At 39.0% G+C, this 72,089-nt stretch overlaps 2 protein-coding genes across 4 annotated transcripts in view; both read left to right on the forward strand.

Annotated features, from left to right (window-relative positions):
- ptprz1b (protein tyrosine phosphatase receptor type Z1b) overlaps window positions 1-278 on the forward strand; it is a 97,505-nt gene extending 97,227 nt beyond the window's left edge. For both annotated transcript variants that reach the window (XM_051950762.1, XM_051950763.1), the window contains one exon: window positions 1-278. This exon is cut by the window's left edge and continues 3,936 nt beyond it. The gene's annotated coding sequence lies outside the window, so the exon portion shown is untranslated.
- Window positions 279-23,822: 23,544 nt separating this feature from the next.
- Window positions 23,823-59,859, forward strand: pik3cg (phosphatidylinositol-4,5-bisphosphate 3-kinase, catalytic subunit gamma). Of its 2 annotated transcripts, XM_022214157.2 has the most exons (24): window positions 23,823-23,999; window positions 27,539-27,761; window positions 28,577-28,748; window positions 28,831-29,093; window positions 30,380-30,466; window positions 30,544-30,644; window positions 30,777-30,946; window positions 31,050-31,237; window positions 33,748-33,855; window positions 34,047-34,131; window positions 34,216-34,645; window positions 34,739-34,837; window positions 34,929-35,064; window positions 39,911-39,976; window positions 40,218-40,361; window positions 44,299-44,380; window positions 45,416-45,519; window positions 46,091-46,237; window positions 46,315-46,405; window positions 46,640-46,770; window positions 51,310-51,421; window positions 51,610-51,767; window positions 55,316-55,397; window positions 55,875-59,859. In XM_022214157.2, exons 2-24 carry the CDS (start codon window positions 27,546-27,548, stop codon window positions 56,072-56,074), a joined length of 3,372 nt encoding a protein of 1,123 aa, XP_022069849.1. In that variant the 5' UTR covers window positions 23,823-23,999; window positions 27,539-27,545; the 3' UTR covers window positions 56,075-59,859. The 2 variants fall into 2 exon arrangements, with proteins under 2 accessions (XP_022069849.1, XP_051806732.1); XM_051950772.1 differs by lacking the exon at window positions 55,316-55,397 and having other exon boundaries at window positions 55,875-56,017.
- The last annotated feature ends 12,230 nt before the right edge of the window (window positions 59,860-72,089 follow it).

Consider the following 72,089-nt stretch of genomic DNA (forward strand, 5'->3'; position numbering starts at 1 on the left):
TCAAAGGCCAAATTACTGTATGTTTATACTGTATCTCTATATATTTTCTATTTTACTATAAAAGGTGATTTTCTAGTCATTTACACATATATAACTGTGTGGATTCTATTTGATAATTTTAGCCTGCAAATATTGATCATGTTTATAGTTTTAATGGAACGTTATCTCTTTTTATCTCTCTGATTCCAGTAGCAGCTTCATGTCTATACCTTTATCTCCAGCCATAAACTGGTGCAGTATGTATAAAGCAGCAAGATTAAAGATTTCTTTCAAACCTTCGCTTGTCTCTTCTTCATTGTAGGTATCATGTTGTCAGAGACAGCAGAAGACGTGGTCCTGCTCGGACTCAGGCTAGTAGGGAAAGATGTTTTTGCTAAGTTGTGTCGACTCTACCAGTCAAAAGTTTGGACACACCTTCTAATTTAATGGTTTTTCTTATTTTCATGACTATTTATATTGTAGATTTCTCCGCAGAAACCATTTCAGGTGATTACCTCATGAAGCTCGTCCTCAGAGTTTAAAGCAGTAATCAAAGCAAAAGGTGGCAACTTTGAGGAATCTAAAATGTAAAACATGTTTAGACTTATGTCACACTTTTTTGTTTACTACATAATTCCATATGTGTTCATTCATAATTTTGATGCCTTCAGTGAGAATCTACAATGTAAACAGTCATGAAGATAAAGAAAAACCAACAAATGAGAAGGTGTGTCTAAACTTTTGACTGGTAGTGTACGTTAGACCCCAAGTCATTTCTTCTCAAAGAAGGAAAAGCACAGAGCAGATTTATCATGCTTTTATTTTCACTATCATACACCGTATTGCATCGTCTCCTCTGATCGACCTGTACACGACATGATAGCAAAGCATGTTCCCAAAGATTAAGCCAAACCAAAAAATATATATTTCTATATAATCATTTTAATATTTGTCATTACACATTATACTGTAGCAGTCACATAAGATAAAGTGTATATAGTGCATTAAGAATAAACCTCGTTATGCAGTGAGAATATGAGTGCCCACCCTGGGGGTATTTAAAGGCTTTTCCCATCCTGCCTTTGCACTTTGCATGGATGATAAATCTACATACACCTACTCTCATCAAATCAAATGACATATCTAAAGCATCACACAGCTGGGTTCCCATATACCTGCCGAATTCCAGAAGATGTTTGCAGTGGGTGTGTTTACGTCCAAGAGAGGTAATATCACATTACCAAGGCAGATATATTTTTTTATATTAGAGATAATATTTGCACAGCCCTGGGTCTTGTTTTTCATGAAAAATAGTCATGTTACCTCATTCAGTGTTTGACAGGAGTGTTTAACCAATCATCATCTCTGAAAAATAATCCAACACATACACTACTGTTCAGACGTCCATGTTCTCCATGAAAACTCACATTTTCATTCATGTGCTAACATAACTGCACAAGGGTTTTCTGATCATCAATGAGCCTTTCAACACCATTAGCTAACACAATGTAGCATTAGAACACAGGAGTGATGGTTGCTGGAAATGTTCCTCTGTACCCCTATGGAGATATTCCATTAAAAATCAGCCGTTTCCAGCTAGAATAATCATTTACCACATTAACAATGTCTACACTGGGTTTCTGATTCATTTAATTTTATATCTTCATTGAAAAAAAATGCTTTTCTTTCAAAAATACGGACATTTCTAAGTGACCCCAAACTTTTAAACAGTAGGTGTATATCCTAATTTGTCAATCAAGGCTTGTATAATCAATTGAGAATTTAGAGAACTCTTTTTCAGGCAATTTGGGTTCTTTTTGTATAATATTCCTTTTTAATTCAAACTCAAAGCCAACCTAAACCTCTAGAGAACAAGATGCAAACATTTCTTCTGTGTTTGAAGTTTACAAGAGCATGTGATCACATCCAAAGAGATTCGAAGAAAAACTATTTTGCTTATTTTTGACACCAAAAAAATCAAAACAACACAACATAAAACTTTGTATTTTCGTCTGATTCCTGATCATACTGAATGACCACTGAAGTCCACTCTGGCTTAGTTAACTCCACCAAATGTTCACAGTAATTGTTCACCACTGACTGCATCAGTTTGGTTCAATTTCCGTCTCATGTGTCACTAAATGTTTCGATTTTTCTCAGTGTGCACACTACCTGCCTGACAGTGGCTACAGAGTGGGAGCTGCTGCTGTTATCAAAGAACAGGACAAAGAAAACAAAAAAGTCTCATGCCTATGGCAGTTAACTGCTTCAGTAAGAGCATTTGTTTTTCTGGAAATGCTGTAAATAAAGCTTTGAGCAACGAGAACACTCATCAGCCCTCACCTGTCTTTCATTATACTTTGATACAACAAAGCTAAAAATTATTATTATTATTATTATGGCACAGAGAGATGTTAAAATCTAAAAAAGTGAAGGATATGTTCTCTGTCTTCCCCTACAGATGATGTGAGAAAGCATTGTCTGACTCTTTAGCAGTGTAGGTAATTGTAGGTGAAAAATCCAAATCAACGCCCTACGTCATCCTGCTTCCTGAGCTAGAACGACAATTTAACGTACACCCGCCTAATGTACTCCTATTTGAATTTATGGAATTCCTGACAATATTAAGTTACTTCAGATTCCCAAAGATAAATATTGGCAAATTTTTCATAGTCAACATTTCAAAAGTATTCATTCCAAATGCCTCAGACAGAGGAATTCAGCCCTTTTTCATATTTCAAAATAAATAAATAGTGGATTATCCTGCAGGATTCTTGTGGAGTTTTTAACATTTGTAGAGTCTAGTTTTGTTTATCTCACTTGTAACACGATGGCCAGTATTGTCGATGGATGATCAAAAGGTGGCAGTAATGCTCCCAAGTGCTTTAAAAACTAGTTACACAAATTTTTTTGAGGAAGAGTCTGCACCTAATATTTCCTCAAGGACGTACATAATAGGTTTTAGTGAGTAGCACTGAATGGAACTCCACAAGTTGCTTTAAATGGGAAAAACTACTCAAGGAATCTTCTTACTAAAATACAAGAAAAACAAAATAGACATAGTTGTGTCTAATAAAGACCTTATTCTCTGTTAAAGTGAGGCGAATAAAAACCCAGGCCCCTATTTAAGAACTTATGGTGTACAATAGTTTATTAACTAAACACTATATGATAAATTAACTGAAAGCAAAGTTAAAATATTATACGTCTTGTGCAATAACACTGAGTACAAGTACAAGTAATACAGGCAAAAATATAAATTGTATATTTCTTTTTGTATAATATATAACTTTGGGAGAAAAGCTACATTCTCTACTTTGGCTAAAAGGTTACAGCACCACAACTTCCACCTGTTTCAAGCATATAGTGAGAAACTGAAATAAATCAGCCTCTTGTATTTGTTTTGTTTTGTCACATTGCTGTATTTTATGCGTGGAGGTGAACTCCAGTCGTCACTAAAAACCCGCTGATCTGCTTTTTGTAGTTTTATTTGGAAAAAAGTTCTCCAGTAGGAAACACCACGGTGCTCTGCAGCATTAAAAGTCAACATTTAACACCTCGTTAGATTCCAATTAACGAATAATCATTTGTAGCACTTAAAAATGTTACAAGTAGCACCTTTGAAAAGCAAGAAAAAGAGAAGTGACATGTTTTGAGAGCAGCTTTGAGCATTTGCTGAAGCAGAGGCTGTTGCTCATATGCTACTGTGACAAGATTTGTGAGAATCTCACAAATGTGGGAGATTAAAACAACACAAAATCAAATACTGAAGCATCGTAGTGGGTTGTGCATAGCTCTTTTTTCCTTGTCACTTCTGAATATGTGTGAGAGTGTGTGTGTGTTTGTACTCCTAGAGGCTCTGTCAGTTGTCCTCTGTTCTTCTCTGCAGCCTTAATTTCCTTGACAACCCTGTTGGATAAAGAGGCGGAATCAGAGAGAAGTACAAAGCCCTGAGTGAAGCCATGTGTGTGTGTCTGTGTCTGTGTCTGTGTGTGTGTGTCTGTGTGTGTGTGTGTGTGTGTGTGTGTGTGTGTGTGTGTGTGTGTGTGCTTACAGAGTTGTTTCGTTTGCGTTTCCAGCAGTCTGGGTTGAGTCTTTTCTGCTCGTCTGCGAGTGCTTTGGCCTGTATTGTGAACGTGCGACGCTCCTCACTTCGCATTTTCTTCCACCGCTCGCCGAGGAGGACGCTGATCGCTCTACAACACACACACACACACATACACAATGGTTTACCAACACAGATACACAACACCACCTCTCAACACAGGCAAAGAAACACAGAGCACACTGACCTGTTGTCCTTGCCTGGGTACATCTGTGTGTACTCCACTCTGAACTTCTTGGCAAACAGCATGAAGGCGTTCATTGGCCGCTTGCACTTGGTTGGCGTGGCAGCACTGCCTCCTTGTGCGCTGACAGGCCGACTTCTGGCTGCCTTCTGCTGACTGGAGTGGGAATGACTGGGACTGTGCGGGTCTGTGGTTTGCAAACAGTTCAGGTAAAATTGCACATGAGCTGTAAAATACATTCAGTACACTGAGCTGCCTGGTTGTTTTTCTTATATGATTGATGGATTTCTTTATTTTCATGTCATGCACACAAGCATGTCCAACCCTCATGGTTTTACAAGACACCAATATACCAGCATTGCAGCAATACATCCAAACACACATTATTCTGCTGCTCAGTTCTCAAACTAAATATGTTGTCTTCTATTCCATGCCTGGCAAAAAAAAACATCTGCCATGAAAATTTTCCTTTTCTAAAACATAACTCCAGTTTTTTATGGTCATCCAACCAAAAGACATCAGAATAAAGAGAGGACATTTTACAGAAAAGTACCTCCCTGATATCTTCACATACAGGACAGTAAAACATTAAATGAAGCTCATTCTAAACTTCACTTAAATGACATAGCAAACAGAGTCTGTCCTTCTCTGGAGCAGCATTAAACCTCCCAGTCTCTAAAGCTGATGGTTCCTGAACGTAACTGTACACGTGTTTTGCTTAAATTATTTTACTTCACATAAAGTTCCACGTTGTATCTACCCTGTACAAGACAATAAGTTCTTTTAAATGGAATCATGAATTCTCTTAATGTTATTGTTTATTGACACAACGAGTGAACATAATAAAGTACCTTGTAACACATCTCTGTCTGGAGAAACAGCTCCTCCGCTGGACTGGGAGACGTGTCGCCGTCTGGCCATACTGCTCAACACGTAAACCGCAGAGGAGTCCAGAGGAGTGAAGTCATAACTGAGGAGGAGCCACATGAACAAATACAGGTCTTTCATACACACCATTCTGCTAGTTTAGGTTTAAACAGCATTACTGGATAAGTTTGCAGTGAAGAACTGCAAACTTATAAGCCCGAAACCATATTTTGATGTCCATAGTGTATTTCCCAAAATGTCAGATTATCCCTTTAAGGTGTTAGTGAGATGTATGATGCTGCAGGACCCAAAAGACTGTAATACAAGGCTGCATGACATGACTGTGGAAGGAACAGTGAGGTAAATGTGCTAAGGGAGGCACATGCTAAACATCTGAACATAGTGGTAAAGAGTAGTCAGGTCTGACTTTATGTTATCACTTCTCTTGTTCACTGACGCCATTTATAGATATGATCAAATATTAACTGACCTTTTGAAATGTCACAAGTAATTTAAAAAATGGACTGAGATTTGTGTATTTTACTACTTTGTAGCAAGTAGGCTGTACAGTGTTGTCAGAAGGTGGCGCTGCAGGTGGCATTATGCATAGTTGTAATAAGCAGAGTAGAAGAAGCTGGAAACAAAACCAGCAACAGAAGAAGCAGCAAACTAAACCTTGTCTATCTTGCTTTCCCAAAACATCCTCCACACTCTTTCAGGACTGGGTCATGAATAACCTGTTGACATTTTATTTTATGTCATGATCTATGTGCACATTTAGTTTGAATGCTCATTATTAAACAGGTATATGGGTTCTGTAAAGCGTCTTCAGACAATCTGACCTGTAATTGGCGCTACGTAAATAAAATTGAATCCAATTGAATTGAAATATCTTTAAGAGAAAAATATAAAGTCTTCCAAAGTCATTTTCAGTCAAGGAAGTTGAAAATATTCTTTTATGCCAGTTGGTAAACAGGTGTTGGACATGACTGATGCTACATGGAGACGAAGACAACAAAGGAAGAGGAAACAACTGATCAGTCATGTAAGTTTTATGTTTAAAACTTATTCACAAAAGGTCATTCAATCTCTCATACAGCACACTAAGCCTTTTAATTAGTATTTTTGTTGTGAAATTTGTGTTTTTTTTCTTTATAATGTTTCTGTTTAAATTAACTTCTTCAAATGTGATACTTCAAAATACATATGAAAATACATTACCGTTCAAAAGTTTGGGGTCAATCAGACAATTTCATGTTTTCCATGAAAACTCACACTTTTATCCATATACTAACATAACTACACAAGGGTTTTCTAATCATCAATGAGCCTTTCAACACCATTAGCTAACACAATGTAGCATTAGAACACAGGAGTGACGATTGCTGGAAATGTTCCTCTGTACCCCTATGGAGATATTATATTAAAAATCAGCCGTTTTCAGCTAAAATAGTCATTTACCACATTAACAATGTCTACACTGGATTTATCATTTATTTAAAGGGGACATATTATGCAAACCTCACTTTGTGAAAGTGTTCTTATAGTAGTGTGTGCTGCAGTAGCCTCATTATGAGGTTCAAATTTGAAAACTGTCTGTTTCCTCCCTGCCTTGCTACACCACATTTTGTGAAAATGCCTGCTCAAACGTCCGATTTTGATTTGGGTCCGCTTATGACGAAATAAGCGGATTTAACTCCTCCCCCTGACTGCCCCGCCCCCCGCACTGTCCTACCAGCGTGCATTGTCCTGGGTGAGGGACAGTGTTGCCAACTTAGCGACTTTCTCGCTAAATCTAGCGACTTTTCAAAGCTCCTAGCGGCTTTTTTTGGTCAAAAGCGACTAGCGACAAATCTAGCGACTTTTTATGCCGTTTTGGAGACTCTGATAGGAAAACTCTGCTCATTCTGCAGTTACTGTTTTCAACAAGCAGCAGGTCAGGTGCTGCTGTGAGCTTCTCCCCCTCCCAGAGCACAGGCTGTCAGTCCAGTAACCTCACAGCAGTCCCAGCATAGACTGTATATATAATGGACGTAGCATCTGGCTCCAGAATTGAAGCCAACCCGAAGTGTCAAAAACTTGCAATATCCCGCCGTCCGCTAGGGTTGGCTCCAAAAAGCTTTTGCTCTATTGACCCCAATTCATTTTTGGAAAAAATAAAATTTGATAGACGGATTTTCTACAGCTCAGGATTTTTTCCCTGTTAGTTTTCATGGTCAAAATGAGAGATCAGGTGGCCGATCTTAAAATAAATCAATACTGAATTTTAAATAAATCGTTAAAGTTGGCGGAGCCAGGGGGCGTGGCTATACTTGACAGACAGCAACAGAAGCCTCTGCGGTAAAACGTGGGCGGGATAAGAGAGTTCTCAGCCAATCTTGCCCCTAGTTGCTCTCCGGTCCAGTCTGTTTGATGACGCTTTTTACGTCACTGGCTCCAAAAAATCCAAAACGGCGACCAGGAAGTAGCAAAATCCGGGCTTCGTTTTCTCGCCGTTGAAACCAACGGGTGACGTCACGGTTAGTTTACGCCTGAGTCCCAGTGAGGGGAGGGGGAGACCCACTTTTTTTTTTTTTTTTTTTTTAATTGTAAATGTCATATATGAACATACAAACTCTCGTAGAGGACAGTGCAAACACGCTAGGGGGCGTCAAAGTCATTATGTCCAGGCAAATGACAACAACATAAAGTGGAGCATGTTTTAAAGTCACAACATTAGAAAAGCAACAGCTTAGAAATACTTTGGCTGGTGATTCTAGCAGTTTTCCAATTTTTTACAGTTATTAAAGAGCAATAATACATTTTAAATTCATTCAAAAAACAGGGAAATGAGGGAGTATTACCCCTCCACTTACAACAGTGAATATGATATTTAGCTAACAATAATGCAATATTTAGGACCATAGAAGATGAAGATGCCAAATTGTCCATGTACAAAAGTATATGTGATACTTCCAAAGGGGGAATACTCAATTTAAGGTTAATCCAGTTTCTAACATCTTTCCAAAAGTCTTGAGAATAACGACATTCATAAAACAAGTGACAAACAGTTTCTTCCTCTTGTTTACAGAAAGTACATGGGTCTACCTCAAATTTAAACCTTCTTTTAAGCAAATGGCCCACAGGATATATATTGTTAATAATTTTGAAGTGAGTCTCTTTCACTTTTGGAGATACTGGCCACTTCAGAAATGAAGAATGAGCCTTAATTTGGATAGATTGATTATCGGAAATATCCAACGACTTAAAAGAAGGTCTATCATAGTCGTGGTAAATCAAATGTCTTAAAGCTTCGTTGAAGTGCCTATTATTGGATTTGTAATCAATTAAATTACAGTTATTTATTTTTAAATTGGGTAGTGAAATAGTAACTTGGGAATACAATATGGTATTTTTAATAAGTTGAATTAAGGGCTGTGGGATTGCTTTACACACCTTCTGAAAAACTCTGTGGTCACAACTGAAGTTGTATTTTGTCAGAAAGGCTGGGAAATTTAATAAATCACCATTGACATCTAGTAAATCATTCACAAAAATAATGTTTTTGTTATACCAATCTTGCAAAAATAAAGATTTTCTACATGTTACAATGGTTCGGTTATTCCATAAAGTTGAATTATGAGGAGAAAAATTGTGGTTAAAGATCAGTTTCCAAAATTGAATTATTTGTTTATGGAACTTTGATAGACTGATTGGAATTTTGGTTATTTCAAAGTCGCATTTCAAGAAAAATTCAATTCCACCTATTTTTTTGAACAATGAATTTGGGATGTGGAACCACATAGAGTCTTTATGCATCATGAAGGATTTTAACCATTTCATTTTTATAGTGCCAACCATGGCTTCGAAGTCTAACGCTTTAATTCCTCCTTCATCAAAGCTCTTTACGAGTTGTGACTTTTTCAAATAATGTGTTTTGTTTTTCCACAGAAACTGAAAGATTATAGAGTTAGCTTTCTTAATACTTTGTGGTGAAATAAACATTGAGTGACAAGGATAAATAACCTTCGAAACACCTTCGGCTTTAGTTAATAGGTTTCTGCCGAATATAGTCAAATCTCTTGTTAACCAATGACTAAGCCCTTTCCTCATGTCCGCTAACCGACCAGTAATATTAATATCTTCTCTTCTTATAGCATTTTTGGAAATCACAATACCCAAATATTTGACTTCATCAACGACCTTTATTGATGAAATATTGTTATGTTGACAAGTATGTATAGGAAGAATTTCACATTTTTTTATATTAAGCATTAAACCTGAAGCTTTAGAGAATGAAGAAATCAAGTGGAGAGCATTTCCAATCATAACGCTGTCTTTAAGAAATAATACTGTATCGTCAGCGAATTGACTTATTTTATATTCCCTATCAAAAACATGAATTCCTTTTATTGTTGGGTTGTTCATAATTGAGATAGATAGAAAATGTGTTGCTAAAATGAAGAGTTTAGGGGATATTGGGCAGCCTTGGCGGATACCACGTTGCACTTTAAACCTATTGGTGAGTCCTCCGGGGTTAAGAGAAACTGCGCTATATATGTCATTGTAGAACATTTTAATAATGCCGCAGAAATGATCACCGAATCCCATAATTTGCAAAACTTTATTCAAAAAGGGATGCTCCAGTGTATCAAACGCCTTGTAGAAATCTAAAAATAGTATTAAAGTGTCATGGTCCACAAATTCACTATAATCTAATAAGTCGAAAATAAGTCTAATGTGATTGTGGATGCTTCTCCCTTTAATGAATGCAGACTGACATTCGTTCATAATTTTATCAAGACCTTTGTTTAAACGCTCAGCAAATACAAGAGCTAAGATTTTATAGTCATTGCATAATAGAGTTATAGGACGCCAATTATCTAAATGTTGAATCTCCTTGTTTGGTTTTGGAATTAGTGTAATTATTCCTTGTTTCATACTGTTGGAGAGGCTACCGTTAGAAATACATTCTATAAAGACTTTGTGTAATAATATTTTTAGATCTTGCCAAAAAAACCTATAAAATTCTGTAGTAAGGCCATCAATGCCCGGTGATTTACCCAAAGACATTTTTGAAATGGCTTTGTCCATCTCCTCAATACTCAAAGGCTCATCTAAGGATTGTTTGAAAGTTGTATCAATTTTCTGAATATAATTTTGTAAACCATCTATATATGTTTGGCTTTCAGGATCCAAATAATTAGATTTATATAAATTAGAGTAAAAACTATAAATTTCATTATTTATTAGATCAAGATCTTCAGTAACAAGTCCATTAATATTAAGTTTGCTAATTTTCTTTTTTAATTGTCTATGTTTTTCCAAATTAAAGAAATAAGATGTATTTTTTTCCCCTCCTCTAACCAGTGAGCACGTGATCGAACAAATGCACCTTTAGCTTTTTCTATGTATAAAGTGTCTAGTTCAGATTGCAATTTGTTCAGTTCATTTCTCTCATCATTCGAAAGCTGAGGATTCCCTGAAGTATTGTTTATTTTGTTTATAATGTCAAGCTGCCTTTGTTTTTTAAGTTTTGTTAAGTATTTGCCAGTTTGAATGGCAAGTTCTTTTACCTTGAATTTTAACCATTCCCATTTACTTACTGTCAACATATCTAAAGCATGGATTTCCCCTATCAATTGTTTGACTTTTATACAAAAATAGGAGTTATTTAAAAGGGTATTGTTAAATTTCCAAACTCGAGTTAATCCATATTTATGGTTAGAGAAAAGCAATGATAGTGAAATAGTACAATGGTCGGTCAACGGCGATGTCGAAATAGTGCATTCATTAATGAGATTGATTAGAGGCATTGACGTTAGCCAGAAGTCAATCCTCGAGCCTTGACCATTTCCAGATGCATTAAACCAAGAAAATTGTGAAGTTCCAGGATTTTTTACCCTCCAGTAGTCAACCAAATTTCCCTCATTCATTAGAGTAGTAAATAAATCGTCAAATTTGTGGCACTGAGCTCTAGGTGGGTTCCTGTCCAACCACAAATCAGGTGCTAGATTAAAGTCGCCCCCAACAATAATTCTATCAGTAGAGTAAGATTTTCTGAGATCGTTGATTTGTTTGCATAAATCTGTGATTAACTCTTTGTTTCTGGTTCTTTCATTGTACCCATAAACACACATCAAGACGTATATGTTATTGTCAATTTCAACTATTACCGTCACCCAATGACCATTTATATCACTAACATGTTTGATAACTTTTCCAGGGAATCTATTGAACAGTATCATTACACCAGCAGAATGTGAAGTACCATGACTAACATAAATAGAGTCACCCCATTGTAACTTCCAAAAATTCACATCTTCCTCATTGGAGTGGGTCTCCTGCAGAAATATACAGTTTGCTTTTTGCTCCTTACTAAATAAAAAGATAGCCTTGCGTTTGACAATATTTTTAAGCCCCCTAGCGTTTAATGAAAGAAAAGATAACATACCTGATAACAAAGATAAAGCGCAAGAACCATCAGATGCGCAGGAATGAAACAGTCAGTGTCCCTTCTGTCCATATTTAGGTGCATTTCACTTTCCGGGATTTAAATGTCAATTAGAGATGAATATCGTCAACTCACTCTGGCGGCGGGTCCACACGTCTACCGTCAATCATTGCATATCCTTCCAGTAGATAAGCTTTTAGATTCCTCTTCTTGGCCTCTTGAACCAGCGGGTACAGTTTGGCGCGAGCTTCTCTATCTTCCTTGATGTAATCCTTCTTGAAGTAAATGTGCAGGTCCTGGCAGACACGAGCTTCACGGGACTTGCTCCAAACTTCTTCTTTAACCGTTCTGAGCCCAAACTGGATGATAATAGATCGTGGACGTCCATTGAAGGTTGCAGGTGTGCTCTTCTTGCCCAGACGGTGTACCGTGTCCACAGAATCTCGAAGTTTCTCCGCCGACATGGGCACCACTCTGGTCAGAATCCCAATAACAAGCTCTCTGGTATCTTCGCCGTCTTTCTCGGCTAAACCATTTAACCTCAAGTTCCAACGTCGTTTGTATCTGGCTTGTTCAAGGACAGCTTCTCTCAGGGATTTATTTTCAGCTTGAAGTGACTCCATTTTCTTTTGTAGCTCGCCGATACCTCGCTCGTTTACCTTGATGGCTTCGGTGTTAGCTTCAATCTTTGTTTCAAACTTTCTCAGGAGTTCAGTTTGAGCATCTAGCTTGTCGATTTGTCTGTCCATTTTTCCAGTGAGCTCAAAAACCGCTTTTAAAATGGAATCCATTGTCTCATCCGGGGACTTTTTCTTCATTTTTTTAGGATTTGGTGCTTTGATAGGCGTGTGATTCAGGTTGATTGTCTTTTCTTTCTGTTCTTCAACTTCAATCTCCTCCAAAAAGACATCATCCCCAGCTACCGCGCCAGAGGAAGAGTCGTAAGTGTGGTCTTCCATAGCTAACTGCTAGTTAGCTTCCAATTCACCTCTGTAACACGACAGTCAGAGTATTCTTTTGTATAAAATGCAAAATGTGGTCAATAACAAGGACGATGATCTTGCTAATGGTTATGAAATGCACAAAAAGTCAGTTCAAAGGACAGAATAAAAGTTTGTGCGCCGCTGCCTGCAAAAGCGTAGTGTTCACTCCGCCATCTTGGATCCTCTTTTTTGGAGGGGGAGACCCACATCACTCCGCGGCCAGACGACAGATGAATCGCGCATGCGCAGTCACTACAGATCCAGACTTACGGAGCCATATAAACGAAAATGTTTCTTCACTGTCATGCTAACATAAACCACAGCATTTAGCCTCTAGTACAAAAACATATTTTGGGTGTTTTATATTCACTTTTTGGTCTCTTCCACAACGTTATTCCTCTCTTCTACAAAGTTGATTGCAATTACATGCAAACTGGGAAATATGCAAATTAGGCGATGATGTCATTTTGCGACTTCTAGCGACTTTTAGGACAGCCAACAGCGACTTTCCTTGCTGAGGAGTTGGCAACAGTGGTGAGGGAGGGGGTTCTGGAGTGGCGATTCCCTCACAGCGCCACTCTTCTCTCGTTTCCCGGAGCTCGTCTTCTTGGTGCGGGCGCCAGGCATTCTCGTACGAAGTGGCCAGGCTCATGGCACCGGTAGCAGCTGTCTGGAGAGCGGCGGCGACGCGGCGACGTCGGCGGCTCGGTCTCTCGCCTCTCTTCTTCCCCAGGCCCGCACTCAGCCCGCGGCGGAGATGGCCCGAATAGTCGGATCCGTTCGTCTGGTCTCCCGGGTCCACATTTTGCCCTCGTTTAGTCTTTAGTAAACTCAAGAATTCCCAAACACCGGTCTTCCGCATCTTGTCTTGTGTTTATGCAATGAAGTGAAGCGTGCCTTCAGAGTCGGCAGCCACCCGGCCATTCAGGTGGTGTTTACAAACACGAATGGAGGAGCCGAAATGAGCCGAAGAACACGGCGGGATATGTGTATATGTTATAGACATATGTGTATATGTGTATGTGATCACACGACGAGACGAGCCGATGTGGGCCGAAGGCGGAGGGAAGACAGTAACGCTGCATATTCTTTCCACCCGGTGACGTCCAACGACGGGGGGGCGGCAAATATTCGGATACCAAAATTAATATCCGGATAGTGCCGTAGCGAACGAATATTCGGATATTCGGGATATCCGGGTCCAGCCCTACACATTACACAATCATTTTCTTAATGTTCAGTATGAACAGGATAAATATTTACAAAGACCAATTTGATGATTGTTTTAAGACAAACTTGAAGAAGTGGAAACCTGTCCTGTAACACTGACTCATCTAAAGTGAAAACTGCCCATGCATTCACTGTCTGCTGCTAGTGGAATCCTATACAGGATCCTATACACTGTGTTCTGCTTTACCTTTTGAATGTGTCAAAGACCAGTGAATCATCCGTGTGCTTTGCATCTCTGTGTCCAGGAGGAAGGCACACATCTCCTACTTCCATTTCATAGCAGGGTATCCCATAATGAACCACAGTCAGGCTCGGGTAGAATGATGACCACCCTGGCAGAAGGAAGGACAGATTTTACGTGAAACAGTCATTATAAATCGAGCTGAAACGATTTCTCGAGCTGCTTGAGCAATCTGATTACTAAAATTCCTCGAGGCAAAGTTCTCTGAATGGAGGCTTCATTTAATCCACTACATCCTAGACCCCAAGTCCCTAACTGGTGGACCGTGATCCAAGTACGGACCCAGACGCCATTTTAATTTGATGGGACACTTCTAGGTATTTTAACTCGCGCAGCTTTTCTAGTGTTTATGGTGTTAGTTTATCAGTTAAGAGGCTGAAAAATGCAGGAAGTTCAACATATCCAGGATTTCTTTGTGTGAGTCGGCTCGACAAAAACTAAACCCTCAGTCAGAGTTAACAGGTATGAAGGAGGGTTTCAACTTTCTCTGTTAACTCAGACTTTCTGCTTCAAACTCATCACACCAACAGGAGCGTTTAGCGATCATTTGACTCGTTTTCTGCACAAAATGAAACAATGGTCTAATGAAGAACAAGGAGGAACATAAAAATGTATGACAGCTAAAAGCTGCAACTGGAAATGATGTAAGACAGGAATGCTGGTATACATCTGTTGAACGTGTGTTAATGTAATTATTTTAGCGATCAATGCAGCTGATTATTGGTAATCAGACTTCACATATTCAAACAGGACATTATATTGAAGTGACTGTAGGTCTGACACTGACTCATAATGAAGGAAATCACTTTAATTTGAATCAAATCAAAATGAAACTCAAGTTACTGACTGAATATTCTCTGTAATAATACTAATAAACTGATCAATTTTCTTATTTGTGTTCTATCAGCTGCAGTAGCAGCAGTTTAAACGACCAAACACAAAAACATATTTATGTGATTTCTGCATAACCAATACATGTCAAGTTCCCATGACTTTAGTTTTAGTTAAACGGCCCTGTACTATACTATATATGTACTGTACCCCTGTAATATACTACATGTGTACAATACACCAGATGTCTGCCCGTGTTCCACCAGGACGGTTATTTCTGTTGCACAGCGTGCTCACTTCCGCTTTTGATGCTCTAACGTGTACGCCTAGTGCAAAATCCGATCACTTGATTAATCACCAGAATAATCGATAGAATACTTGATTACTAAAATAATCAGTAGCTGCATCATAACTTCATCACTTTCAGCGTTGTTTCTTCAACCACACTCCTACCTTTGTTTTTGACGTAGAAGGGGTGATCAAGGTGGCAGCGGGCGGTCATGGGGGTACATCCAAATGCCCCGGGGTCAAAGGTCAGCTGTAGGACAGCCTGGCCAGACAGAACAACCTCTGCATGCTCCACCAGCTGGAGACCCTCAGAGCCATAACTCTGCAAAAGAGCCAACAGTGCTTTTACTCAACATGTACTGGTATTTTATTTTGGTGGTATTTTGTTTTGCCTATTTTGCCTTCAATTGTCAGTATATGCATTTTTAAGTTTTTCTCCTTCAATTACACAGAGTGCTCCTGGTATTATACAGTTTGACTAAAGAGAGACTCTGCTGCTGTCAAGTCGTACCAGAAATGCTGAATCAGAAATTATACATGGATCAAAGGCCTGTCCTTAATGTACCTTCAGAAATCTGGACTGCTCCTCATCAGCAGCATCTTCCTCCAAGTCTTCAGCGTCCTGCCACTCCACATTAGAGCCACTGTGGAAACGCAGATGAGTTCCTGGTGACAGAGACGAGCAGCTCCTCATCACACACACATTCAAAGAACCAGCTTCGTCACATGCTGACACCTTTTCCAAATTAAATACCTTTCCATCTGAGCACAGAAACAAGCCACTTTAATTGACTCCATTTGTGTGCATGTACCTTTGAGGAAGCAGTGCCAGGCAGTTGGTGGGCAGGAGAAGCTCCAGCCCATGTCCTCATCATCAGACAGGGAGGATCTGGTTGACACCGCAGAGCCACATTCACTGCTCTTCTGTGGAAATAGGAAGAGAAGCATCAACAGCCATGACTGGGACGAATCAGCTGCCTTCATGCAGACTGTAAGCCTCACAGATCTAAACACTGCAACAAAGAACTTAGTGTTTCTAACTGTAATACAGTCATTTCAGTTTGAATGCAGAGTAGGAGGGCTCAGATGAATGACAGTGAGTGTAAAGTAAACATTAGCTTGTACCCTGCTGCGCCGACGCTCCCTGAGGTGACCCCTGGGGGACGGTAAGGTGCTGCTGGGGAGAGGAGGAGGAGGCCGAGCGTAGGAATGTAGATCACTGCTGGTGCTGGGGATGCAGACTGAAGACGAGCTGAAAATAATGGAGGCTTTTAGGCGTGAATGCTGAGAAAATCCCCTGACACCTAACTACAAGGTTTTTCCTGGGTGACTACACTCAGCAGTAAGCATGACTCAGTCGGTCTTATCTGGCAGACTTCTATGCATTTTTCTGTTATTTCTAGTCATTTGATGAACGTAAACAACATTCATCAGTTTTGATAACAACAGTTATCAAAACTGGTTGAAAATGTATCATTTTTTGTATTAAATTCCTATTATTTTGGCCTCGTGATTTACGGTTGGTGCTGGATAAAACTTTCTTGCTCTATGCAGTAAAACCCTGAACTACTGTAGGCAACAACAACATATGGAAATATATAGAGTTTACACAGACTGAAGATGTTCCTGTGACACCTACAGATAATGCTTGCTGATGTTTGAACTAGTCACTTGGATGCTGCATTGGAGCATTTTCTCATCAGTCATTGTGCAGACACAGAACCTTTAGACTGCGTTTGATGTGATTAATCAGCTTCATTGAAAAGAAATAACAATGGTTAAAGCAGTAAGTTCACTTGTAACTATTTCATTGTGGTCTCAAATTAAATTCATCTGTACAAAAGCAGCAGCGTGGATTGAGCCAGCAGATGTCGCTATTTCAGATTGTATTACAACACTGAACCACTTTCAGCACATTTGCTCCATAGTGATTCAGTGCTTCACAGAGCTTTGTTTCCACCATCACCACCATGACGATACTTGGGAATTTCCTCTGAGCTGTTTTAGGGATTTTTTACAATGTTTTTACACTGTAAGGCTGATTCTGACATCTATTTTTACATGTATACATTGAACATACACTGTCGTTCAAATTTTGTGTCATTCAGACAATTCCATGTTTTCCATAAAACTCACACTTTTATCCATGTGCTAACATAACTGCACAAGGGTTTTCTAATCATCAATGAGCCATTAACTAACACAATGTAGCATTAGAACACAGGAGTGATGGTTGATGGAAATGTTCCTCTGTACCCTTATGGAGATATTCCATTAAAAATCAGCTGTTTCCAGCGAGAATAGTCACTTACCACATTAACAATGTCTACACTGGATTAATCATTCATCTAATGTTGAAAAAACTGCTTTTCTTTCAAAGATTAGGACATTTCTAAGTAACCCCAAACTTTGGAACTGGAGTGTATGTTTAAACTCATAAATGAATTCATAAAAAAGTAGATGAAGAAAATGTATGACTTATTTGGCAGTTGATCAGAAATTGGTGGGTGGAGTTGTACTGACTGTTCTTTTTAGATTTGTAACATAGTTTTTCAGACACCGAACTATTCAGACTGCCATATGTTGATACCTTTAGAATATAAGACTCAAGTTTAGTTCATGGGAATAGAAATAGGTCTTTTATTGCCATTGTTCAAAAAAAAAAAAAACTATGAAAATCTGTTTAGCACTCTCTTTAAAGCAGCATTAAAAAATAAACTAGATGAGACAATATTAAACAGACTAAAAATATATACAATTGAAATATAAGAGCAAATATACAATGTGGAAAATGTTTGTGGGTGATTTTTACACATACTATGAATTGCACTTCAACATGAATATTGCTCTTTGTGTGTACAAACAGCTCCTACCTGCTGCGAGGAGACTCCTGTAGCAGTGGGCTCTGAGGTCCAGTGGCGATGTGTGCCAGTTGTGTCAGCCAGTGTGTGTCCGGAGGCTGCGAGTTGTGTGCTTGTGTGTGTGCATGTCGCTCCTGGTGCGACACGCCCACCTCCACCTGGTAAACAGGCACTGCTGATGCTTCTTCTTGAACCTCCTGTAGATCTGGGAGGTCGTCTGGGAGAAGAAAACAAACACCAGCTGAAAAAATCTTCACAGAGAGTATTTATCATTTCAGAAATTGGAGCTATGTTGTTGTTGTTCTGTCCTAAACATGTTTTCTTTACCGTATTCCATGTAACTGTCGCTGGTGGGGAAGTCGGGCGAAGATGGGAAGTGTTCGTCACAGCGGAGCGGATCATGTGATTGGTCTCCATCTGTATCCATTACCATTCCTGAAGATGAGCAGATTACACAGTAAGAAGTAGTTAGGAGCTTTACAGGGTCAATTACAAGTACCCTCAACTCCACAGCAACTTTATAGATGCCTGTAGTATCTAAAATGAATCACATTTTATTTGTATTGCACTTTTCATACAAATGGAATGTAACACAAGTGAAGCTACAGAACAAAAGGAAAAAAAATAATGCCCCTCCAACCTTATCAATCCCAGTCCACCCATAAACAATTGTTTAAATGATGACTCAATAAAAACATGGACTGAGGAGCTGAGGAAACACAGTCAGTAATAAATACAATGAGGAAACACCAGAGGCACCGCAAGTCAAACATTCTCAACGCGAAAAAAGGACTATAATAGGAAGGTGAAGTGTTGAAAGACATCAAATAAAACTAGCAAACTTGAGTTTGCTTATTATGGAATGAAAAAGACATTTCACTAAGGAATAACAACAAATTAAAACTCAAAAATCTGCTAAGTGGAATTTTAATTCATCACTTACTACTAATTATTAAGTAAGTATTAATAATAATAAGGTTTGCAAACAACAACTTTTGCAGTTTCAAGGAACAATCTGGTAGTTGCAGGCAAACTCCACCCACTTTACACATGAAGATAAGCTTAGTCTGCTGTATTTTGTTGCTTTTCCAAAAACCTAAAGAAACATCCTCTAATGATGTCATTAGGGTTTTTTTTCCCCATGGGCTTGGAAACTAGACATTATGGATGGAAAGCCAGACAGGGAGAGTCTGACAAAAGACTACAAAGAAGCTCAGGAGAGTTTCCAAACTCTTCTGGTACAAAGTACCAGAAGATTTTGGATAGCGTCTGGATAGCGCAATTTTTTTAACCTATTTTATCCATCTTTTACTTTTTCATTCCTTAACTTTACCATGGTGCATTGCTAAACACCTGGCGTGCTCCTTCAACACTTAGATAAGGATAAGGATAAGGGTAAAGACAAACTTTATTGATCCCACAGTGAGAAAAGTTCCCGGTTACAGCAGATGCATAAGTGGGTCAAAAATGACTCAGTAAGACTGTCTACTTGCAATATCTTTGAAATGAAAAGTTTTGATTGTTTCATATTCCAGCTATTCCTCAAAAAACAAGCTTTTGATATCATTCCATTTAAATGTTTGTTACCTTTTATACTTTTAAAGAAATTGTAATATTTTTATTATTAACCCAAGCTCTTTATCACTGATAACATCATGCAAGGGGTGATGAAGTGCACAAACTTCAAAGAGTGGGAAAATGTCAACAAAATGGATGTTGACATTCTTCTATTGCTGCTCTGTGTAATATTTGTCCTTTTCAAATATCACAATGCGTAAAAACGTTAAAAATAAACATATTTCAAACATGAAATCATTCTTGTGTGTACAAAAATATAATAAAAACAACAATGCAAATTATTTTTCTTAACCAAAATGAAAAAATGGCATAGAAACACATGGGTCATTTTCGGACCACTTGTGGAAGAGTGTAGGGTCCAATCACTGAAGCATCTAACGGTTAAGAGCCCTGTGTCAGTAATGAAAGTGTGGGAGCTGCAGTCCTCTGCTCTGTGGTTTTACTACCTGTGTGTTCAGCCTGAGGCTCGGCCTCCTGCAGGTTGTGATATTTGGGATCACTTGGCAGCACAGCTGGAGTCGCCACCTCCCACACCATCATGTCCACTCACTGAAACATGTAGAGAGCAGGTTGATACACTGAAATACTTTACCGTTGTTTTTGTTTTTTTGCTTGATAATTATTAAGATTTTAAATATATGACCAACAGGTAAGGCTAATCTACACGTATGCATCTGAACTGACCATGTTCCTAAATCCCAATGTGGCATCCACATACAGTCACACACAGACACATAATCCTCCTGAGCTGTAATGTATAGGCTATAAATGGCTGGGGTGACATAGGGTGACACTGGTTACCTCATAGCACTCCTAAGTTTAGACACAATTTCACAGCTCAAGTTCACCATTGAGGAAAAATGTAAGAAGAATATAAGATAATGTAACACTATAATGATGTACAATGCTTTACAGTGCTCCATTTCAAGCATGTGCATACTTCTCTAGTATATTTCTATATTTCATAATTTTCTCGTCATGTGACTGCGTCTTGTTTATAAACTTTTGAGATCCCGCACGCATGCGCAGATAAAGCCCATTCATTCAATACCGAGAAGGGCAGAGATAATACAGCTGAACTAAACGGTCAAAACGAGTGAAAAACCACCAAATTAATCTCCCAAATCCATCTGAATATTGTGACACTGTCGAGTGACATTAAGCGTTACAACTGTCAACGTTTTTACGTTTTGTACAACTTCAGACGAAGCTGTGTTATTTGTCACGAAACAAAGTGCCGTTGAAGCCCTGTTGTTAGGTCGACCAAAAGAAGAAAAGACGACCAAAAGCTGTATCAACGGTATTTTAAAGAACAAAACAATATCGTGAAAGAGACTCGGGGTGTAAAAATACGATAATACAGACTAAAATGGACGCTCCATCCTATTGCGCAAAAGGTATTACCACAAAACAACTAACGTCAACAATGAAGCTTTACGGAGCGAGCAGCGAAACTGTATTTACGACTATAAACAAACGTTGTCAGCTTCACGTTGTTACTCAAGTATCAAGTTTAAAGTAAAATTATTCAGATTTTGAAGTCACTTCTTAGATTCAACGTTTTAAAACCCATAAACTATTTCAATGAACTTTCCTTAACTCACCAAAACAGTCGCCTTGTACGGAAAAGGGGGCTGGTATAAACACAGTTTCCCAAGCCCTCCTATTGGCTGGACGTGATGTCAGTCAGTAGATTCTCTCACTCTCATTGGTCAATTCAGTGCGAGCTTGCTCTCTTCGTTATCATCGCCACAACAATAAAACACTGGGTGGGATCATTTCGGTGAAACATGGCAAAGTGCCACAAGTGACAGTAAAAACCGTCTAATTTCGTGTCATGAACATACTACATAAAAACTGTTTATCTCTTAAACTGTACAGTTTCTATAGTATCTGTAGAACTGATGTTTGATTTAAAAAATGTATATGACCAACAGACAGCCATCACATCAGTAGTAATAGATCAAACAACTATAAGAGCTTCTGCAAAAATAACCTGCTCCATTTTTCTGGCCTACTCTTGTGTTTCAGACCCATGTTTCTGACTGCTATATAAAGCCCTTAGTACATTCTTTAGTGTAATTATAGATGTGTCACTACTGCAAGCAGGACAAAGTGAAGCCATTATCAGAGTAAAAACACACAGAAGAATTTGTTGTGTGATGTTCTATGTTCTGAGGAGTTTTTTTGCAAATAATTTTGCAAATTAAATGTACATATACAACAGTCACGATGTCAGAGAAGTCAATAATGATTTGTGTGTTGCAGTTCCTTCATACTTACACATGCTAATCCTAAAGCCTGGACCAATCAAGCCTAAATTAAAAAGGTTTACATAAGCAGAGTTACTGAGTGAAACAGAGATGATTCAAAGTCTCAGCCACCATCAAATACACCTTTAGCTCAAGTGAGAGAACACCACGTCCAGGTATCTGAAGTCAGACGGCCTTTAAAATAAAACAGAAGTCACCTGATCAAGGTGAAATTAATACCTGTAAGTAATAGTAAAAAAATATATAACTAGTTAGTCTATTCTATATTAAACAACTGTAGAATATGCAGCTGAGAACTGACATGTAGAATCTTTTGTGTCAGTGCCATCCAGTGGTAACAGAGTGGAACTACATAAAGGCAGGAAGACTCAAGTTAGACATGATCATATATGAGGATTTCCTGTTAATCCTTTCACAGCATTGTAATAACACATCACAATGGATTTTTATAAAATAAATGACTTGCATAAATAACCTTTCAGAAAACTGAAAGATAAATTGCACATTTATTACTATCCTATGCTAACTTTGAACTATTCATTTTTCTGATATTAACAGTTTTTTGTACTTTATTTAATCTTATTTATCTTCTTAATCATCAAATTATTTGAGTTTAAATTAGTTTTGGGAGCAGCTAAACATTATCTGCTGTAAATTTTTGAGTCATTGTCAACATTTTCTTTCATTTCCAAAAGATTTTAGGTATTTTGGACAATTTTATAGTTATTTTCGGATGTTGAACAGAATGCCTTTACTTAAATAATTATTTTCTTGTCTAATGTGCATCACCGGCCCACCAGTGCATCATAATCACCTGATTCTCCCCTCATGTTCACTACTTGTATGTCATGTTTACACCAAAATGTCAGCTCTTGGATCCTAAATATTGTACCTTTCACAAAGTATTCTGAGCAGTGAGGTTTATTGAAAAACATTTAATCAAAGCTGTCTTACACTCATGAACATTTGTCACATCCTGATATCCTGATTTTCAACCTTCTGATTATTTATCATCTTTATATCTACTTCACCAAGGAACAGCGGAGTTATGTGACGATCGCTGTTGGTTTGTCTGTCTGTCTGTCTGTTAGCAAAATTACTCAAAAACGGACTAACAGATTTGGATGAAATTTTCAGGGAAGGTCAAAAATGACACAAGGACCAAGTGATTAGATTTTGGCAGTGATACAGCTTATAGTCTGGATCCACGGATTTGTTAAAGATTTCTGCATCATTGTGAGGTAGCAGCACTGTAACTATGACAACAAGTGAACACTTCGTCAGCTACCTGCTGATGGTCACATGATTGTGACCCTACTACATCTTTATTCTACAACCCTAATTAAAAAAATAACAATAATATTAGATGTATTATAACAACAATCACTGAGAGATTTTCTAAGTACTGTTTTCCTTAACTTTTTTTAACATCATATCATATTGACTACTTTATTACCTCTGAACAATCATTTTACCTGTTTTACATACAGGGTGGGACAAAATCAGGCTTACACTTAGTAAGTATGCACTTTAGATTTTTAAAAAGCGTTTTATTGGGGAGGTGGTGTGGTGTTAAAGGCTCCTTGCCATGATGTGTGCACGTACTCAACATTTTCACACTTCCAGTACAGCTTTGGTATCCACTTTCTTTGCTTTTGATTTAATTTGTTTGCCACTGCTCACAATCCCTGCAAAAATAATAAAATAAAATAAAACATAAAAATCTAAACCAAAATTGGAAGAAATAACTTATTAACATTTCCGAAATGTGAATAAGGGATGTGGAATCCTGATTTGGAATTATAGTTTGGATAAATTAGATCTAAAACGTGAAACAAATAGTGGACCAACTGTAAGCCTACTTTTGGCACACCCAGATAAATGCAGAATGGTTTCGGTTTGTCGGTCTACTTTGTTTGGCCATAAGGGTGTTTTATTTTGAAAAGCTGCCGGATGTATTGTTCTTGTAACTGGAGAAAGTTAACCGGTGAGTTTGACAAACTGACTAGAAACGCAGCGTTTCCTTCATCCAGGCTTTGGACACAAACTCAGAAACAGTTTTACTCCGTCTGTGCTCTCTTCATTTAGCATAAATGCCGAAGTCTTCCTCCACGGTCGGGCCTTTGTTTGCCGCCTGCGTTCATTGGTGAGTCACTTTGGGCACTTCTTGTGATTATTATGCCAGCTGTACCGTTAGACCACAGGCTAACCAGCCGCTACTCTTCCTGCTCATATACACTGTAACTTAACTGCTTGTTGAGCTATTTGAAGCGACTTTTAGCAGCAGATTTAACCTTGTTTGTGAGTCGGTCGTCAAAACAGCAGCAGTGTTCAGTTTTAGTGCATCCATGCTGCGGCTGGTTTTGCTTCCTGCTTTTCAAAGCTTCCTCTGCTGATGTGAAAGAAGCAGAAGGGAAACTCCAGCATTAATCCTGTGACTTCGTGGAGATGTTTTCAAACATCACAGTAACGACCCAGTGGTTTATATAGTAATACTGCCAGCATGTCCTTCAACAGCTGTACTCCTGATTCTGTTTTCATCTCATCTGACCTTTACTTCAGTCAAACATCACATTTACTGCTAAACAAGATGTTGTCGTCATATTCATCACTTTAACTGTTGTTCACCTTTGCTCAGTGCAGTTTTAAAATGACAACTGTGAGTATTTGTTGTGTTTTCTTACTTTCTGTCATTAGAAGATTAATTTCTTTAGGTTTTAATGGAGAGAGATGTATCTTTGATTGTGTACAGATGCTTTTACTATACACGACCAGTCAAACGTTTTAGAATACCCCAATTTCTCCAGTTTTTATTGTAAATTCTGCTTGTTAATGTCTTATTGTACTCTGAAATGAACGTATAGAACAAACAAACTTAAACAAAATCTATTTAGGAACTAAAATGTATTGTGAACTTTGGCCTTACCAAAGGACTTTCTTCAAAATTTCTCTGTAGGAAAAATTTTAATTGTTATTATGGTTTGTCTCTCTTCTACTGGTAATTGCGTCTTCCTCACCATTTTTATACCAACACACTACTTTCTGCACTACAATACCGATCAAATAATGTTCTGGAGGGTTTGGTGCCACAGTGTGTTCCAACACTACTTTATGCAGACAGAGGGGGTTGGAAGTAATCAGGAAAAGTTGGGACACCTGCAGGATTTGGTAGCACCAACTTTCAAGGTTTGATCAAGCTCATTGCTGCAGTACAGCTTTAAGATGTTATCCCATTTCTTGTTCCCTAAAAAAAAAGGCCTTTTTGTGTAATTCTGAAATGTATATTATATTTCAGTTTTGGGCAGGCTTACCTTTTTTTTAAACGTCTGGCAGTTCACCACTTACCTTTGTACCATTTTAAGCTATTTATTGGACTTGAGCTACTTGAATTTTAATTTAAAAAATGGAAAAATTAGGGAATTCTAAAACTTTTGATCTTTTGTAGATCCAATGTTAGAAGGCCTTCACCATTTGTGGAATAATAAAAAGATATTGATTTATGAACATTTTATATTATTTCCTCTCAAATGATTAAGGGAAACGTGTTTGACCATCTCTTCTTAAAAAAACAGTAAAAATTTAGAATATCTGTCTTTATTAAGTGATTTTGTCAAAAAAAAATGCCAAAAGTAGTCTTTTCAGCATGAAAAACTTGTTCACAAATTTTGTTTAGTTTTGTATTATTGTGACAAGCAGCTACATATGATTCAGAAAACATCACTAGTTGAATTCTGCATTAGGTCTTTTTGGGTATTGTGCTCAAAAATAGGACCTTTATATAAATTCAGGCTTTTAACTTTATCTTTTGTCTTTACCTTCCTGAGATATTATTGTTCAAACATGGACTACAACTTTAATGCAAAAAATATTTAGCTAAGTATTTGTTACTTCAAGCAAAAATGTCATAAATATCTTCCAGAAAAAAAATTGGGCAAATCAGAGAAGGTGGAGCAGAAATTGTTCTAAAAATTTAACGATCTGAGATGGAAGGTAATCTTCATTTACAATGTTTTCATGTGTTACTTTACAGCCTGCTTTTTTCTTCCTAAAGTCTACTCACCAGACCTTTAACATTTATCATCTTGTTAAAACTTTATCATCTTGATTAAATAATTACAGCTTCTTTTATAATACATGAAAAAGTCTTATAATAATGCAACAGGTGCAGCACAGTTTGTTTAAAATGATGATATGAAACTGCAAAAATGTCACAGTTCACACTAGGTGACAGAAAACATTATTGGAGTCAGTATTTATCACTTAAGCTGTAAAGTGAACATTTAATCCAACCCAAGTGATCACTTAACAACACCTAAAAGAAGATAGTTGCAAGATGATGAGAAGATGCTGATGCTTAACAAAGAAATACAGACAGAGAGAAATGACTTAGAATCAGTCGAACAGCACTCATCTCATCCTAAAGAAGAAACACAGTATGTCACAGAAGAAAACAGTCATCACAGTTGTGTTCAAATTGTTTCCAAAACTGTGTTTTTTCTTTTTATCGACATTAAAGAGCATTTGATTGATGAAGCAATTGATCAATAATGCTGCAGTTCATTCATTTAAACAGAACAGGAGTAAATGGCCTCACTGTTACTATTTTTTCAGCCGTCACGTCTCCTCTCAGCTTCCTGTTTCACCAGAAATTAGATCCAGTTACAGAAACAAGATTTTCTAAATAGAGTTTCCTTGTAACTGGACAAACTCATTGAATAGAGTTTATTGATGAGAGACAATAACTCTGAAAGCCTGAGGTCACAGAAGAGTTTCCTGGTCTGTCTCGGTTTGTTGTAATGTACACTACCTTTCAAAAGTTTGGGGTCACCCAGGCAATTTCATGTTTTCCATGAAAAGTCTCACTTTTACTCATGTGCTAAAAAACACCTGTTTCCAGCTAGAATAGCTATTTACCACATTAATAATGTCTAGATTGGATTTCTGATGAGTTTAACCGTTATGTCGTCCTACCGGGTCAACATTGACCCATTTTAAAGTTTGAAAATGTGGGGGGAAAAAATATTTTCATAGTGAAACATTTGATGTCCACATTTTCAGCATTTTTGGGAAATCTTTGAACATTTTTTGGTGGAAAAAAAGAAATGTTAAAAATGTTACAAATCAACCAAAATCCAGTGAAATTCGCTGGATTTTGGTTGATTTTTTTGTGAATGTTCTTAAAGAAAATATTAGAAGTTTTACTGATGTATAAGTAATCATTTTAGATATTTTTAGGATTTTTTGGAAGATTTCTACTCAGTTTTTGAAAATATTTACAAGAATTTTCTTGCCAAATTTGGGGGATTAAAAAAAATAAAACTTTAAAGGGAAACTTCGAAGGAAATTTTGGAATTTTCTTCCTGAAGGTTTTGCAAATTTTCAGAAATTTGGGGAATTTTTTTTGCTGAATTTTTGGATTTTTTTCAGACAAAGAAACAATATTTTTTGGTGCCTGTAAATGAAGACAACAGGAGGGTTAATGTTATCTTCATTGGGAAAAAATGCTTTTCTTCTAAAAATAAGGACATTTCAAAGTTTTGAACCGTAGTGTATTTGTATTTGTGGTCCTTCTTCTCATCGAATATCTGCCGTCAAAAACCATATTGGTCAACCCATAGACATGATAACAGAATAATGATGGACAGCGCTTTGTGTTTTCTGTTTCCACCCCTCATCATCCTCCAGCTAGGCGATGGACGGGCAGCAGATCCAGGTGAGCGACGAAGAGCCCGAAGTCCTGAGAGAAGAGAGTCGAAGGAGGAGGAGGAGAAAGAAAGCCATCACGTCATCGTCCTGCACCTCCATGGATCAGATCTCTGTAGAGTTTGTGCTGCCCACGGCGGCGAGGGGAGGAAACGGCCCCGACTCCCTGCTGCTGGAGGTGGCTGGAAACTGGACCGTAGAACAGGTCGGCTTGTTTACTTCACTGTTGTCAACAATAGCAATAACAATAGCGACCAATAACGTAATAATAATGTAATAATTTCAGCCATTTTAAATGTAATGAAGCCAGAACTGTACATGTCAATAATGTAATACAGGTTTTGAGCCAATAAAGTGACAGCATTTTGCCAATAATGTAAGGAGTTATTACGCTAAGTACCTAGCATTAAAAACTCTTTTGAAAATATAATAACCAGTCGATAATGTAATAATACATCAACAACATCATCTTCTCTTCTACAAGAGAGCCTAGAACTAGACAGAAGATGACTTATTATAAAGCTCTACAAGGCTGCTGGACCAACAGTGTCTAAGTTTACACATTAAACAGTTATTTGGTGAGGACAGTCGGTGGATGAAGTCCTGGATTCCTCTTAGTAATGTACGAAGTTAAGGACATTTACGGGAAACAGTAAAAATATTAAAACTGTAGCGGGCAGAAGGAATTGATGTTGTCATAGGTACAGTGACGCCGTGCCGTTATCTGGCAATGATCTGTAATCCACATCACTTCGAAAATCTAACAACTCGGTCCTTGTGTCATTTCTGACCTTCCCTGAAAATGTCGTGCAAATCCCTTAATCCATTTTAGAGTGATGTTTGCTGACAGACAGACAGACAGACCAACGCCAATCATCACATAACTCCGCCGCATTCCTTGTCGGAGTAATAGCTTATTACATTATTGGCTGTTACTACTTTACTGGTTGCTACAAGGATTAAACACGAGTCTCAGGGACTGAATGAAATAAGTTGTCACCCCTATTTCTTGTTTTCCAGGTGAAAGCTCAGGTGTGGCTGAAGGCGGTGACTTTGAACCTCTGTCCTGATTTCTACCAGCAGTTTTCTCCTGACCACTGCATCCTGCTTTATCAGAAGAAAGGCAACGTTTGTGAGATCTATGACAAGCACCAGGTCTTCCAGACTCTGGACTGCATTCGCTACTGGAGAGGTACTGCTTGTCTTCACTCACATCAGCCTGGAGTGCTTTTGTTTTTTGGACGATGTAAAACACACCTTATGTATTTCCAAAGCTCTGAAGAAGGACGTGGGTCGGATCCAGCTGGTTCCCCGTCCGCACCCCTCGGAGGAGTCCCAGCAGTACCAGAGCTACCTGAACTGCTTGATCGGGTACGACGTCACTGACGTCAGCAACGTCCACGATGATGAGCTGGAGTTCACTCGCAGGAAGCTGCTGACGCCACGACGCATCGAGCTGTCAGACCGAGACCCAAAGCTTTACTCCATGGACCCCTGGGTGACCCGCAAACCACTGCATGAACACCTGCGCACCAAGGTGTGTGATTTTATTATTAGAATGACCAACTCATGAACTGCCTCTTCTGTGTAGTTCAGGTGTTTCTAAACATGTTCTCCATTGCAGTTGGCTTCTACTGTATACAGAATGAATTTGTGTTATTGTGTAAAATTAATACAAAGCTATAATTTGTATCCATGTGAAGCACATTTACTAACACTGACACATTCACGTTTGACATTTGACATTCAAGAGATTTTACTATTACGGACTGGCAGTAAGGCAGCACAACAGCCTGTTTGAATTCCTTTTTCTCATGTCATGTTACTTTAAACTTTCTAACCACCTTTGCCACTGCGAAAAAGCCAAGTGGAATCCTCCTTGGATAATGTGCCTTAAATTCATCTGCTGTCTTTGGATATGTCCATCTTTCATGTCCGCTGACAAATACCAGTTCAACTCTTTCTTCTTTCAACAATGCCATAGTTAATCTGTGGAGGCAAAAAAAAGTTATAGTTGAGATTTCCTATATTTCCAGACTTTAGGGATAATCTGTAGTCTAAAACCATGTAGCACTGCTTAGTACAGCATAACTGAAAGCAACATTTACATTATTTAATGAGCATATAGCACATTCATTCATCCTAATGAGGTTTGTCTTTGAGAGCGAATAGTTCAACATAGAAACTTTCTATTCACCACGTTTGTTGAAGCCACAGTGAATTGAATTAATAGCCAACCATTTTGTTAATCGGTTAATCAGTTTGAATATTTTTTTTAAGAATAGAATTCCCTGATTCCAGCTTTATTTATAATAAATGTATTTATAATATTTCCTGGTTTCTTTCCTCCTCTATTACAGTAAACTGAATATCTTTGGTTTGTGGACAAAACAAGACATTAAAGAGCGTCATGTTGGGAAACACTGATTAATATTTTGAATCATTTTCTAACATTTTATGGATCAAGCAACTGATGGATTATTCAATAGCATGATGGAAAGTTTAATTGACCAAAAAAATAATTGTTAGCTTTAATGTGAACAGACAAAGACACAATTAAGTTTTTACGGTCCATGCATCATAGGTTTTTCGTTAATGTTTGCTGTCTCTCTGTGACGACTGATTGGTCTGTTGGGTTCCGGCAAGTTAGAAGTTTAGAAATGTAATCGACTGATTCTTAGTTGAGAGTTGGATTGACTGGATATCTACCTCCCATTTGCTAAATTATAGTTTAATTTATTCGAAAAGTTCAGGAATTTACTGACTTGATGTTTCATTATTTGGTCTTGTCATTCACTCTTTTCCTTTTGTTCTTCCTCTTAGATCAACAACAGTCACATCTTGGTCGTGATCCACATCAGCACGGCCAGCCAGACCATCAAAGTGTCCATCGATGACACACCAACACAGGTATGTGTTTGCTGCCTCCTGTTCCAGTACTGTACCATTCCCTGTACTGTTTTCTGATTATTTTCCTTATTGTTTAGGTGTTGGCGAGCTTTTTTGCCAAGACAGCGAATAAACGAGTTTTGCTGGGCATCCCTGAAAACAAGTGTGAGACAGACTTTGTGCTGCGTGTGTGTGGCAGGTATGGACCACAACACAACTCACCTACAGTGCCATGAGTAACTGTTTGGATCAGTTAGAGAGGATGGTTTTAATCAGAAATGTTTCCATATTTCATATTTGAAAGTAACCATTTTGGTGTCGTGTCACACAGAGAGGAGTATCTGTATGGAGAAAAACCTCTGCAGAACTTTAACTGGATCCGTCAGTGCCTGAAGAACGGGGAGGAGATCCACCTGGTTCTAGAGACTCCACCTGATCCTGAGCTGGATCTGGTCCAGAAGGAAGACTGGGCTCAAGTGGATGATTGCACTGGAGTCGCAGGTAACCAGTTAAACTGAGTGGTGTCATTTTATTGATCCTATTGATTTTATTGATCATGGTTTATGGCCAGCCTCCTAACTTGATCTCGATCACTTCTTCACAGGTACCCATGAGCAGCTGACCATTGATGAGAAGGACCATGAGCGAGTGTTCACCATCTCCATGTGGGACTGTAACAGGAAGTTCAGGGTGAAGGTGCTGGGTATCGACATCCCATCACTCCCCAAAGTCCCAGATTTTGTTGTCTTCATAGAGGCCAGCATCTTCCACGGCCAGCAGCTTTTAGCTCAGGTAATCCCAACACAATATTAATAACACTTTCATGGACAAAAAAAGAGAAAATTCTACAGCTGCTGTGATCTACATTGATCAGGTAGAATCACAAGGCTTGATGTGTTATATATAAACCAAACAATATACACTACCGTTCAGAAGTTAAGGTCACCCAGATGATTTCTTGTTTTCCATGAAAACTCACACTTTTATCCATGTGCTAACATAACTAAACAAGGGTTTTCTAATCATCAATGAGCCTTTCAACACCATTAGCTAACACAATGTAGCATTAGAACACAGGAGTGATGGTTGCTGGAAATGTTCCTTTGTACCCCTTGATCTTCATTGAAAAAAACAGCTTTTCTTTCAAATATAAGGACATTTTCTCAGTGATAGTAGTAGAATACATTTTGATAAATCTTTGAATTTACAATTAATGACAGAAAATGATCAAAACTAAAGATTTATGTTCATTTCTGAGCTGACCCCAAAAGCAAACTTGCCAAATATGACTGTATTTTTGTTTCATAGCCACATGGACCATTGCTGTAAAGGCAATCCTCTGTGCCATTGTGACTATTTCACAATAAAAGGCCCCTTGTATTTAGCTCGTAGAATGCTTTTAAGGGAAACTCACAGCTGGTGGAATTGGGAATTTTTCAGTTTGCATTAACAGTAACTTACTGCATTCATGTAGCATTAGGAGCATGGCTTGTTTTTTTAAAAGTCTAAGGGAAAGTGACATTTGCCTGGATATTAAAAGTAGATGTTGACATCTTGTCATCACCCATTGGTTTGTGGGTGAATCCTCAAGTTTGGAATTTCTCCTTTGCCATCTTGGTCTTTTGAAACCACATGATACCCGAAGGGCAGATCTGACTGAGAACACAAGAACATTATCCAAACCCTGCTTTATCATGTGTTTCACTCTAAATGGGACAACTGACCAAATGAAGCCCATGCTGTATTGAAACCAGCAATTTGGACCATAATCTCATTAAGAAAATGTTTACTTAGATAAGAAGTCAAGTGAGAAGGAGGTTCGTTGTCCCACAAATGTTTACAGAATCAGACTTCTGCTTACAACCAAAAGGAGTCGCCCACTGCTGGCTGTTAAAAGAATGCAGGTGAAAGTCTCATCTACATTGGTGACGTCCATCTTTTATATGGAGTCTTTGGTTAGTAAAGTAAACAGTGACGCTGATGTCAGAGATGATATTCAAAACAGTAATGCTGGGTGACACGCTTGTTACACTGTTGGGGGATTATCTTGAATCTTACAATATCACAACAAGTTCAGGAGTAGTTCAAGCATGATGATGCGTGTGGAGATGGATGAAGAGCCACTGCAAAACTCAAAATCTTACCAAGTCTGTTTGTCTTATTTTTAGTCAAAATGTCTCATCTCACTCGGTTTAAGATAAATTCACTTAAAAAGTGACATTTCGGCAAGATGGAGGGACTTGTTTTAAGACAATGCATCTTAAATATCTTGCTAAGTCAAACAATCTTGAACTTATCTTGAGTTGAAGTTTACAAAAAAACTCAAAATAACTTCAACCCTCGTGTCATCCTACGGGTCAGATTAACCCGTTTTAAAGTTTGAAAATGTGGAAAATATATATATATTCACAGTGAAACTTTTGATGTCCACATTTTCAACATTTTTGGGAAATCTTTGAAAATTTTTTGGGTAGAAAAAAAGAAATGTTAAAAATGTTATCTACCAAATCAAATCAACCAAAGTCCAGCAAAATTCGATGTTTTTTTTTTCCAGGTTTACTGATATATATGGAATCAGTTATATATTTTTAGGATTTTTTTGGAAGATGTTTACTCATTTTTTGAAAATATGTACAAGAATTTTCTTGCCAAATTTGGGGGATTTTTAAAAAATATATATAACTTCTAGGGGAAACTTTTAAAGAATTATTTGAATTTTCTTCCTGAAGGTTTTGCAAATTTTCAGAAATTTGGCGAATTTTTTGCAGATTTTTTGAAATTTTTTCAGACAAGGAAACGATATTTTTTGGCACCTATAAATGAGGACAACAGGAGGGTTAATACATCTCAAATTAGGAGGTTACATGAAAGCAAAAATCTGTTTTTGAGTGAAAAAATACTAATTTTTTTGGCATGTCTGGCTTATTTTAAGACACCTAAGCTTTACAATCCTGGTAAAATAGAGCTTAAAATAAGTTTGCCCAGCTAATTTTGAGATCTCAATATTCTAAATATCATAACTTCTTTCAGAAATCTTACCAAGCCATTTTTCACTTGTTCTATTGGCAGATTTGTTCACTTATTTCAATGTAAAAGTTGCTTGAAATAGCGTAGCATTTTTCCCAGTGCACCATAAAGATAATTTGCATCAGTACTAACCATGAAATCTTCTGTACTGTATGAGGGTTAAAGAATGGAAGTACATGGAGTGAATGTGACTGAAAAAGGCTGGCTATAAATAAACACATGTACAGCAACATATGGACAGAAAGGACAGTTTAACTCTAAATTTAATGTTTCAGGAGAGAACGACCTCCAAAAGTTTCAGTGAAGAAGTGCTGTGGAACTGCTGGTTGGAGTTTAACATTAAAATCAAGGATCTCCCTAAAGGGGCACGCCTCAGCCTCCAGGTAAAGTCAGACATTTCACTGAAAGACAGTGTAATCATTGTGACCAGTCCTTGAACATCTATATTTATATATAGTTTTGGTAGGATAAAAGTTCCCATGTGCTATCCAGTAAATGAACTAAATAATGAATTAAGTTTTGTTGGTCCTCTCTGTTACATGATGGTTCACTCTGCTCTATATTTCCCTCCCAGGTGATCTGTGGGAAGCAGCCCCAAACACCAAACTCCAAAGGAGGCTACTATCAGGACAACACTGCAGGAACCAGCACCCTGGATGGTAAAGTTCTGTCACATATGGTCTCCTTTCATGTTGAAGGTCTACAGGGTGATGCTTCATTCTGTCTGTCTGTCAATCTTTCAGGAAAGACCAAGAGTCGTCTCCTGTACTACGTCAACCTGCTCCTGATCGACCACCGCTCTCTGCTCCGCCAGGGCGAGTTCATCCTGCACATGTGGAAGATGCCAGAGAAGAGTGAAGAGAGCAGCAGCAGCATCAACGCAGACAAGCTCACCTCGGCCACCAACCCGGACAAAGCCTCCTCCATGGCCATCGCCATCCTGCTGGACAAGTACTGCTACCCAGTGGTGCTGCCCAAGAGCCGGGACGTGGGCCGGGACTACGGGGCTGCAGGGGAGGAAGTGGAGGGAGGGGAGAGAGGCCAGAGAGAGATGCCCAACCACCTGAAAAAACAGTTTGAGGCCATTGTGGCTACCGATCCCCTCCATCCTCTGAGCCCTGAGGACAAAGAGCTGCTGTGGCACTTCAGACACGAGTGTATGCGAAACCCCAGGTTCGTTTTGTCTCCGTCAAACAGACAGCAAAGACAGACAGCACTACTATCCTATTGCTTTTTCCTCAACATCTAATTTCCTCGTGTCCTCAGGGCCTACCCAAAGCTGCTGGGCTCAGTCAGGTGGGGCAAACAGGAAGACGTTTTGGCCACACATCGTCTGTTGGAGCGCAGCAGTGCATGGGACACCAGGTAAAAGAGTTCTCACACCTTCACTGTACGTATCTATCCTCCGTAGGTTCAGTGTCGCATCACTTCCTGTCGTCATGCTGTTTCTTCTCAGTGGTCTGGACGTTGGTTTGGCCATGCAGCTGCTTGACTGCCATTACTCAGATGCTCAGGTTCGCTCCATGGCTGTCAGGAAGCTGGAGACGCTGGAAGACGATGATGTGCTCAGATATCTTCTTCAGCTCGTACAGGTGTGTCCATTCTTTTCATTCCATTCACGATATTTATCCTTTTGTGCTCATCTGTTGAAGCCAGTGCAGCTCATTCTACTTAACTTTTCAAGCACTTGCACTTCACATGAATGTTTACCCTTTCTGCTGAGACATTTCACACATTTTCTCACACATATTGCACTTTGTATTCCACTTTATTCATCTGACAGCTGTTACTTTGCAGATAAAGATTTTACAAACAACACTAATAATCAGACTACAGACTGTAATGCATTGTTTACGATAAATCCACCAAACAATATATAAAGTAGATGTCATTGTGCTTGTGGCATTTAGAGAAATCAGTGGATTTGTTTTCTTTTAAGCTGTGACAATTTTAGTAATTGAGTTTTGCACCTACTACTCCATTGATTACTTTAGTAATTAGATAAGGAGAGGAAATGAACATACAATTACACACGTGGACAAAATTGTTGGTACCCCTCAGTTAAAGGAGGAAAAACCCACAATTCTCACTGAAATCACTTGAAACTCACAAAAGTAACAATAAATAAAAATTTATTGAAAATTAAATAATCAAAATCAGCCATCACTTTTGAATTGTTGATTAACATAATTATTTAAAAAAACAAACTAATGAAATAGGGCTGGACAAAAATGATGGTACCCATAACTTAATATTTTGTTGCACAACCTTTTGAGGCAATCACTGCAATTAAACGATTTCTGTATTTGTCAATGAGCGTTCTGCAGCTGTCAACAGGTATTTTGGCCCACTCCTCATGAGCAAACAGCTCCAGTTGTCTCAGGTTTGATGGGTGTCTTCTCCAAATGGCATGTTTCAGCTCCTTCCACATATGTTCAATGGGATTCAGATCTGGGCTCATAGAAGGCCACTTTAGAATAGTCCAACGCTTTTCTCTCAGCCATTCTTGGGTGTTTTTGGCTGTGTGTTTTGGATCGTTGTCCTGTTGGAAGACCCATGACCTGCGACTGAGACCAAGCTTTCTGACACTAGGCAGCACATTTCTCTCCAGAATGCCTTGATAGTCTTCAGATTTCATCGTACCTTGCACACTTTCAAGACACCCTGTGCCAGATGCAGCAAAGCAGCCCCAAAACATTACTGAGCCTCCTCCATGTTTCACCGTAGGGACAGTGTTCTTTTCTTCGTATGCTTGGTTTTTGAGTCTATGAACATAGAGTTGATGTGCCTTACCAAAAAGCTCCAGTTTGGTCTCATCTGTCCAAAGGACATTCTCCCAGAAGCTTTGTGGCTTGTCAACATGCATTTTTGCAAATTCCAGTCTGGCTTTTTTATGAGTTTTTTTCAGCAGTGGTGTCCTCCTTGGTCGTCTCCCATGAAGTCCACTTTGGCTCAAACAACGACGAATGGTGCGATCTGACACTGATGTACCTTGGCCTTGGAGTTCACCTTTAATTTCTTTGGAGGTTGCTCTGGGCTCTTTGGATACAATTCCAACGATCCGTCTCTTCAATTTGTCATCAATTTTCCTCTTGCGGCCACGTCCAGGGAGGTTGGCTACTGTCCCGTGGGTCTTGAACTTCTGAATAATATGAGCCACTGTTGTCACAGGAACTTCAAGCTGTTTAGAGATGGTCTTATAGCCTTTACCTTTAAGATGTTTGTCTATAATTTTTTTTCGGATGTCCTGGGACAATTCTCTCCTTCGCTTTCTGTTGTCCATGTTCAGTGTGGTACACACCTTTTCACCAAACAGCAGGGTGACTACTTGTCTCCCTTTAAATAGGCAGACTGACTGATTATGAGTTTGGAAACACCTGTGATGTCAATTAAATGACACACCTGAGTTAATCATGTCACTCTGGTCAAATAGTTTTCAATCTTTTATAGAGGTACCATCATTTTTGTCCAGGCCTGTTTCATTAGTTTGTTTTTTTTAAATAATTATGTTAATCAACAATTCAAAAGTAATGGCTGTTTTTGATTATTTAATTTTCAATAAATTTTTATTTATTGTTACTTTTGTGAGTTTCAAGTGATTTCAGTGAGAATTGTGGGTTTTTCCTTCTTTAACTGAGGGGTACCAACAATTTTGTCCACGTGTGTAAGATATAACTGTTTTTTTTTAAAGATAAATTCCTTTTTTTTAATTTGCTGAACTTTCTACACCTGAATCCTGTAGAGAGTCCAGACAAATCAGCTCTGTGGGAAAATTAGAGAAGATGAAGAAACAGATTTTGACTGGCAGAATTACCCTATGCTCAATGAATTTTTTGAGAGTTCAGTTGGAATCCGGTTCACACCTGTGACAAAATGTCTAGTTAACTAGTTGGACAGCAGGTTGATGGATCTACTTATGTTTTGCTGCTGGTAGATGATTTATCATTGGTCTGTCTGATAGGTGACGCAGCCATAATGTATCATTTATGTACAGACTATGGATGTGTTCGTAGCCCCTGTGAACTGGATCCTTTTGGCTGCAAAGCTAATGCACTGTTATCAAACTATTATAGTATGCTGAAGGTTTTTTAACCGAGATGAAATGATACAACAATTTGGACACCTTCCATGGTTTTCTCTGCCCTTTGCCACTTTAGCTGAAGCTAGAAAGTTTGGGGTAACTTAGAAATGTCCTTATTTTTGAAAGAAAATCTGTTTTTTTTTTCAATGAAGATAACATTAAATGAATCAGAAATCCAGTCCAGACATTGTTAATGTGGTAAATGATTATTCTAGCTGGAAACGGCTGATTTTTAATGGAATATCTCCATAGGGGTACAGAGGAACATTTCTAGCAACCATCACTCCTGTGTTCTAATGCTACATTGTGTTAGCTAATGGTGTTGAAAGGCTCATTGATGATTAGAAAACCCTTGTGCAGTTATGTTAGCACATGGATAAAAGTGTGAGTTTTCATGGGAAACATGAAATTGTCTGAGTGACCCCAAACTTTTGAACGGTAGTTGCGACTGCTATTAGATTTGCAAAATAACATTTTAAAGTCAAGCTTCAGCTCAACAGTTCCTGTGTGATGGATTTAAAACGTGAATACTCACTAACACGTGATGTGACTGGAAGTGAGACCATCGCGTAAGGAGGAAGCATGAGTTTGCAAAACCACTGACACAACAATTCAAACCCTGAGTCCGACACGCTGCATATATCAACTCAAAGTGCAGCCTTTGCAGTTTCCTCACAGCATTATTTCTAATTCATATTTAAAATGAATTGTTCAGCCCTAACTTGCACTGAACTCGTGCTGTGGCTGCTGCTAGTCATTGCACTGTCATTGTTGATATTGAATGGACATTTAATACAAACACACAAACCATATGTCTGGTCACATTTTTCTTTTTTGAGATGTTGAAACACTTCTTCCATTTACTCCTCTGATTCACTCTTACAGTATTTCACAAGCTCGTGGAAAGAAGCAGCTCAGCAGATACAGGCTGCTTGTCTTCTGATGTGTTTCCATATTTGACTCTGTGGCCAGCTTTGCATGAGCAACATCAATCATCAGCTGAAGCTAACAAAGGCCTTTTGGTCTGATAGGAAAATGACATTTCGCTTCATGCACTGTTATCACCACACTGATATGTGGAGGATATTATTCCGGTTTAGTTTCAAGATATGTCGACATAGAATGCTTTATACTGGAGCATACACTGCAGCAACGAGTAAAAACTTGCTTTGCACATTTGTAACACTGACTCAGAGCTGGTGTTATCATGTAGGTGTTTGTTCTATTTTTAAATGCTGGGTGGACTATTTTAGTAGAACACAGAAAAAGCAACAAAAAGGATGGTTGAAATTTTTGGATATTGGCTTCAAGTTGATATCAAAAGTCATTTAATGTAACGTTTAAGTGATGCATAAGTTCATTACAGAAATAATCAGTGGTTGCATGTTTTAACTTGTAATAAGAGACTTTTCAGTTGGTCAAAGAGGGCTTTGTTTTGTCAGAATTATCACAGGAAAATCAGTCATTTCTACTCAGTCTGTCTGCACACACTTCTGACCTGTTCAACCACTCACTGTTTCCTTCACTTCTGTCTGGCCTCAAAGAGCTCTGTGTTTTGTTGTACTTCCGTTACGGCAACAATCCATGTTGTGTCCCATCACACTGTAGCCCCAGTCTGAAATTCTTTTTGTAAACTTTTTTGGGTAAATCCCCTGCGAACCCGAGGCTCTGGAACATTTTACAGAGTCACAGAGTCTGTTTTTGGAGTGTCTTAAATGTGGCTTTGTTGCTTGCTGGCACACAACTGACAGCACCGCTACTTAAACATTTTTATAAACTTTGGAGAATTTGTGTTTACTTTGATCAGAGCGCCTGAACCTGAAAGTCCTGATTTTGCTTTTGGCAGTTATAAGATTTGTGTGTGTGTGTGTGTGTGTGTGTGTGTGTGTGTGTGTGTGTGTGTGTGTGTGTGTGTGTGTGTGTGTGTGTGTGTGTGTGTGTGTGTGTGTGTGTGTGTGTGTGTGTGTGTGTGTGTGTGTGTGTGTGTGTGTGTACTTGTTTCTGCTATACCGGTGGGGACTTTGACCTGACTATTTGCTATAAAGGTGGGGACTTGTCTTACGGTGGGGACCTAAAATGAGGTCCCCACGGGTGGCAACACCGTTTTCTTGGCCATATTGTTGTTAATAAAAAATGTGAAAGTGCAAAAACGTTTGTTTAGGGTTAGGCATTGATTTGGTGATGGTTAGGGTTAGGGTAAGGGTTAGGAGTTAGATATGAATGTGAGTCAATGGTAAGTCCCCACCGGTATAGAAAAACAAACGTGTGTGTGTGTGTGTGTGTGTGTGTGTGTGTGTGTGTGTGTGTGTGTGTGTGTGTGTGTGTGTGTATGTGTATGTGTGTTTTGTGCCCTGCAGGCGGTAAAGTTCGAGCCCTACCATGACAGCGCTCTGGTCAGGTTCCTGCTGAAGAGAGCTCTGAGGGTGAGCAGAAAAAGACATCTACGTGTTTGTTTTTACACCGTCTCACACAACATGTGTGTGTGTTCCTCTTTATTTTGTTGCCATTCAATTCATTTTCCACAATATACCAAAGACAAAAAGGTTTCAGTAGCAATTTTTCCACATTTAAATTACATTTCCTAATAAAAATAATAATCACATTTTTGTTTGTGTGCATCATATGTAACATTTTCTGTCTCGTTCTTGTGTTTTCCGTCCTCAGAGTAAGCGTATTGGTCATTTCCTCTTCTGGTTCCTGCGCAGTGAGATCGCCCAGTCCATGCACTACCAGCAGAGGTACGCCGTCCTGCTGGAGGCCTACCTCAGAGGCTGCGGTGAAAACATGCTGCAAGACTTCAGGAAACAGGTGACAGGCCTCATTTACAGCTCCGTACACCAAGATACACTACCAGTCAAAGGTTCTGAAACGCATTGTGTCTTCTTGTGTAGTGACGATGTGAAGATGGTGAAGAAATTCTCCATCGACACTGTCTTGTTTATATATAAAAGGTTTATTAAAACAAAGAAAGCAGCACAGACATCATGGCATGCCTGTGAGAGGATTCAAGGCCCGATAGAATCACTCTGCAGAACAACTGTTTCTCCTAGCTTATATAGGTGGGTTCTTCATGTCAAACCAAGCAGGTGATGGGATGTATGGTTACCGTTGCCTCGTTGTCTGGACAAGCTATAGCAATAAAGCAATAAAACAATAAACTCATTTTTAAGAGATCTGATCTCCCGCACCCCCCGCGACCCTAGTGAAGATAAAGTGGTGTATAGAGGATGGATGGATGGATGGACCTTTTCAATGATGTCAGGTCCGTGCAACCAAGTGTTAGCGAAAAAGTTGTTTTTAGATTACACCAAATGTAATCCCAGTTAGAAAGCTGCACTGGAAAAATGCCTCTCTCAAAACAAGAACAAAAAACTTATTTTAAGGAACTTTTACCTTGAAATAGTGAAAAAATCTGTCAATAGAACAAGTGAAAAATGTCTTGGTAAGATTTCTTAAAATAAGATGTGATATTTAGAGTATTGTGATCTTAAAATTAGCTGGGAAAACTTATTTTAAGCTTTATTTCATCAAGATTGTCAAGCTTAAGTGTCTTAAAATAAGCCAGACATGCTAAAAAGAAAACAGTTTTTCACTCAAAAACTGATTTTTGCTTTCATGTAACCTCCTAATTTGAGATGTTTTAACCCTCCTGTTGTCTTCATTTACGGGCAACAAAAACGCTGTTTCCTTGTCTGAAAAAAATCCAAAGATTTTAGCAAAAAAATTCCCCAAATTTCTGAAAATTTGCAAAACCATCTGGAAGAAAATTCCAATAATTCCTTAAAAGTTTCCCTTAAAAGTTTTATTTAACAAAATCCCCCAAATTTGGCAAGAAAATTCTTGTAAATATTTTCAAAAAATGAGTAAAAATCTTCCAAAAAATCCTAAAAATATCTAAACTGATTCCATATATATCAGTAAAACTTGTCATATTTTCTTTAAGAACATTCACATAGAAATCAACCAAAATCCAGCGAATTCCGCTGGATTTTGGTTGATTTGATTTGATAGATAACATTTTTAACATTTCTTTTTTTCTACCAAAAAAAATGTTCAGAGATTTCCCCAAAAATGTTGAAAATGTGGACATCAGAAGTTTAACTGTGAAAATATATATTTTTTCCACATTTTCAAACTTTAAAACGGGTTAATCTGACCCGTAGGACGACACAAGGGTTAAACTTATTTTGAGTTTTTTCGTAAACTTCAACTCAAGATAATTTCAAGATTGTTTGACTTAGCAAGATATTTAAGATGCATTGTCTTAAAACAAGTCCCTCCATCTTGCTGAAATGTCACTTGTTAAATGAATTTATCTTAAATCCAGTGGGATGAGACATTTTGACTAAAAAGAAGACAAACAGACTTGGTAAGATTTTGAGTTTTTGCAGTGGCTCTTCATCCATCTCCACACTCATCACCATGCTTGAACTACTCCTGAACTTGTTGTGATATTGTAAGATTCAAGATAATCCCCCCTACACAACTATGAAATATCTCTACTGCCTGCTTTTTATACATGGAATGTTAAAACAATCCATTATATGATTTTTTTTCCTAAATGAAAAGACTCATGTAAAAAATCTTAAAATCTTAAAATTTTTATCAAGCCAAATGATCACAGAGCTGGATAGCAGCGACTGTTCTGAAAAAAATCAACAGCATGTATGTCTGTGCTTTAAAATGACCGAGATAAGAGCTTAGAAGTGAAGGCAGTGAAATTACTCTGAGAACAGCCCAGGGCTCATAGGGTTAATCCTCTATTTTTATTTCCTCTGCTCCATCCTCTCAGCAGTGCTGACCGTTGGCACAGAGCTGAATAGAACCTTTTTTGACTATTATTCTGTGTGTGAATGTGTGCCTCCCGTTTCACCCTGTTTTACTTTCTTATTTTGCTTTTCTCTATTTTTATATGCTCTATGTAGGATGCTATGTACCAGCTTTTTTAGTGTGTACACTCCCTTCCAAAAGTATTGGAACAATGAGGCCAGTTCCTTTATTTTTGCTGCTGACTGAAAACATTTGGGTTTGACATCAAACGATGAGAATGAGACAAGAGATCAACATTTCAGCTTTTGTTTCCAGTTATTTACATCTGGAGCTCAAGCACAACTTAGAAGATAGCATTATTTGTAACCGAAGACTAAATTTATCGATGAGCAAAAGCATTGAAACAGATCGACTTAAAAGAGATTAAAGTGAATCAGACTGAATATTTAGTTATCGAGCTTGTGACCCATTAATTTCACCAAACATTTGCCTTCCTCTTTTGTGATGCTTTTCCAGGCTTTCACCTCATCCTCTTTCAGTTGTTTGTTTTGGGGGTTACTCACTTCAGTCTCCTCTTTAGCAGGTAAAATGCAGCTCGATAGGGTTAAAGTCTGGAGATTTGCCATTCTAAAACCTTCCACTTTTTGCCTTTGATGAACTCCTTGGTTGTTTAGGCAGTGTGTTTTGGGTCTTTATCTTGCTGCACGATGAAGGATCTCTCAATCAAATTGGTTGCTTCTTTCTTTAAATTGACAGATTCTGTAGATTTCTGAGTTCATTTTGTTGCTGCCATCATGTGTTCCATCATCATTAAAGATTAATGAGTCCGTCCCAGAAGATGTCATGCAAACCCAAGTCACGACACTTCACTGTGTTTCACAGATGAGCTTAAATGTTTGGGATCATGAGCAGATCCTTTCTTTCTCCAAACTTAAGCCTTTCCATCATTTTGATAAAGGTTCATCTTTGTCTCATCAGTCCATAAAAGACTTATTGAGGCTCATCTCTGTACTTTTTGGTAAATTCCACCCTGGTCTTCCTGTTCTTCTTGCTTTAATTTAATTTGTTTTTACTTAATAGGGACGATGCAATAAACATAGTTTCAATACAGTTCATGAATCCGATGTGTTGCATGTAAAGTTTTAGCTACAGCTAATTCTCAACTCCTGTCCCTAGTTGGACTTTTAAAACAACCAAAACCTGCAAGATCACAATCCTTTAAAAGTACAACATACAAAAAACCTAAACAAATTCAACTATAAGTTACAGAATTAAGTTAAAAATCCCCACAAATCTACAGTATAAAACAAAAGCAAGAAGGAAAAGAAGAAGTAAAATCTTACAAACCAATCCAAACTACAACGCTTTAAAAATGAGTACAGCTCTGGTTTGCTTAAAGCCATGCCTTAACTTTTTTGTGAAGGTTTTAATAGTTGTTATTGATTTTATTTCAGTTGGTAATATCTTCCAAAGTTTGCAACCTTTGATTGAAAAAGCAGACTGTCCAAAAGTGGTTCTGGTGCTTTCTTCTAAGTTGTGTATCAGATCTAGAAGTAAATATCTGGAAATAAAAGCTGAAATGTTGATCTCCTGTCTCATATTCAATGGTTGATGTCAAATGTTTTCAGTCTACAGCAAAAATAGAGGAGTTGGCCTCACTGTTCCAGTACCTTTGGAGGGAGGTGTATGTCTACACCTTCAGATAATTCAATTCAACTTTATTTATATAGCGTCAGTTACAGTTCAAATTTTCTCAAGATGCTTAAACTTACACACTGCATGGCACACTGGTACAAGATGTGAGGCAACAGCACTAGTCTTGTAGCAGTATTGGTGGGGAAGCAGCAGGGGGATTTCTGGGGTTTATGGTGTGTTTCATATCAGGAGTGTGTGGGTGTGTGGGTGTGTGGGTGATATTCTGGCAAATTAGAAGTAAGTTAAAAGAACTCTGAAATGAAGAACTGATACTGTGCAGGTGGAGATGACTGAGGCTCTGCAGAAAGTCACCTGTGAGATCAAGGCCATGTCTGATGACAAATATCACGTCACAGCACAAGGTGAGGAGGAAGCAAATGAAAATTCAACTTAAAATGAAGCACTGATACTAACCTATGCTACACAGTTTTATGTTCTTAGATCATCTGATGAGTTTTGGGATGGATGGATGGATGGATGGATGGATGGATGGATGGATGGATGGATGGATGGGTGGCTTTTGTGTCTTGTTTTTGCTGTTAAGTGTCTTGTTTTTGTCATTTGTGTCTGTTTTTGTCATTTTGTGTCGTTTTTGTCATTTTGTGTCTCATTTTTGCCATTTTGTGTCTTATTTTTGTCATTTTGTGTCTTGCTTTTGTCATTAAGTATCTATTTTTTGTCATTTTGTCTAACTTTTGTCATTTCATGTCTTGTTTTTTGTCATTTTGTGTCTTATTTTAGCCATTAAGCATCTTGTTTCTGCCTTTTTGTGTCTCGTTTTTGTCATTTTGTGTCTTGTTCTTATCATTAAGCGTCTTGTTTTTGTCATTTTGTGTCTCATTGTTGTCATTTTGTGTCTTGTTTTTGCCATTTTGTGTCTCGTTTTTGTCATTAAGCATCTTGTTTTTGTCATTTCATGTGAAGGTTTTGCTACTATGAGTCTCATGTTTGTCATTTTATGTCTCATTTTTGTCATTAAGCTTAATAAATAGATAGACTGATTGATTGATTGATTGATTGATTGATTGATTAAAACTTTATTGATCCCGCAGCGGGGAAGTTTTCGGTGTTACAGCAGCAAATTCAAAAAATAGTGCAAGAAAAGAAAAAGAACAGTCACAATGCACACAGCGCACAGATATAGTTATTTTCTCCTTCTGGAAGAAATATAAATGCTCGCAGGAAAATTTCTGTGAAATTGCACAGTGCTCTTATATATATTTTTATTGCACAGTTAGTGGGTGAGCTGAACAACTGGCAGCAGGCTTGATTGTACAGTCTGACTGAAATAGAGGCCAGATAAGAAGTTTGTAGTAGCAGTATGTGTGTTCAGTCTAATGTGGTTTATAGAGTAAAATGGTCAAACTAAACCTGTGTTTGTGTTGTGTGCTGGTCAGTGGTGTTTCAGTTGCGTCAGAAACTGGAAACTCTGCAAGCGTCAGGTCTGCCAGAGAGTTTTAGAGTCCCGTATGATCCAGGACTGAGAGCTGGAGTCCTGCTGGTGAGCAACACACACACACACACACACACACATGCACACACACTAGAGGAGAAGCGGTCTAGGTATGCTTTAAATAAATTACTGATGTCATTACTGATTTCTCATCAAAAACTTAATAATATTAAACTACACTTTGTATACACTGTTTCTATGCACTTTTATTAAAAATCTATGATGTCCTTTACTTAACATAAAATAAAACAGGAATAGAACCAGACTTGGCAAATCAAATGAGACTTCGTCCAAGGGACACTGATACAGGAAATTAAAACAGCAAAATGAATAAGAGCAATAAATATGAATAAAAAAGTATAAAAATAACATGTCACACAGTTCAAAAAGCTTTCGCAAAGAGATAAATTTGACTAAGATTTTTGAAAATATAGAGGCTTAGCAGAGAGTTTCATGGCGTGTATCAGCCGGAGATGATAGAAGGAGCCCTGGCTGATGCCCAAGTAAAGTTCTTAGCAGTGATCAAGCTGAGAATAAATAAAACGTCCACCACATGAAAACAAGAACACATTACCAGCATGTGACTGGATGTTTAAATGAATGCTGTTTGTGCTCGTAGATTGAGCAGTGCAAAGTGATGGCATCAAAGAAGAAGCCACTGTGGCTGCAGTTCAAAAGGGCCGACCCCACCACTTTGTCCAAAGACCCCATAGGCATCATCTTCAAGGACGGTGATGACCTCAGACAGGACATGCTCATCCTGCAGGTGAGGAGCAACAGCATGTCTGCGATTAGAGAGTTACGAAAGAAGACGTCTGTACAGATCCTTTTTCATCCTTTTAGATTCTGCTGATCATGGAGTCCATCTGGGAGACTGAATCCTTGGATCTCTGTCTGTTGCCGTACGGCTGCATCTCCACTGGCAACAGGATAGGTCAGTCACATACATTGGTACAGTTACTTATTGTTATTATATTATTATATATATATTATTATTATTGCTGCTGCTTTTACGTAAGTACAAGATCCAAGTGGTCCTCTGGCCAAGGTTGTTCTTTTTTTTTTCTTGGACAAGTTTGGCATTTTTTAAAGTGAAGATCTACCAACAGTCTTGTCATTTCTGTCATTCTTCCTCCTTTCCTCTGTCTTTACTGTTGCATTAATGCAGGTATGATTGAGATCGTTAAGGACGCCACCACCATTGCTAACATCCAGCAGAGTGTTGTCGGAAGCACCGGAGCGTTTAAAGATGAACTCCTCTGTCAGTGGCTACGGGACAAGTGTGTCAACGAGGAGAAGGTACGAATCACAACCGGCTTAGTCTCATCAGATTTTCGTCTTCTGACCTGATAAGTAAAAAAGTTATACAACCGTAAAAGTATTATATGAAAAAGACTCTCTGACCCATTCTCCAGTTCATTAATACATCTGATCACAAAAAACTGATCAATAGGGATGCTCAGTTTATTAGGCAGGATGGAAGTCAGCGATCTTATCTTTGAACCAACAGAAGGCCGTGAAGAGAAGCCTGAGTAATACCTGTGCAAAGAGCATTATAGAAGTCTATACAGGATAAATAAAGGCAGGAATGACCCTGTGTAGATGCTGAAAACATAGGAAGGATCTACTTCTTGAAGTTAACTTAAGGTGAAAGAAACTGGACAGAACCACCTCCTGGTCATCAAAATAAGGCAGACAGATTTCCAGCAGCTGCCTTAATGCGGAGTGACTGAACTCCCAGAATGCCGAGTGTCTGACTGACCGATCTGGGTGAGAATAAGGTGAAGGTGAGAGCCGGTTCCTCGAAGCTGATATTCATGTGTTGGTAGGAAGTGTTTTGGCTGTAGGGTTGTTGATGTTTAGCAAAAGCAAATCACATGCAACCAGAGAATAGGACTTGTGTCTGTGCTGCACAGCAACACAACCAACCTTAATAAAACACCACACACTCCAGAAGGATGTACAATAATAGCTTTATTAATCCCCAAAGGGAAATTCAATATGTCATATCATATATCATACCACAATAAACAAATAAATATATGCCTATCATATATCAAATGAATGCATCAAGAATGACTTTACTACTGTTACTCCAACTTGGATAACAACAGCGTTACACAGTGTGAAAGTGAAAGCAGCTTTTTTGGTTAAAAAGCTTTGATCGACTTTCATTTATATTTTGCTTCAATAAATTCTGTTGTGAGCTGCACAGTGGTTTGGTGGTTAGGACTGTTGCCTTATTTGACTCATCAATGTAATTTTTTGGGTCACAGCTGCTGCATGGTGGTGAGTAAATGGAGGCTAGAGGCTTCTCTGTGCACAGCCACCAGCTGCTATCTACTGTAGCCTGCTTGTGAAGTGTTTAGAGAACATCTGTGAACTTTAGTGTGTATTGATAAGCAGGTGATCAGCCAGTGACATTTCCATTTGGCTTCTTGGACATGAACTGGGCTGCACAGTGGATTGGCGGTTACCAACGTTGCCTTGCAGCTAGAAGATCTCCGGTTCTCGTCCCCGCCTTTCTGGGATCTTTCTGCATGTTCTGCATGAGTTTGCAAGTTCTCCATGTGGATGTGTGGGTTTTCTCCAGGTTCTCCATCTTCCTCTCACAGTCCATAAACATGCTGAGGTTAATTGATGATTCTAAATTGTCTGTAGATGTGAATGTGATTGTTTGTCTCTATATGTAGTAGGGCTGGGCGATTTGGTCTAAAAAAAAAAATCTCCAATTTTTTAAAGAAAAATTCGAGTTTCGATTCGATTTTCGATTTTTTCTTTCAATGCACTTAAAAATTACTGCAGACATCAGATATACTGTCAAAAGTAACTTTATTGCTGTAATTGTCCTCAGAATAAAAAAAAACGCATGTAAACAATTTAATGAACAAGTTAATGACGCAAGTTAATGAGGCTCTGTAATTCAACAATTTCCCCAGGAACTGAGAGCATCTTTTAATCCGTGGGCAATTATTTCACCGGTGTGGTAATCGGGGAAATATGCTGTCTGGAGGCAGATGCTGTGCATGGTCCAGCTGTCGTTGCGCTGTGAGACTCATGTACGGCTGCATTGTCCGGCCACCTCCTCCAGCTCGTTGCGGATCTTTTGCCGAGTGGTATTGTACAGGTGAGGCAGCGCCACATCGGCGAAATACTTGCGACTGGGTACAATGTACCTTGCATCTAACACTTTCAACAGCTGCAGTCAATTCCAGCCATTTTCAGTACAAAAAATCGCTAATATTCTTTTTGTAAATAAAAAAATATGACGAGAAATACAGGGAATATTGGACGCACATCGCGAGGTGCATTTCCTTGAAAACGACCGATTCGTGGATTATATAGACCCTTTAATGAACCACGTCACGAATGACGTCACAGCTTTAGCTGGAGGCAAAAGAGGAAGCCGCGGCCGTGACCGAAAGGCGAAAGACTGAGGGACTAGGCTCTATCAACTTTTCTAAAATGTCGTCCTGCTGTGTTTTTGGATGCCAGAATAGGAGGAATGACATTGGCGAACGCAAATTAAAGTTTTATAGGATTCCACCGAACACTCGTGCTCAGAGGGAACAAAGACAGTTGTGGTTAAATGCACTGAGGCGAAAAGACTGGACAGAGACGATCAGCTGCAGTCAATTCCAGCCATTTTCAGTACAAAAAATCGCTAATATTCTATTTGTAAATAAAAAATATTCAATTCAATTCAATTCAGCTTTATTCCAGACACTGGGTCCAAATACACACACCATAAGAACAAGGACACAACAAGACACAGAAAAAAATACAATCAAAAACAATAACCCGTTAAATATGACAAGAAATACAGGGAATATTGGACGTGCATCGCAAGGTGCATTTCCTTGAAAACGACCGATTCGTGGATTATATACCGACTTCAAGACATGTTTTGGACAAAATAGTTTACTGGCTTGTGTCGTCTGGATGTAAAAGGTTGGATTATGGCCGTTTTTTGTGGAATATTTTCATCTGTGTGTAATAATGAACCCGGAAATGTGAGTCGCGCTGTGTACGTTGAAGCCGTGTACAGAGAAAGGATGGATGGATATTCGTTGTTTGTCGGACAAATGTGTTTATATTACCCGCTGTGGTAATCACATCTGAAAGTGGTTTATACCGGCGGATTCATGAGAATCTAAGCTTTCCATCGACGTATAGTGTTTGTATAATCGCGTTTGGAGCTTTCGGACATTCTTGAAATTCCTATGCAAATTAGCAGGTGTACCGCTGGCGGTACACTGAAGTTTTAAACATACTTTGCAGCGAGGCTTTGTCTGTTGTTCGTCTGAAGCATCAAAACCGAACCAGTTCCAAATGATTGAGTTAGCTGTGCCTTTCTTTTGAATGAGTTCTCTGTTACATGCTGCCGCTGCCGCTGCCACGGGGAATGGGGCTGTGTCACACCGCGCTACGGAAGCCCACGAGGAATGGGCGGACGGAAAGCGAAAGATGCCAGAAAACTGTGGGGGAAAAACTCGAGTTTGCAAAATAAAAATCTTTTTTAGCAACAAATTCGATAAATCGATTAAATCGATTTTTTGCCCAGCCCTAATATGTACTCCTGTGATAGACTGTTACCTGTCCAGGTGTCCCCTGCCTTCACTCTAAGTCAGCTGGGACAGACTCCAGCCCTCCTGCTCCCCTAATGAGGATTAAGCGGTGTATAGATGATGGATGGATGGATAATCAATCTATGTCAAAAGTCTTTCTTTTGATATGATCACTGCAGTGCAAAAAATAGCAGCTAAACAACCCATCTATCTGATTTATTGGCTCTGCTGCATTCCAATGTCCTGCTCTTCACATTACTTTAGTCTTCAACCTGCATTTTTTCAGTCTGGATTTACAAAAGGAAAACCATAAAGCCACATGGACCAGCTTCAGTTGGCCTTTATTCATGTCAGCCAGCTGATTCATCCTAGCATGACGATTTCTTTGAAACACCTAAGTAGAGCTGCACTCACAGGAATGAGTTGGCCAAGAGAAAACTTCAAAGGTAACCATCTTTTTGCCAAACATGGAGTCTGAACAGGTTGCTAACCCTAACCCTAACGCGCCCCACGACCCTGATGAGGATCAAACGGTGTATAGATAATGGATGGATGGAGGCTGTATTGTAAAGGAGAGCTGCTGCGATTCTGATGCTAAGATTTATGTACTGGCAAGACTGTGGGACAACAAGAGAGCCAAAGCTGTGATCTGTTTAAATGTCAAAGTGAAATCAAATATTTTGTCTCTGAAGTCAGTTAATAATTGGGATTAAAAAGTCACCACGTCATTGTGGCCACAGGCTTGCAGCTCTACTGATCAATACAGAGGCTGTGCAGCAGATGCAGTGTGTGTTCCAGGCGTTATGTAATGAGTGTGTTGCTAGCTTTGCTTTCAGCTGCAGCTCTGTGTCACATTAGAGGAAACAGCAGCGTGACAGACAGGAAGGAAGCAAGCCACATGGTTTTTCCTGTCACCACTGAACTCACACACGCTACTTTTAGCTGGGACACCTGCATACACACTGTCTGAAGGGTTATTTTTAACTACTTTTCTGCATTGAGAATGTGCTTTTTTTAAAGTGTAGCTGCAACTTTTACACATTTGCACAGCACCACTGCACAGATCCTCCCAAACAATAAGGGTCCATTTCTCTCATTGCTAACGGTCATTTGAACTGAGTGACTTGAGCCTCCTAATCAAAATCTTCTCTTCTGCAGCCAATTAAGCACATTTCTGGGTTACAGTTCACTTATTTTTTATATGTGAGTTAATAATGGAATGAAAAATGAGCTAGAAAATGGTTTTACTGTAACGGTTCTCTGTGTGCAGTTCCAGCAGGCTGTGGAGAGGTTCCTGTTCTCCTGTGGTGGATACTGTGTGGCTACTTACGTCCTGGGTATTGGAGATCGCCACAATGACAACATCATGATCACTGAATCTGGTAATGTCACGTCTGTGCTTTCATCTCACTGTCAGTCAAACAAAAACACACGTCTAAAGTCATGCTGAGGAAATATTGCAGACTGTAAAGTTTGCAAAAGGAGCTTCGGGATTAAACTTATTTCTAACTATTAATAAATGTCATTATTTTGAAGGAAATACCCACTAATGTCCTTTGTGCTGCTGCAGGGAATCTCTTCCACATTGACTTTGGTCACATCCTGGGGAATTATAAGAGCTTCATGGGAATCAGTAAGGAGTGGGTTCCCTTCGTTCTCACACCAGACTTCCTGTATGTCATGGGAACGTCAGGAAAGAAAAGCAGCCCCCACTTCCAGAAGTTCCAGGTGCTTACAATATGTTTTTACATGTGACTTAATGCTGAAGGGGACTGAAGGGCTCATCAAGATACTCAGATATACTACCAGTTAAATGTTTGGACACAGCTTGTCATTCAATGCTTTTTATTTATTTCTACTATTTTCTACATTGTAGATTAATACTGAAGATTAGCACTTTTTTGTTTACAACATAATTCCATATCCATTCTTTTATAGTTTTGATGTCTTCAGTGTTAATCTACAATGTAGAAAATAATATAAATAAATAAAAAAACATTGAATGAGAAGGTGTGCCCAAACTTTTGACTGGTAGTGTACACACATGGACAAAATTGTTGGTACCCCTCAGTTAAAGAAGGAAAAACCCACAATTCTCACTGAAATCACTTGAAACTCACAAAAGTAACAATAAATAAAAATTTATTGAAAATTAAATAATCAAAAACAGCCATTACTTTTGAATTGTTGATTAACATAATTATTTAAAAAAACAAACTAATGAAACAGGCCTGGACAAAAATGATGGTACCTCTATAAAAGATTGAAAACTATTTGACCAGAGTGACATGATTAACTCAGGTGTGTCATTTAATTGACATCACAGGTGTTTCCAAACTCATAATCAGTCAGTCTGCCTATTTAAAGGGAGACAAGTAGTCACCCTGCTGTTTGGTGAAAAGGTGTGTACCACACTGAACATGGACAACAGAAAGCGAAGGAGAGAATTGTCCCAGGACATCCGAAAAAAAATTATAGACAAACATCTTAAAGGTAAAGGCTATAAGACCATCTCTAAACAGCTTGAAGTTCCTGTGACAACAGTGGCTCATATTATTCAGAAGTTCAAGACCCACGGGACAGTAGCCAACCTCCCTGGACGTGGCCGCAAGAGGAAAATTGATGACAAATTGAAGAGACGGATCGTTCGAATTGTATCCGAAGAGCCCAGAGCAACCTCCAAAGAAATTAAAGGTGAACTCCAAGGCCAAGGTACATCAGTGTCAGATCGCACCATTCGTCGTTGTTTGAGCCAAAGTGGACTTCATGGGAGACGACCAAGGAGGACACCACTGCTGAAAAAAACTCATAAAAAAGCGAGACTGGAATTTGCAAAAATGCATGTTGACAAGCCACAAAGCTTCTGGGAGAATGTCCTTTGGACAGATGAGACCAAACTGGAGCTTTTTGGTAAGTCACATCAACTCTATGTTCATAGACTCAAAAACCAAGCATACGAAGAAAAGAACACTGTCCCTACGGTGAAACATGGAGGAGGCTCAGTAATGTTTTGGGGCTGCTTTGCTGCATCTGGCACAGGGTGTCTTGAAAGTGTGCAAGGTACGATGAAATCTGAAGACTATCAAGGCATTCTGGAGAGAAATGTGCTGCCTAGTGTCAGAAAGCTTGGTCTCAGTCGCAGGTCATGGGTCTTCCAACAGGACAACGATCCAAAACACACAGCCAAAAACACCCAAGAATGGCTGAGAGAAAAGCGTTGGACTATTCTAAAGTGGCCTTCTATGAGCCCAGATCTGAATCCCATTGAACATATGTGGAAGGAGCTGAAACATGCCATTTGGAGAAGACACCCATCAAACCTGAGACAACTGGAGCTGTTTGCTCATGAGGAGTGGGCCAAAATACCTGTTGACAGCTGCAGAACGCTCATTGACAAATACAGAAATCGTTTAATTGCAGTGATTGCCTCAAAAGGTTGTGCAACAAAATATTAAGTTATGGGTACCATCATTTTTGTCCAGCCCTATTTCATTAGTTTGTTTTTTTTAAATAATTATGTTAATCAACAATTCAAAAGTGATGGCTGATTTTGATTATTTAATTTTCAATAAATTTTTATTTATTGTTACTTTTGTGAGTTTCAAGTGATTTCAGTGAGAATTGTGGGTTTTTCCTCCTTTAACTGAAGGGTACCAACAATTTTGTCCACGTGTGTATGTTCACATATCCACAAACATCCATCCACTACTATAAAAAAGAAGCATATGTCATTGAAATAAGATTATTTCAGAAATTAGTAGAAATTTTACATCTTTTCATTCATTCAACCTTTATTTATGCTTGATAGATCACTGAGGGGAAGCCCTCTTTTTCAAAGACACTGAGTTAAATTACAAAAATAGAGAGAACAAGAAAACAGACAAGGCCACAGTTAATTGAATAAAACCATTAAAATTTCTTGTTTAGCTAACATACGCTACCAGTCAAAAGTTTAGACACACCTTCTCGTTTAATGGTTTTTCTTTATTTACATTGTATATTCTCACTAAAGGCATCAAAACTATGAATGAACACATCTGGAATTATGTAGGGAATGTGTAGTAAAATGTGAAATTAGTCAAAACGTGTTTTATATTTTAGATTCTTCCAAATAGTCACCCTTTGCTTTGATCACTGCTTTGTACACTCTTGGCATTCTCTGGATGAGCTTCATGAGGTAGAACCTGAAATGGTTTTCCAACAGTCTTGAAGGAGTTCCTAGAGATGCTGAGCACTTTCACTCTACAGTTCATCTCATCCCAAACCATCTGGATTGGTTTGGGGTTTTGGGATCACTTGAGACCTGGGGCGGTCCTCTTTTGACCCAATTTTATAGTACCACTTGATGGTTTTTGTGACTGCACTTTGGGATACATTCAAAGTTTTTGCAATTTTCCAGGCTGACTGACCTTCAGTCCTTAAAGTAATGTTGGACTGTCATTTCTCTTTACTGAGCTGATTGGTTCTTGTCATAACATGGATTCTAACAGTTGTCAACTGTTTACCAACCTGACTTCTGCACAACACAACTGGTGGTCTCAACACCATTAAGAAGACAAGAAATTCCACAAATGAACCTTGACAGGATACACCTGTGAAGTGAAAACCATTTCAGGTTCTACCTCATGCAAAGGGTGACTATTTTGAAGAATCTAAAATATAAAACATATTTAGAGTTACTTCACATTTTCTTGTTTACGACATAATTCCATATGTGTTTATTCATAGTTCTAATGCTACATTGTGTTAGCTAATGGTGTTGAAAGGCCCATTGATGATTAGAAAAACCCTTGTGCAGTTATGTTAGCACATGGATAAAAGTGTGAATTTTCATGGAAAACATAAAATTGCCTGGGTGACCCCAAACTTTTCAACAGTAGTGTAAAACAGACTGAGTGGACTGTAGACACATACACCATTAGGCAGAGAGAGAGGCAGGGCCCAGAGGTTTAATTGTAGAAGAGGTTGAATAGCTGTAAATCCTATAATCGTAATCCAAGGCTGACAGGAAAACAACCTCAACAAATCTATTGCTGAATATGGGGAAGATGCTTTTATTACTGCAGAAATACTCTATTTTTTAAGCACTGTGACAGCTGAGTGTCAGATTCTTGTCAAAGTGGACGCTGAGATATTTATATTCTGTGACACTCTCAGTCACAGGTCTGTTCACAGTAGATATATAAAGAGTATTATAGTCTGTCTCTCTGTAGAAAACAGCATCAGCTTTGTGTTATCTGTGTGTTGATGTATCGTGTTGATCCTTTGTGTGTCAGGATGTGTGTGTGAAGGCTTACCTCGCTCTCCGACATCACACCAACCTGCTCATCATTCTGTTCTCCATGATGCTGATGACCGGTACGACCTCCTGCTTTTCATTCCCTGCACAGTCACTGCTTTGCTCCTTCACAGAGGAAAAACATTCAACATTTAGGAACTTCATTGTCATAAACACCTTGGTTTCGTTCATACAACTGAAATAACAAATAAAATAAAATTGCATAAAATAAGATAAAAAGAGTTACACATATATTCTATGTGCAAATGTTTGCATCTTGTGCAATACTGTTATATGTGAACAGGCAAGAGGTATGTGCAAAATATCGCTATTTACAGATACTGCAAGTGAGCCAGTAATTTAGTAGCCTAATGGCCTAAATTAGTTGACTTTGAACTAATAATAACCAGGTGAATTCATCTGTTGTACCCAGTAGAAGTGTTGCTAGTTCACCTGTTGGCCGGCGAGTGGCAAGAAGTTGCAGATTTGGATTTAGACTGACACATGGCCATACTTTGGTTTTTAAAATGAGACTCCTGTGTTTTGGTCATTACCAGGTATGCCCCAGCTGACCAGTAAGGAAGATATCGAGTACATCCGCGAGGCGCTGACTGTCGGTCGCAGCGAGGACGACGCTCGGCACCACCTGCTGGACCAGATAGAGATCTGCAGGGAGAAAGGCTGGATGGTTCAGGTCAACTGGTTTGTTCATCTGGTGCTGGGGATCAAGCAGGGTGTGGAGAAGAGGTCCACCTAGGAACTCTGAAGACAGAACTAAAATAGACAAGAGTCTTACTATAGAGTCTACAGGAGACTGTAAAATCTGATGACTGTATGAAATATTTTTCGAAACATTTTGTATTTTAGACCATGTCAGATACATTGCCTGTCCAAAAAAAAGGTCACCACCTGGATTTAACTAAGCAAATAGGTAAGATCCTTCCATTGGATAGTTACTGCAGAGATGAACACGTTTCAGCTGCAACAACTTATTTAACCCTAACTGATGCAGTAAGGAGCTTCTCATTTCTTGTTGGAAGACATATCCTGTGGTCATGGAAAGGATGTTACTCTGTCTCAGAAAGGTCAAATTATTGGCCAGCATCAAGCATAGAAAACAACTAAGGAGATTTATGAAACTACTAAAATCAGGTTAAGAACTGTCCAACATACTATTAAAACCTGAAGGACAGTGGAGAACTATCATCTTCAGGAACAAACTCTTAGATGATTGTAGGAAATCAACAGTAGAACTCACAGTTATGTTTAATAGTGAAAGTAAGAGCATTTCTGCACTCTTGAGTGAAAGCACTCAAGGGATTGGGACTAAACGGCTGTAGCTCTAAGAAAACCACTGATCAGTGAAAATAATCAGAAAAAAAGGCTTCAGTTTGGTAGGTAGCATAAAGATTGGACTCTGGAGGAATGGAAGAAGGTCATGTGGTCCGATGAGTCCAGATTTACCCTGTTCCAAAATGATGGGGGCATCAGGGTAAGAAGAAAGGTGAATGAAGTGATGAACTCATCATGTCTAGTGTCTACAATCCTGTGGGGGTTAGGGTTATGATCTGGGGTTGGTCAGGTTCAGCAACATTATGTTCCCAAAGAGTGAGGTCAGCTGATACCTGAAGATACTGAATGACCAGATCTTTACATCAGTGGAGTTTTTCTTCCCTGATGACATGGACATGTTCCAAGATGATGATACCAGGATTCATGGAGCTCACATTGAGAATGAGTGGATCAGGGAGCATGAGATGGATTGACCGCCACAGAGTCCAGACCTCAGCCTCACTGAAAATCTCTGGGATGATCTGGAGAAGACTTTGTGCAGCTGTTCGACTCTCCCATCATCAATAAAAGATCTTGGTAGAAAATTAATGCAACTCTGGACAGAAATAAATGCTGTGACATTGCAGAAGCTTATCAAAACGATGCCATGACATCGAATGTTTGCCGTTCTCAAAGCTAAAGGCGGTCCAACAAAATATAAGAGTGTGCGACTTTTGTTTTGGACTGACAGTGTATTAAGACTTTTTTTAAGTTATTTTTTTTGGCATTTTTTGCCTTTATTGTAGAAGACAGCGGAGAGAGAGGCTGGAAATGTGGGGGAGGGACCTGCAACAAATGGCTGGGGGTCGGACTCGAACCATTTCCGCTGCATCAGGACTACAGCCCTGTTTATGGTTCGCCCACTCAACCTGTTGAAATACTGGGATGTTCTTTAAGATATTTTTCTAAGAATAAAACTTACAACTAAATAACTGTAAATCTTCTGGAAGAACAGTCCCATTACACCATTCAGTAAAAGTTTGGAAAAAGACTGGAACTACTGAGGGTCTTCTTATGTGTAACTGAAAATGAATTACATTGAAGACAATGAGGATCTTCCGCTTGACCCTGCATATCTACTGACCTACTGCTGAGTTAAAGATAGCTAACAGGGCAGAGGTGGAAATGAACTGAACATGGGAGCGATTGTTAGCACTGCACTGCATAGACCAAGTCAAGCATCCACACCAAAGCCACAAAAAATAATATTTCAAAAAGTGTTCAAAAATGTTCTTTCATTTGCCTGAATCAGCAGCATTAAGGCAATCTTAAGTCAAAGGTAGTATGCAGTGTATTCTCAAAGTCTTAAAGAGTGTTACATTAAATGTGAACTGCAGCTTGAAATGTTGCTGTTTGCTTAAGAGTTCCGACTTAAAAAAGTAAATGATAGATTCAGATTAAAATAACAGCTTCCGTTAGTAAAGAACTGGGGCTCTACACTGTTTACATTCATCCCTTAAAATAAGGACTAACTATTTTGTGTTTCTGGTTTTTAATATGAGGAAACTCGTCTCTCACATTTCCCTCACATGATTTGCATTTGAACATGTGGTAGATGTCACACTGGTTGTTAAATTTTGCTGAAGTGGTGTTGCACTGTGCTTCCACCCCAAGAGGAGCTGTGTGGTAAATGGTTTGAAAAGTATTGTAGATTCTAGATATTCCATCTTTTTGAATTATATTCAGTAAACTATGAATCAGGCTGATTCTCCTGGTCAGAGATTTAAAAAAATGATGTAATATCACTGAAGTGTTCAGGATGAGAGCTTTATTATTTATAAACGAACCATGTTTTGATTTGCACTGAAGATGCAAATGTACAACTGCTGTAATGGACATGAAAGATCTGCACGTCTACACTACCAGGTAAAAGTCTGGACACCCTCTCATTCAGTGGCTTTTATTTCATTATTTTCTACATTTTAGATTAATACTGAAGACGTCAAACTATAAAAAAAACACATGTGAAACCAGAAAAGCACTCTCAGAACACAGTACTCCACCCAGGCTGCTTAGTCTTTGTATCATTTCTGATGGATGAAATCTTCAATAAAAAAATGACTTTGCACCATTAGTCCGTTTTTGAGTAATGTTGCTAACAGACAGATTTACAGAAGGACAAATGTACACTGATTGGCACTGAACTCCACCACACTCCTTGACGGAGTAATCATGTTGTAAACAAAAGAGTATTAAACTTCAGTATTAATCTACAATGTAGAAAATAGTACAAAAAATAAATAAAAAGCACTGAATGAGAAGGTGTGTCCAAACTTCTCACTGGTAGTCTACATGATACTACATTGGCCTGTTGACACTTAGAGCACATGCTGGTCAATGCTGTTTTTACTGCATGTAGAATTCCAGAATATGTACACTACCGTTCAAAAGTTTGGGGTCACTTAGAAATGTCCCTATTTTTGAAAGAAAAGCTTATTTTTTCATTGAAGATAACATTAAATGAATGATAAATCCAGTCCAGACATTGTTAATGTGATAAACGACTATTCTAGCTGGAAACAGCTGATTTTTAATGGAATATCTCCATAGGGGTACAGAGGAACATTTCCATCAACCATCACTCCTGTGTTCTAATGCTACATTGTGTTAGCTAATGGTGTTGAAAGGCTCATTGATGATTAGAAAACCCTTGTGCAGTTATGTTAGCACATGAATATAAGTGTGAGTTTTCATGGAAAACATGAAATCGCCTGAAGGCCCCCAAACTTTTAAACAGGAGTGTAGATGTTGTCTTTTATCAACTACTTAATGATTCTGAATATTTTGGATTTTATAATCAAGAATTTTAACATTTCTATGTGGGCCTATTATGTTGTAAAAAAAAAAAAAAGAATTAAGAGCTGAGTAGAGACTGAGGTGGGAAAAGCACAACTTAGAAATTCAGGAATGTGTTTGTTGTGAATAAAAAGGAAGAGGGTTCACTTTTCTTTACCACAGTTCATGAGCATAAGTGATATCCAAGTTGGAAACAGAATCTATGAGAAGCACCAGCAGTTTAATAATCAGTATTTTTATTTGTTCTGTTTGCTTAAAACATATTGGAAAGACAGAAGCCTTCCATTTCTTTACAAAGACTGTTTTATGTAAAGCGTTTTATGCCTGTAAATGTCTTCAGTCACTGATTTTGGACAGAAATAACTGAAGAATTTACACTTGTCATGATAATTAAAGTCATGTGCTTCAAATACACTTTGCTGTCTCTGTTTTACAAATCAAATGTACTGTTTTGTTTCCTAATCATAATGTGGATCACTTATCCTTCCCTCTTTCTATATCAGAGTCACATCCCTCCACTGTGGTGATAAACTCTGACCACAAGATGGGGCAACTCCACAAACCTCTCCCCACAACTACAGGTCACAAAGCTTGACACCATCAACCAGTTTCATCCGTTCCTCTGATTTCTCGCCTACTTTTCCCTTCTGTTCTCTTCTTCCTTCTCTGTCATCTCTTCTTTCTGCTCCTCCTCACCTTCCTTTCTTTGTCTTTTCCAACACAGTCTGAGCAGAGAGTGGGTGTGCTACATGAAGAAAACATCTCTTTCATGTCAGTGTGTTTCATGGCAGCATGCTGCAGTATACATTGTGATGTACTGGGTTTAAATGGATTAGACAGATAAGCCTCCTCTTTTCCCTTCAGCTTCAAGGCCTCTTTTTTTATGACGTTAATTGGAAGCTCATGAACTGTATGGAAGCTTGGCAACAATGGTGCTCGTTGAATAGACCCAAATGGATGGCAGAGCTTTCCTTCCCCTTGTTGCCTGTTTTTCTGTGACATTTTGAGATGAAGTTGTGTATTTATGTGTGGTGACGCTTCATGTAGCTGCTAGAAATGAAGAAAGTAGATTTATTTTGAAATCCGATGCTTGTTAGCTGAAGAAATTACTTTGATTCCTTTGAATCTGCTTCAACTGACCTGCTGGATGAAGCAGCTGAATGGGGCATAAATAGTCTGCTCTACTGTAAATCACAGAAGGGTTTCAATGGTGCTAATGGTGCGCTAATGTTCAAGAAGCCTCCACAGTGAACCTTTAAACTCCACTCAAGTGTGTGGAATGTGTGACATAGTGGGCACATTGAATGTACAAACCGAGCTACGTTTTCAGTGTCATCCCACAGAATTTTATTTATATTAGAAGAGGAAGGCCTCTAAAAATATCTTTTGGAACATTATGTGACTGCTTCACCACTTTGTCTCTTCACTGACAGTGAACCTGAGAACAACATCTCCATACTGTGAGCAAAATGACTAATGGAGCTGCAGATTTGTCCTTATAGTTTACTGTACACACCAGGGTTTTCTGCTAGAAAGGCAGCTTATTCACTACTGAATGTAGGTATTTTGGCAGGATGCACTTCTGTTTTCGTGACTGACTGATTTTCAGGAAGCATTACCATTTGTTTTTTCCAGAATAGACGTGCGCTGTAGCTTTTACGGAATAACTCCCTCAGCTGTGACAGGGCTGTGAGGCTGGTGTGGGAGGGAACTGGAAGAAACTGGAGTGAACTGGAGCGTCTAGAATCGATTCCCTCCCTTCCTCTATTATCTCCCGTTCCTCTCCACGAAGACATGAACCAGATCAGACGACGGGGGAGATGACTGTGTGTGTGCCATCGTGCCACTGTAGTGCATGCTCCTCTGCTTCTGTCTTTGTGAGGAACAATGTGAGTTGTGCAGCTTCAGGGTGAGGACCATTTGACCTGACCTCACTTTTTACAAGTTGTTATTTCAGGGCTCGGACCTGGTTTGAGGTTAATTAGCGTACGGAGCTGTGGGTTTAGGTGCTGTGTGCTGCTGAAGGTTAAAGGGCCAAGTGCTGAAAGGCGTGCATGCATGTGTGCACATATCATCGTATGCACTTATATGTGAATGTGAATGCTGCTCTGTGTGCATGTACGTGATCATGGTGTGTGGGTGTGATTCTGTTTATGGTGGGTGTCTTTAAGTGGCTTGAAGAGCATAAATACAGAATTAAAGCTGGATTCACGGTGTGTGTCAGAGATGTGCTGTCGAAGATGTCTCCATTCATGCATTGACTTTTCATCTCTTTCGCGATGGAACGTATATCTTTAAAATTAGAATGAAATCAGCATACTGTGCAACGATATATGAGCTCGAAGCCAAGCCATTTCTGGTGTCGCTACTTTTTGTAGTGCTGTTTCATGGAGGGGCTGCGCAGTGGATTGGTGGCTAGTAGTTCAACCTTGCAGCTAGAAGATCCTCGATTCACGTCCTGACCTTCATGGGATCTTTCTTCATGGAGTTTACATGTCATCTCTGTGCAGGTGTGGGTTTTCTCCAGGTTCTCCAACTTCCTCCCACAGTCCAAAGACATTCATCCATCTTCTATACCCTGCTTAATCCTCATCAGCGTCACAGGGGTCTTGAGTTTATCCCAGCTGACTGAGGGTGAAGACAGGAGACACCCTGGACAGGTCACCAGACTATCACAGGGCTACACATAGAGACAAACAATCACATTCACATTCACACCTACAGACAATTTAGAATCACCAATTAACCTCAGCATGTTTTTGGACAGTGGGAGGAAGCAGGAGAACCTGGAGAAAACCCACACCTGCACAGAGATGACATGTAAACTCCATGCAGGAAGATAACATTAAGACCAGGACGCGAACTGGGGATCTTCTAGCTGCAAGGCGACAGGGTTAACCACCAAGACACTGTTCAGCTCTGTCCAAAAACACGCTGAGGTTAACTGATGATTCTAAATTGTCCGTACGTGTAAATGTGAGTGTGATTGTTTGTCTCTATATGAAAAGTTCATTTGCAAAAACAGATAGCTCCATTTTGATAATTTTTTTATTGTTTATTTGAGATAATATCAATCAAACTGAAGTTGAGTGGATTTGACTCAGTAGAAAGTACATGACAAAATAGAGAAAAAATAAATTATTAGTGTTATTAATATTATCTCAAGTAAACCATAAAAAAATGAGTTTTCTGAAAACGGAGTTACCTGTTTTTGCAAATGAACTCTTCACATGCAGCCCTGTGATAGACTGGTGACTTGTCCAGGTGTCTCCTACAGCTTGGATAGACTCCAGCCCCACCCAGGACCCTAATGGTTATTAAGCGGTGTATAGATGTTGGATGGATCAATGTTTCTTGGAGCTCTTACCAGAACAAGTCAGCACATTTCCTGATTCTACCGTCTTTATTTATGGTTGGCTTTGGTTAGTAGGATTCAAACTTCAGATAGAAAGTGAAGTGAATTTTACACCTTTCTTTATTCATGGAATTCTTCCAGAGTATCACATGGGGAAAGTGCAAATTTTCACTCAACCTGAAACTTTTCCAACTCCCATGGATGTTTCTTTGTCTCAGTTTGAGCTGCTTAACCCCTTAACTTTCCACATGAAAAAACAGATTTAAATTTAGTCAGTAACAGCCGAACAACCAGCCCAGGGCTCTGTGGATAAGAGACACTTGGGAGAATTCTGAAATACAAGAAGTATCTTTATCCTTACCACCAGGCCAGAGTGGGATTTTAAAATGCACAATTCGAACTCTAGTAAATTTGATGCAACAGAAACGAAGCACAGCAAAGCTGCATTCAAGGGGTTAAAGTGAACCTGTATCTGTTGTGTGTCTTAATGTCTCCTGAATGCATTCGGTCAAAACACAGAGGAGTAGCATCACATCGATGCAGTGACCATTTCTTTTGCGTTGAGGAGTTGTAATCAGTGATGAAAGTACTTTTACATTTAAGATACTTTACTCGCAAGTTTCCATTTTGTACAAGTTCAGAGGCTAATGCTGTACTTTTACCACTAAATTTATCTGACGACATACCCTTCTTATTCCTTGAACACCATGTACACTACCATTCAAAAGTTTGGGGTCACTTAGAAATGTCCTTAGTTTTGAAGGAGAAGCAGTTTTTTCCAGTGAAGATAACATTAAATGAATTAGAAACACAATCTAGACATTGATAATGTGGTAAATGAGCTAGCTGGAAACGGCTGATTTTTAATGGAATATCTCCATAGGGGTACAGAGGAACATTTACAGCAACCATCACTCCTGTGTTCTAATGCTACATTGTGTTAACTAATGGTGTTGAAAGGCTCAGTGATGATTAGAAAACCCTTGTGCAGTTCTGTTAGCACATGTATCTCCAAATTTGGTGATTTAGAATTTTTATGATGGATGAAATGTACCTTTAGGGGTTAAGAACATGCTCCTGCTTTGTAAGATATGTGAACTATTTCAGGGAAGCCCTTTTGCCTTACTTTGAAAATACCTCAAAGCTTGAAACAGGGCTGTTATTCTGAACTCATGAGGACTGAACTCATCAGAGATACATGGCTGATGATCCCATGATTCATTGCTGCAGATTAAGCTGTCCATCAGTATGAAAAGTTGTTAAAACAAGCTTAGCCTCAAACATCTACAACAGTAAAATGCAGCATATGTGGCTGTAACATTTATCCAACAACATCATGTTTATTATCTAACAGTAACACGCTGATAGGGATCATTTTACTACAGAATACTTCTCATACTTTCAGGATATTTCACTGATTACTTGTCTTCCTTTACATACAGTGGGTACGGAAAGTATTCAGAACCCTTGAAATTTTTCACTCTGTGTCATTGCAGCCATTTGCCAAAATCAAAAAAGTTCATTTTATTTCTCATTAATGTACACTCAGCACCCCATCTTGACAGAAAAAAACAGAAATGTAGAAATTTTTGCTAATTTATTAAAAAAGAAAAACTGAAATATCACATGGTCATAAGTATTCACACCCTGTGCTCAGTATTGAGTAGAAGCACCCTTTTCAGCTAGTACAGCCATGAGTCTTCTTGGGAATGACGCAACAAGTTTTTTACACCTGGATTTGGGGATCCTCTGCCATTCTTCCTTGCAGATCCTCTCCAGTTCTGTCAGGTTGGATGGTGAACGTTGGTGGACAGACATTTTGAGGTCTCTCCAGAGATGCTCAATTGGGTTTAGGTCAGGGCTCTGGCTGGGCCAGTCAAGAACGGTAACAGAGTTGTTCTGATGCCACTCCTTTGTTATTTTAGCTGTGTGCTTAGGGTCATTGTCCTGTTGAAAGGTGAACCTTCAGCCCAGTCTGAGGTCCTGAGCACTCTGGAAGAGGTTTTCCTCCAGGATATCTCTGTACTTGGCCGCATTCATCCTTCCTTCAATTGCAACCAGTCGTCCTGTCCCTGCAGCTGAAAAACACCCCCACAACATGATGCTCCACCACCATGTTTCACTGTAGGGATTGTATTGGGCAGGTGATGAGCAGTGCCTGCTTTTCTCCACACATACCGCTTAGAATTAACACCAAAAAGTTCAATCTTGGTCTCATCAGACCAGAGAATCTTATTTCTCATAGTCTGGGAGTCCTTCATGTGTTTTTTGGCAAACTCTATGCGGGCTTTCATGTGTCTTGCACTGAGAAGAGGCTTCCGTCGGGCCACTCTGCCATAAAGCCCCGACTGGTGGAGGGCTGCAGTGATAGTTGACTTTGTGGAACTTTCTCCTATCTCCCGACTGCATCTCTGGAGCTCAGCCACAGTGATCTTTGGGTTCTTCTTTACCTCTCTCACCAAGGCTCTTCTCCCACCATTGCTCAGTTTGACTGGACGGCCAGGTCTAGGAAGAGTTGTGGTCGTCCCAAACTTCTTCCATTTGAGAATTATGGAGGCCACTGTGCTCTTAGGAACCTTGAGTTCTGCAGAAATTCTTTTGTAACCTTGGCCGGATCTGTGCCTTGCCACAATTCTACCGGTATCTCTGAGCTCCTTGGGCAGTTCCTTCGACCTCATGATTCTCATTTCCTCTGACATGCACTGTGAGCTGTAAGGTCTTATATAGACAGGTGTGTGCCTTTCCTAATCAAGTCCAATCAGTTTAATTAAACACAGCTGGACTCCAATAAAGAAGCAGAACCATCTCGAGGATGATCAGAAGAAATGGACAGCATGTGAGTTAAATATGAATGTCGCTGCAAAGGGTCTGAATACTTATGACCATGTGATATTTCAGTTTTTCTTTTTTAATAAATTTGCAAAAATTTCTACATTATTGTTTTTTCTGTCAAGATGGGGTGCTGAGTGTACATTAATGAGAAATAAAATGAACTTTTTTGATTTTGGCAAATAGCTGCAATGACACAGAGAGTGAAAAATTTCAAGGGGTCTGAATACTTTCCGTACCCATTGTATATGTATGTATATATATATATATATACATATATATATATATGTTCATAAGAAATCTCATTAACTATAATTTTGTTGACTCCACACATTAAATATGGCTATTCTCTTAAATATATATTTGCTTAATGATCAAATTTATATTAAATTTAATATACTGAAAAATTTATATAAATATGGAATAAAATGTTAAAAATTTTATTTCCTGAAAATATGTATTTTTGCCTATGTGTTCAGACTTCAGGGATACCCTGTAGTATATATAGAGATTTATGTAAATATATATCCCCTCCATCCCTATCCCTGATTGAATGACCGATCACCTTATAAAACTTCTTTCAGTTTAAGCTTGAAATATGGATAAATTTGGTCTATTTTTCATTCACCCAGCAGTACATCCCATACGTGAGCTCCTTGTGTGGCCAGAGGAGGTAGTCTGGTGTGATTCCCTGAGGTGACAGTCCAGATAGCATCCACATGTACCCTTGTGGATAAGATTGGGGCTTGCAAATGCAGTTTTGCTGTCACAACTTAGCACATTGAGGCTATTCAGACTTTTCAGGACGTTACAGTAGTGGAATCTTGTCGCCCTTTCGACCAACATTTTTGTCACACAACTGTGTAACCTCTCTAAGGGGTTTAATCACTGCTGGACCTGTCTGTGACCATGAGGTTAAACAGTAGCTGAGGTTTGAATCCAGTAGGTGTAAATATGCTTTGACTGCATCACACACGACCTTTCAACAGTTTGGAGTCACTTAGAAATGTCTTTAGTTTTGAAAGAAAGCATTAAATGAATAATAAATCCAGTGTAGACATTGTTAATGTGGTAAATGATGATTCAAGCTGGAAACAGCTGATTTTTAATGGAATATCTCCATAGGGGTGTGATGGAGCGAGTCCATCCCTAAGTGTAGACAGGCCGGGAGAGCCTGTCTCCCCCTCAGCTTACCACGCGGCGCCAAATTCATTTTTCACAAACACCGACAATCCACTAATTTCATGTCATTTAATTAGCGCATTTTCATCGTGTCTCAGGGTGCACACTTGGAAACGTTGGTCATTTCAATCTTATATACGCTAATTTCTACACTCGCCTTCCGTGTTGCAAGACTCTGTGCTCTGTGTCCTCTCCTCTCGCGTTCTGGGTGTGCACTGGCAAAACCTGGCTGTTTTCGCTTCTACGGATTAAATGTCCCGTTTTCAAAAGAGGCGCACCTTAGCAATTAAAGGTTTTCTGACTAGTTTAAGGCTTTATATGAAGGGGTTTGGGGGTTGGTGGTTCCTGTTCTAAATGTGGAAATTGTGCATCCTAAAAAGAGCATGCATAACTTACAATTATTGCAAAATTCAGCCGCACGAGTGTTGTTGAGGACCAGAGGGCGGGAGCATATTACACCTATTTTAAAATCGCTGCATTGGCTCCCCGTGTGCTTCAGGATCGATTTTAAGGTTCTTTTATTAGTTTATAAGTGTCTTAACGGTCTTGGGCCTTCTTATTTGTCTGCACTACTTTTATTTTATCAACCCTCGCGGACCCTGAGGTCCTCTGGTGCTGGGTTTTTAACGATACCACAAGTTAGAACTAGAACACACGGGGAGGCGGCATTCAGTTATTATGGCCCCCGATTGTGGAACACCCTCCCAGAGAACCTCAGGGCCGCAGAGAATGTTGATGTTTTTAAAAAGAGGCTCAAGACCCATCTTTTTAATCAGGCTTTTAACTGACTCATTTTAATTCTTTATAATTTCTTAAGCTGATTTTTATTCTTATATTTTTTATTCTTACAATTTTTATTACTATTTTATATATAAATTTTTACTTTATACATTCTTTTCTCTTATCTCAGTCTGAGCTTCCATACCTTTTTGTTTATTTATTGATGTATTTATTTTTATTATTTTTATTTTTATTTATTTATTTGTTTTCCTGTTTTAGTCCCTCGATTCTCCAGCGTTTCCTCCTGGGGGCCTACCACACCTGGTGTTGATTCTGGTCCACTGATGGGGGTGCCGGCCCGTGGATGGCCCTGGCCCGGGTGGCTGGAGAGCTTTACACCTTCGTGTGGAGCCTCTTGTCTGCCTGGGCTGGGGTGGTCTTTGTGTCGGCTCCCCTGCAGTCATGGTCCATGACTCCACTCGGTGTGTGTGGCCCCCAAAGGTAGCTTCTTCTTCACTTTGGATTTCAGTGCCCAGCCATGTCTCCTCTATATCTCCTTACTGACAGATAGTGTATGTGGGTGTGTGTATGTTAGTATGTTTGTGTGTGTGGGTATGTATGTATGTTCGTATGTCTACGTATGTGTGTGAATGTATATGTGATTGTGTATCTGTGTGTATATTTGTTGGGGGGTGGAAGGTTTCGGGTTTTTCACAGTGTTTTGTATTGTGTTGTTTTGTTTTTATCCTCTGTGAGGCACTTTGTGTTACTCTACTGTATGAAAAGTGCCATACAAATAAAACTGATTTGATTTGATTTGATTTGATAACATATCACCCATTTATTTGTAGAAATGGAGTTTTCTTTATTTTTCTGTTTTGGGGGTGTATCCTGGGAGGAGCCAGTGGGGTCAGCATGCTGCAGGTTACACAGGAGGTAACATGGGCTCCATCTGATTAATGCAGACATTAAAGGGGTAGTATGTTTTCTTGGTCAAAAGTTGGTCTTTTTTTAACTCCTGATGGACTTTTAACATATTTTGGGTCATTTTCACTGTAAATATTTATTCACATATTTTTGGCACCTTTTCCTGCACTGTTCAGCACCAAATAAAGCACGTTAAAATTCAGTTTTTTGCCATTCTCAATTTTTGGTGAAAAATCCCACCACAAGGGGTACAGAGGAACATTTCCAGCAACCATCACTCCTGTGTTCTAATGCTACATCGTGTTAGCTAATGGTGTTGAAAGGCTCATTGATGATTAGACAACCCTTGTACAGTTCTGTTAGCACATGAACAAAAGTGTGAGTTTTCATGGAAAACATGAAATTGTCTGGGTGACCCCAAACTTTTGAACGGTAATGTATCTTCAAATCTGGTGATTTAGAAGTTTTCTGAATGATGAAATGTTCCTTTAGGGATTGAGAACATGCTCCTACTTCCTAAGATATGGAAACTATTTAAGGAAGTGCCTTAATTTGAAAGTGTCTCAAAGCTTGAAACAGGGCTGATAGTCAGAGATCATGAAGCTAATGATGTTGACTAATTTAAATGTGTTCATCTGACATAGATATTTGAAAACTTGACTGATTAGATGACTGTTGATCTTAATATGTAATTGAATAGAGGTGGGCCGTCCTACAAGAGAAAAACATCTGGACAATTTTTATGCAATTAAGTGTCAAATACAGGTTTTGAATCCAATAAAATAAGGCACCAGATGCATTGACAATTGGCTGCTTTTCCATAAGCTCATACAACTGTGTAATCAGCTCCTTTAAGCCTGGACGGTGCTTCTAAAAAAATTCCCTTTTTTGAATTGTAGAAGACCCATCCCATCATCCACCTGTGTCCCCCCAGGTCTGCACTTTGCACTAAACCCTCCTTTGACTTCCACATACCCTGAGTCTTACACACGTGGACAAAATTGTTGGTACCCTTCAGTTAAAGAAGGAAAAACCCACAATTCTCACTGAAATCACTTGAAACTCACAAAAGTAACAATAAATAAAAATTTATTGAAAATTAAATAATCAAAATCAGCCATCACTTTTGAATTGTTGATTAACATAATTATTTAAAAAAACAAACTAATGAAATAGGGCTGGACAAAAATGATGGTACCCATAACTTAATATTTTGTTGCACAACCTTTTGAGGCAATCACTGCAATTAAACGATTTCTGTATTTGTCAATGAGCGTTCTGCAGCTGTCAACAGGTATTTTGGCCCACTCCTCATGAGCAAACAGCTCCAGTTGTCTCAGGTTTGATGGGTGTCTTCTCCAAATGGCATGTTTCAGCTCCTTCCACATATGTTCAATGGGATTCAGATCTGGGCTCATAGAAGGCCACTTTAGAATAGTCCAACGCTTTTCTCTCAGCCATTCTTGGGTGTTTTTGGCTGTGTGTTTTGGATCGTTGTCCTGTTGGAAGACCCATGACCTGCGACTGAGACCAAGCTTTCTGACACTAGGCAGCACATTTCTCTCCAGAATGCCTTGATAGTCTTCAGATTTCATCGTACCTTGCACACTTTCAAGACACCCTGTGCCAGATGCAGCAAAGCAGCCCCAAAACATTACTGAGCCTCCTCCATGTTTCACCGTAGGGACAGTGTTCTTTTCTTCGTATGCTTGGTTTTTGAGTCTATGAACATAGAGTTGATGTGACTTACCAAAAAGCTCCAGTTTGGTCTCATCTGTCCAAAGGACATTCTCCCAGAAGCTTTGTGGCTTGTCAACATGCATTTTTGCAAATTCCAGTCTGGCTTTTTTATGAGTTTTTTTCAGCAGTGGTGTCCTCCTTGGTCGTCTCCCATGAAGTCCACTTTGGCTCAAACAACGACGAATGGTGCGATCTGACACTGATGTACCTTGGCCTTGGAGTTCACCTTTAATTTCTTTGGAGGTTGCTCTGGACAATTTGGATACAATTCCAACGATCCGTCTCTTCAATTTGTCATCAGTTTTCCTCTTGCGGCCACGTCCAGGGAGGTTGGCTACTGTCCCGTGGGTCTTGAACTTCTGAATAATATGAGCCATTGTTGTCACAGGAACTTCAAGCTGTTTAGAGATGGTCTTATAGCCTTTACCTTTAAGATGTTTGTCTATAATTTTTTTTCGGATGTCCTGGGACAATTCTCTCCTTCGCTTTCTGTTGTCCATGTTCAGTGTGGTACACACCTTTTCACCAAACAGCAGGGTGACTACTTGTCTCCCTTTAAATAGGCAGACTGACTGATTATGAGTTTGGAAACACCTGTGATGTCAATTAAATGACACACCTGAGTTAATCATGTCACTCTGGTCAAATAGTTTTCAATCTTTTATAGAGGTACCATCATTTTTATCCAGGCCTGTTTCATTAGTTTGTTTTTTTTAAATAATTATGTTAATCAACTATTCAAAAGTAATGGCTGTTTTTGATTATTTAATTTTCAATAATTTTTTATTTATTGTTACTTTTGTGAGTTTCAAGTGATTTAAGTGAGAATTGTGGGTTTTTCCTTCTTTAACTGAGGGGTACCAACAATTTTGTCCACGTGTGTATATACTCATCTGACTCAGCACTGAACTAATATGACTCCTTGATCAGTGACGCTGCTTTACATAACTATACTATATCGAGCCACTCGACCACAGAGCAGCCTGTAGTCCGAACTTGACCTTTTAGCGGTTTCCTCGATTACAACACCTAGCCGTTAATATTACAGCCTTTAATATTTAACACCCTGAACATATCTGTAGCCGCTGTAACTGGAGACTGGAGGTGTGTTTGAGTGCACACGCATGTATGTGTGTGTCAGCGTGCCACATCAGATACCTTTACTGACAGAACACGCACCGGCGTGTGTGTGTGTGTGTGTGTGTGTGCAACCTGACACTGCCTCTCACACTCTATCTGTATTTAGCATCAGTTACCATCAGGTAGGACAATTAGTCAGTGAGGAGGCTGGCCAAGCAATTAGATGTGGAGGAAGTAGAAAGTGCAACACACAAGCCTGCTGCGAATTCGATCATTTATTTCATTAATTACATTTCTAGAGGGAGAACCTGGAGGTCTTTATGTGCTGAAGTACCTGTCAGATGGAGAGATGCTCCTTTGACATGTAAATGTCACTCTGACTTCAGGAAAATTATCTTTCTTTTTCTTTTATACTTTACTGTTCAAAAGTTTGGAGTCACCCAGATAATTTTCATGTTCCATGAAAACTCACACTTTTATCCATGTGCTAACATAACTGCACAAGGGTTTTCTAATTATCAATGTGTTATGGTTATTGTCCTTTGTGTGTGTTTTTGGGCTTGTGTGTCTCTGTCTCCCTCTGTCTGATCCTTCTGTCTCTCTCCCAGTCGCTCATCCCCTGGCTCTGTCACCTCATCACTGAATTACTCTCAGCTGCTGCAATCAGTTCAATTCAATCCACCTGGTCCCCTCCCTGCTATTTAAGCCCTGCTTTTCCCTCAGTTCTTGGCTGGTGCATAGTTTGATCTACATGCAGCTTCAGACTCCACTCCCCACTTTCCCTACCCCTCTGGATTACCTCAGTTGTTGG

Source organism: Acanthochromis polyacanthus, chromosome 1, assembly GCF_021347895.1.
Source record: "Acanthochromis polyacanthus isolate Apoly-LR-REF ecotype Palm Island chromosome 1, KAUST_Apoly_ChrSc, whole genome shotgun sequence".
In the NCBI taxonomy this organism is placed as follows: domain Eukaryota; kingdom Metazoa; phylum Chordata; class Actinopteri; family Pomacentridae; genus Acanthochromis; species Acanthochromis polyacanthus.

What these genes read in the sequence shown, in the direction of transcription:
- pik3cg (XM_022214157.2), top strand. Translation starts at nt 27,546, where the DNA reads ATGGACGGGCAGCAGATCCAGGTGAGCGACGAAGAGCCCGAAGTCCTG. An exon ending in TGATTGCACTGGAGTCGCAG is followed by an intron (nt 30,947 to 31,049) that starts GTAACCAGTTAA and finishes ACTTCTTCACAG; the next exon opens with GTACCCATGAGCAGCTGACC. An exon ending in TGCTGAAGAGAGCTCTGAGG is followed by an intron (nt 39,977 to 40,217) that starts GTGAGCAGAAAA and finishes TTCCGTCCTCAG; the next exon opens with AGTAAGCGTATTGGTCATTT.